A 72,089-nucleotide genomic window follows, 5' to 3' on the forward strand; every position below is an offset into this window, starting at 1 on the left:
ATCAACTTGCGTCTCTGTTGCAATTAAATATGCACAAGTATTGCATATCTAAGATTGATCCCTTTGTCAAGGGAAAATCAACTTGCATCTCTGTTGCAATTATTGCATATTTAAGATTAATTCATCTTTGTTAGTCAAATTCTCTGTATGTAAATTTTTTTAAAATACAAAAATCGATTATAAAATGGAAAAGTAACTCATAAATTCTAAATATTGATCATGTGTTATATTTGGTCCTAGTTTTTTTTTTTTTTTTCTTGTGATCCATTTGGTGCTCTCTATTATGGAAAAGACACAAGTGCCATTGGATTAATCACTAGCTTCTTTATGTGAGGTTTCTATTCGATGTATGCTTAAAACTTGCCACGTTATGCGTGTGATTGGGTGACACACAACACAAAAATACACTAAGATGATGAATAATGTGTATATGAACAGCAAGTGAATGGCCAAGAAGAAGAAGAACAGAGACTAAGAAGAAGAAAGAGGTTTGGGATATTAATTCTCTATATCTTTATTCCACAGTTCCCAGGCTATTTATAAGCCAAAAGAGAACACTAGCTACAGGAAATTAACAACTTGAAATAATAATGCAGAGGGTTGTGGCACAGAACGTGGAAGAGGTTACAACCATTTATTGAAAACAACTACAACTAAATCCTATTCTTGAGGCAGAGAGGTTGCTATTCTCATGCATGACCTATTCCTATGGCAAAATAATGAACATATCACTCCTTCCCCCTTACACTATCCTTATCCGTAAGGATAAAATCAGGGTAAGTCTTCGAAAAACGCCAACGATTCTCCCAAGTAGCATCTTCAATAGGCGCACCCACCCATTTAACCAAAATCTCGGCCTTTGGTCAGTAAAGCCCCTTTTGGATGACACGGGTGTCCAACACTGCTTCAGGTTGAGGAAGAATCTCGAATGCATCGGATACGGGTGGCAGACGGGTGGAAGCAGTGGTGACTGGTCCAATGTGCTGCTTTAAGAGACTCACATGAAAAACGTCATGGATTTGGGAACCAACTGGTAATTCGAGCTTGTAAGCCATAAGTCCGACTCGGGCAAGGATCTTATAATGCCCAAAAAATCGATGTGAGAGCTTCATAGAGCCATGGAAGGCAACTGTCTTTTGCCTGTACGGCTGAAGTTTGAGGTACACGTAAGCACCGACCTCAAAAACAACTTTTTGACGATGTTGGTCAACTTGTGACTTCATACGGTCATGGGCGACAACCAGATTTCGACGTAAGAGACTGAGAATGTCATCACGGCTGTGTAAAAGGTCATCCACGACTTGAACTTTTGTTGTGCCAGGAATGTAGGAAAGTAGAGTTGGTGGAGGTTGACCATACACAGCTTCAAAAGGGGTTATTTTGGTGGATGAATGGATAGAAGTATTGTAACTATATTCAGCCCAGGCAACCCATTTAGTCCACTTTTTTGGCTGGTCATGCATGAATCACTGGAGGTATTGCTCGAGTGTGCGATTAACCACTTCCGTCTGGTTATCGGTTTGGGGATGATAACTAGAGCTCATACTCAGAGGTGTAACCTGCAGGTGAAATAAAGTTTTCCAAAATGAGCTGATAAAAACTTTATCACGATCACTTACAATGGATGCGGGTATGCCATGAAGTCGGACAATTTGGTCAAGAAAGACTTCGGCCACGGTGAGAGCAGTAAATGGGTGCTTGAGTGGAATAAAGTGCGCATATTTGGTAAAGCGATCAACCACCACCATGATGACAGTTTTTCCGTGTGACAGTGGCAAACCTTCCACAAAATCCATGGAAATATCAGTCCAAACTTTGTCGGGAATGGGCAGCGGTTGTAGTAAACCGGCGGGACGTGAACAATCAGATTTGCATCGTTGACAAATGTCACAATTTTTGATGAAGTTCTTAACCGTGGTGCACATGTGAGGCCAACTGAAGCTGGCGTAGATGCAGCTTAATGTTTTATGATAGCCAAAGTGTCCGCCCATCGGTAAGGAGTGATGTGTGGATAATATGGTAGGAAGTAGTGGCTAGGAGGGACTCAAATAGATACATCCATTTTTGAAAACCACTCCATAACGTAAGGAATATTGTGGCTGAAGATGTGATGGTAATGAGCCCAACAACTGACTATAGAATGGGTCGGTGGCGACCTCTTTCTGGAGTGTGGTCCACCATTCCGCAATAAGCAAGGATATGGCAGGAAATTCAAGCTCGCCAACCCGTGAAAGTGCATCAGCCCCTCAATTCTCTTTCCCTTTCTTGTACTCAATGATGTAATCATACCCGAGAATTTTTGGTAACCACTGAGTTTGGGCCGGCGTTGTGATTCGCCGCTCTAACAAATATTTTAAACTTTTTTGATCAGTGCGAACAATGAAAGGTTTTTCGATGAGATATGGCCGCCATTTGCGGATGGCTTTGATTATTGCTAGCATTTCCTTCTCATATGTTGATAAAGCTAGGGCCATGGGCTTAAGAGCTTCACTAAAGTATGTGACTGCCTAGCCCTGTTGTGATAAAATGGCTCCAATGCCCACTCCACAAGAATCACATTCGATCACAAAAGGTTTGAGAAAAATCGAGTAATCAGAGGACTGAAGGAGTTGTGAATGCTTTCTTCAGTTGGGAAAAGGCAGCAGCGGCCTCGGAAGTCCATCAGAATCCATCGTTTGACAATAATCGAGTGAGAGGTGCCGCAATGCCTTCGAACCCGCTGATAAATTTTCGGTAATATCCGGCTAAACCAAGGAAGCCACGAACTCCTCTTGCCGAAGTGGGGGTGGGCCACTCAAGAACTGAGTTGATCTTTGCTTGATCGACGGCCACTCCTACAAAGGAGATAAGATGTCCCAAGTATGCTACTTGTAAAACACCGAAACAACATTTAGATTTTTTGGCAAATAATTGATTGCTAGATAAAACTTGGAGGACTGCACGGAGGTGGCTGAGATGGTCGATCCAATTTTGCTATACACCAAAATGTCGTCAAAAAAAAACTAGAACAAACTTCCTTAGGTAGGGTCGCAGTAAGTCATTCATCAAACTCTGGAATGTGGAGGGGGCGTTTGTAAGTCCGAAGGGCATCACAATAAACTCATAATGTCCGTCATGTGTCTGAAAAGCAGTTTTATGAACATCCGCCTCTTGAACCCGTATTTGGTGGTATCCGGCACGAAGATCGAGCTTTGAAAAATACCGGGAGCCATGTAATTCGTCAAGGAGTTCATCTATGACAGGGATTGGGTATTTGTCTTTGATGGTAATATTGTTGAGAGCTCAGTAATCAACACAAAATCGCCAACCTCCATCCGCTTTTTTGACGAGCAATACCGGCGAAGAGAATGGGCTAGTATTGGGGCGGACCAAACCTAAGTCAAGAAATTCCTTCACCATCCTTTCAATTTCTGTCTTTTGATAATAAAGGTATCGATAGGGCCGGACACTCACGGGTACTTGATTTGGTTGTAACGGATTGTGGTGGTCATGGGTTCGTATCGGGGGCAAGGTATTGGGAATGTCAAAGACATGCTCAAATTCAATGAGGATTTGGGCGAGGTCAGCAGGAGGGTCATTAACTGAAGTTGGTTCGTGGCTTGGAATGATTTGAAAAAACAAGGCTGTTCCATTGAGGTTGAGAAGTTCATTGTCACTCAAGGCAGTGGTTGTAGGTTGCTTAAGGCCTTGAAAAATACAAGATTTACCTCATTGCTGGAAGGACATGGTAAGACAGTTGTAATCCGTTTCAATTGGTCCAAGGGTGGCCAACCATTGAACTCCCAAAACCACTTGACAGGCTGCTACTGGTAAAACATAAAAATCAGCTTGAATCGAGAAGTTTTGAACGAGGAGTGTGAGCCCAAGGCATTGTCCTTCACAGTCGATTTTTTCTCGATTGGCCACCATTACTTGCAACTTTTGATCACGTGCCACGGGCAACCCAAATTTCGTGACTATGGCTTGATCGATGAAATTGTGGGTGCTTCCCCCATCAATGAGGACAGTCACTGCTTTATTTTGTAATTTACCCACCACTCAAATTGTTTGAGGATGTGTCATCCCCGCTATTGCATGGAATAAGATTTCAAGGAGTTCGGTTATATCAGGTTCTTCTAGAGGGTCCATGGCCACTGTAGGTTCGATTATGGGTGACTCTTCGATCATAAACAACTGGGGTCTTTGACAGCGGTGACCCGGAGTGAACTTCTCGTAGCAATAATAGCACAACCCTTTCTCGCGACGTTCTCGTGCCTCTTGACTGGTAATACCCGTCGGAATGGAATTGGAGTGTTAGTCATGGTTTGACCCACCTTTGGTGCGGGTGGAGGTCCTAGAACTCCGACTGTGTTGTTTGGAGTAGACCACGGTGTGAAGGCTGCCACTTGGGGACGAAAGGAACTGCTCCCTTTTTTTTGTAGAGAGTTGCGCTCTTCAATTAGCCATGCTGCTCCAATGGTGTCAGCTAAGGTGCATGGTTGTTTGAGTTTGACATCTAAGCGTATGTCATCACGGAGCCCCGCAATGAAACACCCAATCAAGTAATTTTCAGGCAACCCATCAACCCGCTGTGAGAGCATCTCGAAGGCTTCTTGATAGGTAGCCACTGTCGAAGTTTGTTTGAGGCGGGTCAAAGCTTCCGAGGGATCCTCATAGTCGGTGGGACCGAAACGAAGCAGCAGGGCCTTGGTTAGTTCGTTCCAAGTTAAAGGTCCCCGAAACTTGGTCAACCATCGAAGCCATTGTAGAGCTATGCCCTCGAGGTGGAAGGACACAAGCTGAACTTGTTGATTAAGAGCAACATTTTTGAAATCAAAATATTGCTCAGCCTTGAAGATCCAACCCGTTGGATCGTCTCCGTTGAATTTTGGAAATGAGAGTTTCAGGTGTGTATGGTTTTGGTCATGTGGGTTGTTGGTACCTTGGGTTGGTGATTGATTGTTGGGGGTGGGTCGAGGTCAGCTATGGGTGGTTTCGGCTTGGGCAAAAGGGTTATTGATGAGAGTGGTGCTTTGTGAGACTCGTATGGTTTGAAGTTCTGTCAAAACAGTTTGTAGGGTACCATGGATTTGATCGAAGCTGGACTCGTGGCGAGCAAGGATTTCACTGACTTCATTGCGAAATTCAGCATTGCTTTTAGCCCGTGTGTCCATGTAACTCGGCTCTGATACCAAATGATGAGTAATTTGTATATGAACAGCAAGTGAATGGCCAAGAAGAAGAAGAATAGAGACTAAGAAGAAGAAAGAGGTTTGGGATATTAATTCTCTATATCTTTATTCCACAGTTCCCAGGCTATTTATAAGCCAAAAGAGAACACTAGCTATAGGAAATTAACAACTTGAAATAATAATGCAGAGGATTGTGGCACAGAACGTGGAAGAGATTACAATCATTTATTAAAAACAACTACAACTAAATCCTATTCTTGAGGCAGAGATGTTGCTATTCTCTTGCATGACCTATTCCTATGGCAAAATAATGAACATATCATAAGACTTTTTATACTTTTTGCTTTGTGGGTTGATGCATTGCATGTGACACACAGACCACTCTCACCTCTCATTACCGGCCCGTCACGTTAGATTGTTATATTTGAGAAAAGTACACTAAAGAGTTTTTAATTTTTTTAAAGTGTTACGTCATACCTGTCACATGTCACGTTTGAGAAAAGTACACTAAGAAACTTTTAATTTTTTTAAAGTGTTACATCATACCTGTCACATTGTCACATTTGAGAAAAGTATACTAAAGAGTTTTTATTTTTTTATTTTTGAAGTATCACGTTATACCCGTCACGTTGTCATATTAGGGAAAAGCACACTAAAGAGTTTTTTTTTAAAGTGTCACATCATACCCGTCACGTTCTTACATTAGGAAAAAGTACACTAAAGAGTTTTTATTTTTTTGAAGTAAAAGTTTTGGAATGTCACATCATACCCACCATGTTGTCACATTTAGAAAAAGTACACTGAGAAGTTTTTAATTTGAGCAATGATTGAGACCCCAACCCCCACAAATCTGAAGCACTCATGATGTAGACCCTACACATACATGAGTGAGCCTCATACATACATAGAGGGTCAGGATCACTTTGGAGATTTGAGAGTCATCCCCAAAAGGGGTCCCAAACATTTTCCTTTTTATTTTTTTGGAGTGTCACATCGTTAGAGTGTCATATTAATATCGGTCACATTGGAGTATATTTTTTTTAGAGTATCACATCATGCTCGCCTTGTTGTCACGTTTGAGAAAAGTACACTAAGAGAATTTTTTTTTTTTTTTGGGAAGTGCCATATCATACCCGCCACGTTGTCATATTAGCGAAAATAACACTAATTTTTTTTTTTTTTTTAAAGTGTCACATCATACCCGCTACATTGTCACATTAGGGAAAGTCTACTAAACAAATTTTATCTTTTTTGGAATAAAAATTTTAGAGTGTCACATCATACCTGTCACGTTATCACATTTAGGAAAAGTACACTAAAACGTTTTTAATTTTTTTTAGAATGTCACATTAATACCTACTACATTGGAATATCATATCATACTAGTCACATTAATAAAAGGGTATAACTGTCTGCCAAAACACTACCAAAATCAAAAATAAGATCACGCGGAAAGAAACTCTCTACTAATAGGACTTAACAGATCAATAGAAAAAAATTAAGACTAATTAGAGTATTTGTTTATGAGATGAGATTTATTGGTTAATATCCCGTATAAAGTCACATGTATATGTGATGAAATTTACAAATATATATATATATATATATATTATTTATCAATGTACATTTTTGTATCTAATTTTATAATTTATTTTATTCTTTCTTTAAAAAAAATTATATTGGGCCGAGTTTCCAGTTCGAATTCTAAGTCCTAATGAAGTGTAACACTTACGTGGCTTTTAAATTCAAGCGGACAACGTAGGACTATCCTAGTGGGTAGCCATGTCAGTCGGTTGCAAATTTGGGACCAATGTTTCGGACAAAGGAATATTTTTCTTTTATAAAATGAAGATATATTACAGACAAAAAAAAAAATATTCAATATCCACTACAAGAAAACTGGGTATATGAGACGAAACTATTTGCGACGGCACACTTGCCGTCTCAAAAAGTCACTTTTTGCGACGACAGAAAATGCCGTCTCAAAAAAGCAGAGTATTTGCGACGGCACCATTTGCCGTCTCAAAAAAGCAGAGCATTTGCGACGGCACTATTTGCCGTCTCAAAAAATGAGAGTTTTTGCCACGGTATTTTCTGCTGTCGCAAATACTCTCATTTTTTGAGACAGCAAATAGTGCCGTCGCAAATGCTCTGCTTTTTTGAGACGGCAAATGGTGCCGTCGCAAATACTCTGTTTTTTTGAGACGGCATTTTCTGCCGTCGCAAAAAGTGGCTTTCGTGTTTTTTTTTTTAGTGAATATTTTTAAAATTTTAAATATTTTTTTTAGATGTACCTTACTTAGATGTATCTAAAAAATAAAAAATTTATGAAAAAATATTTTTAAAAATTAATAAATACATAAAAATACAAAAAAAAATGTATTAAATTATTGTATTTTTTTTTTTGTATTTTTGGTATTTAGTGAATTTTTAAAAGATTTTTTTTACAATTTTTTTAATTTTTAGGTGTATTTATGTTAGGTGTGTCTAAAAATTTAAAAAAAAAATTCAGTAAAAACAATATAACACGGAAAACAAGAAAGTATAATTTTCTCAAAAGAGTTTTTGGAAAACTCTAACCTAACATAGTGATTGTGGTTTTGAGATAGCTTCATATATATACAGTCACAAAATGGTTTGAATAAATTCAACGGTATTTTTCTGTCGCAAAAAAAATTAAAAATAATAATGTCGTCTTACTCTTTTGATATAACATTTCTCTTTTCATTCATTTTTTCATCTTCTTGTCTCTCTGTCTATATCTCTCTCTCTTTTCGTTCATTTCTCTCTATCTCTATCTCTCTCTCTTTTTATGTCTGCCTGTTTCTCTCTCTCATTTTCTCTCTGTGTCTCTCGCCTATCTCTCTTCTCTCTATCTCTCTCATCTGTTTTCTCTCTCTGTCTCTCTCGCTCATCTCTCTTATCTCTATCTCTCTCATTTATTTTTTTTTTCTCTTTCTCTCTCTCTCTCTCTTATCTTTCTATCTCTCTCGATCATTTCTCTTCTCTTTCTGTCTCTCTCTTTTTCTGTGTCTCTCTCTCGCTTATCTCTTTTCACTCTATTTCTCTCTCTTTTTGTCTATCTCTCGCTCATATCTTGTTTCTCTCTCTTTTTCTATCTCTCCATCTCTCTCTCTCTCTTTCTCTCTCTATCTCTTTTTCTGTCTCTCTCTCTCTCTCCCTGTCTCTCTTTCACTCATCACTCTTCTCTCTCTCTCTCTGTCTACTTGTCTATTTGTCTATTTCTCCCTCACTATGTTCGCCTTGCTTACTCTCTTGCTCCCATCTTCTCTATTTATCGAGCTCCTTCTCGATTTATCGGTCCACTATAAGAAAATACATTTTTAGCAACCACTTTGTCTATCTCTCTCTCTCGCTCATCACTCTATCTCTGTCTCTGTCTCTCTCTCTATATCTCTTCTTTATCTGTCTCTCACAAAATTAAAATATTTTTCAAATATTTAAAAAATTGATTTGAATTAAGTTTTGAACAGAGTTTTGAATTATCTGTCTTCTTTATTTATTGAGCTCCCTTTCAATTTATCGATCCACTACAAGAAAATGCACTTTTTAGCGACCACTTTGTCTCTTTCTCGCTCATCACTCTGTCTCTTTCTCTGTCTCTCTATCTCTTTTCTCTATTCGTCTCTCACTCATCTCTCTCTCTCTCACTACCCATCTTCTCTACCACATTTACCACTACTGTAAATGCCATTCAACTACAACCACTCTTCTCTTTCTCTCTTTCACTCATCACTCTTCTTTCTCTGTCTGTTTGTCTATCTGTCTGTGTGTCTTTCGTTCATCTTTCTTCTCTCTATCTCTCTCATTTGTCTTTTCTCTATGTCTCTCTCGCTCATCTCTCTTCTCTCTATCTCTCTCATCTATTTTCTCTCTCTGTCTCTCTCGCTCATCTCTCTTTTCTCTCTCTCTGTCTCTCTCGCTCATCTCTCTTCTCTCTATCTCTCTATTTTTCTATTCTCTTTATCGTTCATCTCTTTTCGCTCACTTTCTATATGTCTCTCTCATCTCTTGTTTCTCTCTATTTTTCTATATGTCTCTCTCTATCTCTTTTTCTCTCTGTCTCTCTGTCTCTCTCTCTCTCTCTTTATCTCTCTCTCACTTATCACTCATCTCTCTTTCTTTCTCTCTCTGTGTCTGTTTGTTTGTCTCTCACTCTTCTCTCTCTCTCTCTCTCTATGTGTCTGTCTGTCTGTTTGTCTCTCTCTCCCATTGTGTTCACATTGCTCATTCTCTCCCTCATCTCTTCTCTATTTACTGAGCTCTCCACTACAAGAAAATGCACTTTTAGCGACCACTTTTTCTCTCTCTCGCTCATCACTCTGTCTCTATCTCTCTCTTTCTCTCCTCTATCTGTCTCTCACTCATCTCTCTCTCTCTCTCACCACCCATCTCTTTTAGCACCTTCACCACTACTGCAAACGCCATTCCACTACAACCATTACTATCACTGTTGCCACTTCATCTCTACGACAACCATTACTACTACCATTGCCACCACTCTACTACCACCACTACCACTACTGCCATTACTACTACCATTACCTCTCCTTCACCCCTGCCACTCCATCTATTCTACCACTACCACAACTTTAGCACTAATCTCCTTTGCCATCACCACCACCTATAGCGATTCCGGTATTCCCTGTTGTTGTTTAACTATAATCTGGACTCGGTTCCGTAGATTTGTTATTGTCTTATCCTCTTTTCTATCCCTTACTCTTTGTTTTAGAGTTTTGGGTTGTGTTGGGCAAGTTGGGAATAAGTTGGTTGTGTTTTAAAACTTAGAACTTTGCCCAGGTCTTGGTCTCTCCGCTCGAGCGGCGCTTTGACACTCGAGCGGGCATTTGTTGTTGCCTCTACGCTCGAGCGGTAGTTTGGACGCTCAAGCGTGAATTTCCTTCTCTCAGTATTTTGGTCGTCTGCAGAAAATTCTGGGAGGGTGCATCTGCCGCTCGAGCGGATCTTTGGACGCTCGAGCGTGAACCTGTGTCTGACGCTCGAGCGGGGTGTTTTACGCTCGAGCGGACATGTTTTATATCAGTCCGTGAAATCACTTTTTGAATCACTTTTCACTTTTCTTTTCTCTCTCTTACTTTCCCAAAACCGATTTTTTGAGAGCTCCTCACTCTAAAACATAACTTCTCTCTAGGGTTTGATCCAGTAGGAGTGTTTTTCTCACCTTGGGCCTTTGTAAGAAGTGTGTTAATCGTCGAGGGCTTCGTTTTGATCCAAGAAATTTAGGATTTGGAGCACTTCCGAGTTTTTCTCTTTTTCTCCTTGGGTTCTACATTTGAGGTAGGGATTTCCTTGTTCTTTTTCAATACTTCGCGTATAAATAGACATGTGGTAATTTTGTATTGCATGAAAATCATATCCATGTTGGATTTGTTCGAAATCATGAGAAAGAACCTAGGGTTGGTTGTTTGAAAGTGGTTGTATTATCATTGATGGTTGTTTTGGGCTAATTGAAGTGTAAATTAGCATGTTATAGTTGAAAGAAGAAAAGCCCTAAATTATATTTTGATTTGGTAAATTAAAAATGAAGGGTAGTTAACCTATGTTGTAAGTCTCTATTGTTAATGTGAGTTATGGCTTTATTATCATCGGAATTGGTTTTGTGGAAACAACAGGAATGGAGTCGATTTTGTGAGAACAAAAGGAAATGGAGTTTGTTTTGTGAAACGAGAAAAGTATCTTTGATATAAGTTTGAAAATTGGGTTGTTGTTTCTTGAGTGTTAAATACACACACGTGGGGGTTGTATCTTTAACTACCGTGTTAGTGTTGTTGTTGGGTTTGTGGTCTCATAGTAATTGAGTCTTTAATAGATGTACTAATACTTGCATCTAGAGGTTTTGTCCTTGGTCATCGGTGGAGGATGACATGGTTGTGTTGAATTGTCATGTATGCATTATACCATTGTTGATTGAACATCGTATGTGATGAAGTGTTGAGATACATTATATATGTATACTTGCACGGGAGGAGGTAGTTATGTGTTCATATACTTTAACACATTGCTTGTATCTTGATGGTTTATGTATATGTGTTATACATGTTAGTTATGCCCTGTTATGTTTTGGTTGGTGGTGTTATACCTTGCGCTAAAAATCAGAGGGACCGTGACCTTCCAGCTAGCGCCTGGAGAACTGACTGCGCTGAGAATCTAAGGCACCATACCCTTCCAGCTAGCGCCTGGTAAACTGGCATGTTGTTGTAAGAGGTGTATCTTTGGCTTACTACGCACATAGCTAGTAGAGCAAAGTTTTGTTGTTGATGTTTCAGTGTGTCTGGGAATATCATGGATTGTGTCGGCTACAGTTTTGGAGGGCTGAGTTGCCTCATTAGTTTATCTTTTGCATGTTGGTGAGTTGTTATCTCCCTTTTTTATAACGGTGCATGTATAGATTTGATTGTATCGGGAAGAAGCCAAGATGTCTTTTTGCCTTTTGGAAAGTGTGAAGGAGAACGGATTTTTTAAAGAAATATATGTTTTGAAAAGGCACATCTGTGTATGTTTGGAAAATGGAAGAGAGTAGTGGGCTTAGTGAATTTATTTCCTAAGGAATTGTTAATGTTATAAAAGATTGGGAACGGGGGTTAATGAAAAGAAAAGAAAATTTAATCGCCTATGGCGTTGATTGAAATGATTGTTTTCGAGAAAAGTTCATACTTATGTATATTTTGTACAAACTGTCACATTACTATCCTAGTATGAGATTGAGCATTCATGAACATAACTATCTGTAAGTTGTTATTGTTGAGGGCCATGTTGAGATCCCTACTGGACTATATGTTCATCCCACGTTGTTGAATCTTTTTCAGGTGTTGAGCTGAATGTGCTGCAAGATTTGGATCTTCTTATTTGTTGGCCACGGGGCCTATCTTGTGTTGGCGGAATGCCATATGTGTAAAAGGGTTGCACCCTTCTTTTTGATTCGTTAATGATGTAAGCCCATGGGCAATTTAGTTATTATACTCATGTTGTATTTTACTTGCATACGAATGAGAGCAATGTTATTCACTTCTACGAGTTGAATATACGAGTTTATTTCCGCATGTTATCTCTGAAATGGAATTAAGTAAATGAAATTGGTAATACTTAGAGTAATAAAAAGTGGGGCGTGACAACTTGGTATCAGAGCGAGCCGGGTTTGAATACTTTGGGCTCGTGAGAAGTGGTTTTTACCACAGTGGGTTTACTGCGTATGGTGTGGGCGTTGCATATAGATATCATGAAAGTTAGGACTTATGTGTTGCATTTATGTGAGCATGGGATTCAGTCTCTCAGATAGTATTCATAGCCGGTGAACTTGTTTTGAGGTCCTTTTGGAAACACGCCTGATCAACGTGGTTTCTGATAGGAATTCCTTGAGAGTTCCGAGATGAGTGGCTATCTTTGTGGACTTGATTCGATTATGTGTTTACATGTTTAGATGATTATATGCAATAGAGATGTATATTTTGTGACTAAGTGAGTCTTGTGACTTAATAGTAGTGGCGTGTGCCTCGGAGAAGGCTATTGTGTTGTGCACTAAGTGTGGTATTTGCTTTTGTGCTTTATAGGATGTCTACACGAGGAAGTAGAGGACGGTTGAGTAGTAGGAGTGTCGGTAGGGGCACAACAGTTCCTTTAGCACCCGCCGTTGCAGCATCGGCCGTCGGCGAGAATGTTGCACGTGAGATTGTGAGAGTGGTGCAAGACGCCCTAGCTCGCACTGAGGGCGGAAGCGGGCATGCTCTCAAGCTTACTAAGGAGTTTTTCCACTCCGGCCCACCAGAGTTTGTGAGGGAGGCTAAACCGTTGGAGGCAGAGAGTTGGTTGGAGCAGATTACCAAGACTCTTGATATGCTCAGAGTCGAAGATGAGGAGTTGAGGGTCTCTTTGGCGACTTTTCAATTAAAGGGCGATGCGAGTTATTGGTGGAGGTATGCTAAGAATACTGTAGGAGGCACGTGGGTTGCTTTTACCGAGGCCTTTTGGGCCAAGTATTTCCCTCCTTCTGCTCGGGAAAGGTTGAGGGATCAGTTTTTGGAGTTGCGTCAGGATGACACTCCTGTTTCGCAGTTTGAGATGCGGTTTGCCAGTTTGTTGAGGTTTGCTCCAGAGTTGGTGGCAACAGAGGAGCGTCATTGTTATGAGTTTGAAAGGCGGTTGTGTTTCGATATTCGGGAGAAGGTAGCAGGATCCTTTTGGAAGGATTATTATAATTTAGTCGAGGCAGCGGCCCATGTGGAGGCCATGGTGGTGAGTGATGATGGGGTTAAGGAGGAGACCATCTTAGTAAGTCCCACGGTTCCTAAGCGCTCTAGGCTCAGTAAGGGGTGGAGGCGGAAACATGCTCAGTCAGGGGCTAATTTCTCTTCTTCGCCAGGGGTTTTGGACTCTTCTGTTGGGAGGTCCGGGGAGGTGCAGATTTCAGACCAGTCTCAGAGTAGGGGGTCTGGTGGTTCTTTTGTTTGTGGTCAGCTGGGCCATGGTAGACGTTTTTGTCCTTTGCGTGTAAATTCTTCAGGTGTTTCAAAACCCAGTCAGACTCAGTTGTACCCGTCCAATCAAGGACGCTATCGGTACCAGAAACGGGCTGGCCAGGCTTCGAGAGCCTCGCGAGGGGCGACTTATTAGTTAGCCCTATAGTATTACCCTGGAGGGGAATTTTTGTGTTATTGGTCGGTGGTGTATCATGTGAACGATTTTGTTGTTGACCGGTGTACTGTTGGATGCTGAGGCACTATGTTTATGTATCGCATATGTATGCATAGTATTGTTTGTTTAATTCTCATGTATTGGGGAGTATGTATGGAATTTTGAAACCCCTATAATATCTATTGAGAAGTTGTTAATGGGATCAATGATCCTGATGTTGTTGCATGCTTGGTACTGTATGTTGAGATAGTCTGGTGACGGCCTGTGGGCCTTGTTCACTTTTAGAGATTAATTGTTGAGAACGAGAATTTGTAGGTGAACGGGATTGGTGTGACGATTTCGGGAGTTGTGTAGTATTGATAAGTTATGTGAGAATGTTCGAGGGAATGTGAGATTTGTATCTCGGGTTAGCGGGAATGGTACCTGTATGTTGATTAGGGAAAACTGAAACTAATCGAACATGTTATGTCATTGAATCTGACGGTTGGAATAATACATCAAGTTTTGTATTGATTGATTGAACTTGTATATGTTAATTGCTTATATACAGTGTTGTGTGTGGAAGGAGATGGGGAATGTACTCCACGGTTTATTGGAAGATGGGGGATGGACCTCTAAACCGGATTTTGTTTGATTTGATATAGCATTAAAATGTATATCGTTATCAATTGTGAAGTATAGAAGTGTTTCTATGTTATATTGATACAGCACCAAAATGTGTATCATTTGTGTATTAAGGAGGTATTGTTGAGGTGAGATGTGGTCTCTTTTAATTGTTGGCCAGGTTCTGAGCCATGTTTATGATTTTAAATTGATTAAGTAAAGGAAGGTGGAATGAAATTGTAAAATCATGAATTTCTTATGCCTTGTGTGTTGATAGCACTGCTGTTATTTCTATTAACTATCATTATAGAAATGTTATGTTTTGTGTTGGTTTTAGCCTCACTACGTGAGTGATGGACGTTGTTAGTATTATTTTGAAAGGATAGGGAAAACAAAATTTTCCTAGTGTTTGGGCCACCTAAAGGCGTTGTTGAGAAATTGATTTAATTCAAGGGTTTTGAAGAATTCCAAATGAATCTTTTAGGCAAATAAACTGTGGATGGTTATGTGTTTTGGATAACACCGTATTTGTGAAAAATGTTTACAAAACTTCTGAGTTTCGCATGGAAAATGCAAGGTTTATTTCGAAATGTCAACATTGAAAACTTGACTATCTTTGTGAACTATCTCATGAACAAGAAAATGTTGTCCTTATATTAATGCAAAAGATTTGCTTTGATTACCCTTTTATTGGAAATTATGGTTGTTGAGTAGTGACTTAGCTTGAAGCGCTAGTCAGATGTTGGTAAATTGTTTCGGGAAGGTTTGGCTTTATTGTAGTTTTTCGTGCTTGAGTGTTGTCGTTTGGAACGTGTTCCCTTGGTTAGTCTCTTCCTTGGTAAGAGTGAATCGAAGGTTTGTAAGGAGAATAGTTCCTCTCCTAGTACTCGGGTGTTGGTGTTGTGTGATCAGTTGGCCTTGTGTTTTGGCATATCCTTAATTTCGGGGACGAAATTCTTTAAGGGGGGAGGTTATAGCGATTAAGGTATTCCCTGTTGTTGTTTAACTGTAATCCGGACTCGGTTCCGTAGATTTGTTGTTGTCTTATCCTCTTTTCTATCCCTTACTCTTTGTTTTAGAGTTTTGGGTTATGTTGGGCAAGTTGGGAATAAGTTGGTTGTGTTTTAAAACTTAGAATTTTGCCCAGGTCTTGGTCTCTCCGCTCGAGCGGCGCTTTGACGCTCGAGCGGGCATTTGTTGTTGCCTCTACGCTCGAGTGTGAATTTCCTTCTCTCAGCATTTTGGTCGTCTGTAGAAAATTCTGGGAGGGTGCATCCGGCGCTCGAGCGGATCTTTGGACGCTCGAGCGTTAACCTGTGTCTGACGCTCGAGCGGGGTGTTTTATGCTCGAGCGAACATGTTTTATATCAGTCCGTGAAATCACTTTTTGAATCACTTTTCACTTTTCTTTTCTCTCTCTTACTTTTCCAAAACTGATTTTTTGAGAGCTCCTCACTCTAAAACCTAACTTCCCTCTAGGGTTTGATCTAGTAGGAGTGTTTTCCTCACCTTGGGCCTTTGTAAGAAGTGTGTTGATCGTCGAGGGCTTCGTTTTGATCCAAGAAATTTAGGATTTGGAGCACTTCCGAGTTTTGCTCTTCTTCTCCTTGGATTCTACATTTGAGGTAGGGATTTCCTTGTTCTTTTTCAATACTTCGTGTATAGGTAGACATGTGGTAATTTTGTATTGCATGAAAATCATATCCATGTTGGATTTGATCGAAATCATGAGAAAGAACCTAGGGTTGGTTGTTTGAAAATGGTTGTATTATCATTGATGGTTGTTTTGGGCTAATTGAAGTGTAAATTAGCATGTTATAGTTGAAAGAAGAAAAGCCCTAAATTATATTTTGATTTGGTAAATTAAAAATGAAGGGTAGTTAACCTATGTTGTAAGTCACTATTGTTAATGTGAGTTATGGCTTTATTATCACCGGAATTGGTTTTGTGGAAACAAAAGGAATGGAGTCGGTTTTGTGGGAACAAAAGGAAATGGAATTTGTTTTGTGAAACGAGAAAAGTATCTTTGATATAAGTCTGAAAATTGGATTGTTGTTTCTTGAGCGTTAAATACACACACGTGGGGGTTGTATCTTTAACTACCGTGTTAGTGTTGTTGTTGGGTTTGTGGTCTCATAGTAATTGAGTCTTTAATAGATGTACTAATACTTGCATCTAGAGGTTTTGTCCTTGGTCATCAGTGGAGGATGACATGGTTGTGTTGAATTGTCGTGTATGCATTATACCATTGTTGATTGAACATCGTATGTGTTGAAGTGTTGAGATACATTATATATGTATACTTGCTCGGGAGGAGGTAGTTATGTGTTCATATACTTTAACACATTGCTTGTATCTTAATGGTTTATGTATATGTGTTATACATGTTAGTTATGCCCTGTTATGTTTTGGTTGGTGGTGTTATACCTTGCGCTAAAAATCAGAGGTACCGTGACCTTCCAGCTAGCGCCTGGAGAACTGACTGCGCTGAGAATCTAAGGCACCATACCCTTCCAGCTAGCGCCTGGTAAACTAGCATGTTGTTGTGAGAGGTGTATCTTTGGCTTACTACGCACATAGCTAGTAGAGCAAAGTTTTGTTGTTGATGTTTCAGTGTGTCTGGGAATATCATGGATTGTGTCGGCTACAGTTTTGGAGGGCTGAGTTGCCTCATTGGTTTATCTTATGCATGTTGGTGAGTTGTTATCTCCTTTTTTATAACGGTGCATGTATAGATTTGATTGTATCGGGAAGAAGCCAAGATGTCTTTTTGCCTTTTGGAAAGTGTGAAGGAGAACGGAATTTTTAAAGAAATATATGTTTTGAAAAGGCACATATGTGTATGTTTGGAAAATGGAAGAGAGTAGTGGGCTTAGTGAATTTATTTCCTAAGGAATTGTTAATGTTATAAAAGATTGGGAACGGGGATTAATGAAAAGAAAAGAAAATTTAATCGCCTATGGCGTTGATTGAAATGATTGTTTTCGAGAAAAGTTCATACTTATGTATATTTTGTACAAACTGTCACATTACTATCCTAGTATGAGATTGAGCATTCATGAACATAACTATCTGTAAGTTGTTATTGTTGAGGGCCATGTTGAGATCCCTACTGGACTATATGTTCATCCCACGTTGTTGAATCTTTTTCAGGTGTTGAGCTGAATGTGTTGCAAGATTTGGATTTTCTTATTTGTTGGCCACGGGGCCTCTCTTGTGTTGGCGGAATGCCATATGTGTAAAAGGGTTGCACCCTTCTTCTTGATTCGTTAATGATGTAAGCCCATGGGCAATTTATTTATTATACTCATGTTGTATTTACTTGCATACGAATGAGAGCAATGTTATTCACTTCTACGAGTTGAATATACGAGTTTATTTCCGCATGTTATCTTTGAAATGGAATTAAGTAAATGAAATTGATAATACTTAGAGTAATAAAAAGTGGGGCGTGACACCACCACCACCATCATCTCTTATCCACCACCTTCACCACTACTGCCGCTCCCTCTCCTCTACCACAAAAAATTAGTTCATCATTTTTAATAACAAAAAAAAATGGGCCACAGAAAAATATCTATCCACTACAAGAAAATGCACTTTTAGCAACCACTTTGTCCCTCTCTCGCTCATCACTCTGTCTCTGTCTCTCTCCTCTATCTGTCTCTTACTCATTTCTCTCTCTCACCACCCATCTCCTCTACCACCTTCACCACTATTGCAAACACCATTCCACCACCACCATTACTTTTACTGTCGCCACTTCACCTCTACGACTACCATTACTACTACTATCGCCACCACTCCACTACCACCACTACCACTACAGCCACTACCATTACCTCTCTTTCACCCCTGCCACTCCATTTACACTACCACTACCACAACTTCACCACTAATCTCTTTCGCCATCACCATCACCACCACCACCACCACCACCACCACCATCATCTCTTATCCACCACCTTCACTACTGCTGCCGCTCTTTTTTCTCTACCACAAAAAATTAGTTCATGATTTTTAGTAATAAAAAAAAATAGGCCGCAGAAAAATATTTTTCATTGACTACAGAAAATTAACTTTTATTTTAGTGGAAAATATTTTTCATTAAAATATATATTACCCCTACTTCTACAAAATAAAAAATAATAATATTTTTTTTCATTAAAATAAAAATGAAACAAATAAATTTTCAATCTTAGTAACTAAAAAAAAAAAAAAAAAAAATCATTAACTACAAAAAAAAATATATATTTTAACAAAAAATAAATTTATTTAATTATTTTTTTATTTTGTTTTTATTTTTCATTCCCGCCTCTTTATTTTTTTGCCATTCCCGCTCCCCCCTTTATTTTTTTTCCATTCCCCCCCCCCCCAAAAAAAAATCCCTAATCTCAAACCCAAAAAATCCCTAATCTCAAACCCAAACCAACCCAAAATCCCTAAAATCTTTAAAACCAAAATCCCCAAAACCATTTTGAAGCAAAATCTCCAAAGCCCTTGAGCCAAAATTCAACGACGGTGACGGACGACGACGGATCTCATAGCTGATTTGGCTGTTCTGACTTCCCAAACCCTCACCCTTCTCTTCACCGTCACCCCTCTCGCTCTCGCTATCTCTCTCTCTCTCTCTCTCTGCGAGTGTACTGTAAAAAGCTTCGAAACCCTTGGAATCTCTCAAATCTCAAATCTTATTCACTCATATCTCTACAAGCTCTGCTCTGTGTGTATTGCTCTCTCGCTGCTCTGTTTCCTCCACCCCTAATCACTCTTTTCCCCTGCTCTCGATCTTCTCACCAAACTCCCTGACTCATGGACAATCTCATGGCTGAAGACAAGCTTGATCTTCTCTCTTCCAAATCGTCCGATCAGTCCTGGACCCCCAAAGGTACTCATTCTTTTGTATCTCTCTATCTCCATATATGATTTTTATTGGGTTTGGTTTTTTTAGTTTTATGGATTGGATCGTTATGTCGTTAATGTTAGGTTGGGGATTATTGATCTGAATGTATTTGAATTTTTGCTGACACTTCAATTTTTTAAATTTGAAATTTTAGGGCTTCCAAGTCATTTTCGGATTCGTCTCTCGGTGGTGTTTCAGATCAGTTGCCTTGTAGTTCTACTCTTCACATTTTTATTAATAATAATAATAATTACTCGTACTCTGATTTGCTTTAGTTGTGAAACAATACTACATAATTCCTGTGTTGCTTGATTGCTTGGGAAACAGTTGGAAAGAAAGAAAAAGGAGGAAGAAAACTGCGCATTTGTTTGGATTTTAAGTTCTATTTTATTTCGTATGTTTTCTCGGTGATCAAGTAGAACGCTATAAGGTTTATATATATCTATTGATTTTGAGTTTTCAAATTGATTTTTGCTCATTTTGTATTAATATGTTGTGTCGGGAAATCAATGCCATTTTCCACTACTTGCTATGAGATCTGTTGGTGCTGACTATTTTGGTATTTGAGATTTGCAGCAAAAATTTAACAAGAGATATCAAGCACACACTTGTTTATCTACATGTATGTGTAAAATCATATATATATTTGGTTTGCTACAATCTTTTCCTTCTCCATTCATGGTTCTTCTTCTTTTCTTCTGCATTTACTGCAACTCTTGTTTTTGGGTGTCGAGTTTTTAAGTTTTTTGTTTTTTTATTATTAGTTTCTGGTTGAGTGTATTTTTGGTTGAGTTGTTGAATGAAATGTGAGAGGCTTGGTTTTCTATTCTGGAAAGAGAATGTTAAATGGTTGTGGTCTGCAATAAAGACTGGGTTTTAATGTGTACCCTCTTTACTTTGCGTGTGAAACTTGGTCCATTATATGAATTGTTTTTCGTATATGTAATCTTTTATTGTTGGTCATCTTGCTGACATGTGTTCCTCTTCTCCGTTTCTAGGTATTTTTAGTACACAATGCAGTCTTGAATAATTCAAGTGCCATTTCCCTACAAAATGTGTTGTCAAGGCTAACCATTTCTTTGCAGAGTTACCTGACAAGGACTTGAACCAGTATGATGTAAGTGATGATGGGTTTTACATTAAACATTTGTGTTAAATAATACACTGCAGCAAAATTTTTAATTTATTTCTGCCTTTCTCACTGTGACATAACAATTGGGTTGGGGCCCTTTTGCTGACATTCAGTATGTTTGTGGTGTGTTGTTTTCTTGTTATACTTTCTGTCACTTGCAGATAAAATTTAACCGGGAAGGCTTTATGTTTGTCCTTTGCTCAATACTGTTGAAACCCTTCTAACTATTATCAAATCTGATACCAATTTTTTGGTTTCAATCTTGGATTTTGGGTCAAGAAAAAATATGAGTTTTGGTTTATCTGTGCTGATAGCAATGAAACCAACAGTTCTGTTCTTGGCATGTTGAGAAATTACTACAAATTTCTCATACTGTTGAAATTTGAAAATAATCAAATTTGAACCAAATTTTTAGTTTCAATCTTGTATTTTGAGTCAAGAAAAAACATGGATTTTGGTTTATCTGTGCTGATAGCAATGAAGGCAACATTTCTGCTCTTGGCATTTGCATACCTTAGAACCCTTGGCTTCACATTGTTGTCACTGCCCTTATTATATGCCTCTTTGGTGTCTATGTTGCTCTCAATTGCTTCTCACCCACTTCTTAATCTTCCAATGCTTTTGGGTAAAAAGCCAGATGGGACATTTCCAATTTGGTCATTGATTATGTTTAGTCCATATCTGTATTTTGTCCGAGGTTTCTCGGTGTTGCAAAGATTGTGGAGTGGGGAAGCTCCTTACAGTGAAATTTGTGAAGGTTTTTATGTTGGAGGTTGGCCTTACTCACCTGAAAAATTGCCTCCTGGTAACCCTGCTATTGTTGATTGTACTTGTGAATTGCCTAGGAATTTGGAGTTTTCAGGACATGCATATTTGTGCATTCCAACTTGGGATACGAGGGCTCCTCAGCCACGTGAAATTAAATCCGCGGTCTGGTGGGCTTGTAGGAAGAGAGCTCAGAAAATACCAATCTTCATTTATTGTGCATATGGTATATGCTTTAAACTTTCTGAGTTTCATGTGTTAGTATTGAGGCAAACTTGGTTTATGAAATACTTGTTTCTAATCCTTGACGTTCTACTAAATTGCAGATTGCTCGTTTGATTTTGTTATGTTGATGTTATTCGTGAGTGCTTTTTTTTCCCCCCCTAGTTTATTGCATCAATGTCTTTTTAAGTAAGGGTTGATAGGGTAGGGAGTAGGCTAAATATGGATTTGTTGTATCAGTGAATGAAATTGGATACTAATTCTTGTATATCAACATGAGATGAGCTGAACTATATTTTAAAAGCCCAAGGAGTGACAGGACACATGGATTCAAGCTCTATAAAATCAAGCCCTATAACCCTTGTGATTGTAACATAGCCTATGTTTGTGGTGTGTTGTTTTCTTCTTATACTTTCTGTCACTTGCAGATAAAATTTAACTGGGAAGGCTTTATGTTTGTCCTTTGCTTAATAGCATTTATGAGATTTTGTTTTTAAAAAATTGTTCTTATTGCTGTGTCATATGTGTGTGTATTATATTGCTTGCAGGTTACTATCTGTCATGACCTGAACCCGCCCCTATGGGTTAAGGACATAACCGGCCAGTAATCCCGAGATTACCTACGGCCTCAGACCAAAACAGACATAATTTGTCAGAGTAAAGGGGCCAAACGGAAGCAATAAATAAAAACTTTGTCCATAGAGCCGTGCTTATATGCACATCAACAGACCATATTCAGTTACGTTAATAACCCACAGTTCAAAAGTACAGTCTCACAAAATTCATTACAGACAGGATCATCCAAAACAAGTCAACCTATGACAGACTATTTACATATTTACATAAAGTCTCTGCCGGCAAGACAAAACATAATTACATAGCAAAAGGCAAGGGTAGGTCTCAAGAGTGAGACGCAAGGCTGACTTCCTCAAAACTCGGATTTTTCCTAGCAGACTTCACTGGGGCTGGGTTTGGACTTCCCTTGGCTCACCTACAAACACATGAATAAGCGTGAGCGATAGCCCAGTGAATAATATCAAACATGACAGTTACATAACAATATGTAGAACAACATGCTCCAAACGGCCTTGGGCCCAATTCATACTTCTATTTAACGAATATATAACTATACAAAATTCAAATCAAGTAACTGTAGTTCTAAACATTCTGGCCTTTGGCCCACTCAGGTTTCCATTCATAGCAAAACGGCCTTCGGCCCATTCATTTCTGTCAAAACGACCTTTGGTCCATTCATTTACATCAAAACGACCTTCGGTCCTTTCATATACATCAAAACGACCTTCGGTCCATTCGTTCTTATCAAAACGGCCTTCGGCCCACTCATTCATGTCAAAACGGCCTTTGGCCCACTCTTTCATGTCAAAACAGCCTTCGGCCCACTTATTCATGTCAAAACGACCTTTGGTCCATTCATATACATCAAAACGACCTTCGGTCCATTCATCCTTATCAAAACGACCTTTGGTCCATTCATATACATCAAAACGACCTTCGGTCCATTCATTCTTATCAAAACGACCTTTGGTCCATTCGTTGATTCCTGTCAGACTTTTATCCACAATCCCAATTAACAACTCATAAAGTTTATAAGGGAATAACAATTGGACATTGACAAGCTTTCAAATATTGACATTACTCACAGTGATCGGTTTGTGGATGCGCCCTGGAGCTTGACCCTACACATTTCATGAATACAAAAGGGTCACTAATAGTTCAACCCGTTCTTTAATTCACATATTCCTCTTTAGGCTTCATTCCTATCTCATTAACTCATTTACAATGTTTAACATATGCCTAAGAGTGCTTACAAGTGAAAGAGAACGGAAAACGAAACACAGAACGCATGAACAAAATTCCAGGAAACAGGGTCCCCGCTCGAGCGTCAACTTATCCGCTCGAGCAGACCCTTAAGGCCTGCAAAAGTACTGGTTGCATGCAAATTACGCTCGAGCGTTAAATAGGGCGCTCGAGCAGAAGGCCTGTCTATAAAAATCCACGCTCGAGCGTGATATGTCCCGCTCGAGCGGACATCCAACTCTGCAAAAATGCTGGGGGCACGATTTTCCCGCTCGAGCGGCCATTACCCCGCTCGAGCGGACATCAAAATTCTGGAAAACCCAGAACTGTGTTCTTGAGTTCCAAATCGACTTTCCAGCCACATTTCTTGCATGCAATGACTCAAATCTCAATATAATCATACTAACATGGCAGCAATGCAAGATTATAACATTATTTTCAAGATTTATCTATTTGCATGTCTCAAAATATCTCAAACCCATCACCAACATGCTCAAATTCAAACATTCAAGACTTATACTCCCATGATTTGTACATGCATGTGGGAGATGCTCATCATTCTCAACTTAAATGGTACAAATGGTGATTACAACATAAGCTTTAACCAAAACTCTACATGAATCATGTGTTTCAAGCTCAAACATGCAAATTCAAAGTAATTCCTTACATGCATGAGTTCTAAGACTTCAAACTCAACAAAAATCAACTCATTACATGCTCTTGATCACAAACAACCCTTGAACTTACAAGATCACAGTTTCAAACTTATGAATTCAAGACCAAAAGCTTACCTAGAGGCTCAATCTTCCAAACTATAGCAATTTCTTGAGTTTAATCTTCCAATTCTTCACAATTTTGAGCCAAACACCCAACTCTCCTCTTTTCCCCCTCTCTAGCCGACTCTCCTCTCTCTTTCTTACGTTTAATTCAGCCAAGGAGAATAATAAAGAGGGTATTTGAGTGTATAGAGCCTCACTAAGTCATAATATAATAATATAGAGTAATTGGGTACTCATTTTACCAACTTAATCAACTTAATCTGGTCCAAATCAATTTTTCAATTAAATTTCACCGTAGGCTCTAAAAATTATGCCAATCACAATGGCGTAATCAATTTCGGGTTCTGTGGCCAATAAGGCCCTCAATTAAATTTCCAAAGCTGATTATTCAAACAGATATTCCTACGGTGAACAGATAAAATTTCAAAATCACATATATTCACATAATGGCACATAAAATCATGGTAAACACATAATCATACTCAATTTAAGGACCAATTGGCATACTACGGAACAGGGGTATTACACTATCACTCCTGAAGTGGCATCAAGAAATGTGAACAGAGCTATCATGGCAGAGCTGGTGAAACTATACAAAGAATCTGACTTGGGGAAGAGATTGCCATCAAGAAATCTCTCTCTCTCTCTCTCTCTCTCTCTCTCTCTCTCTCTTTAATGAAAGTGAATTTTGAGTCAAACTATAAGGGTGAAAAGTGTAACTGACCCATATTTATTTTTCTGTTCCATATTTTGGGTTAGAAATTTTTCTGTTCTATATGTTGTTGACTAGTTTTTTTTATAATACTGCTTAAGTACCCCAGTAATAAAATAAAGTCAGTAGTATTGACATTCTTTTCTTCAAATCGCAATTGACACAGTTCAATTTTTATTTAATTAGTGATGAACCCTAAATTTGGTCAATGCTTATAAATTGTTTTATTGTTTTGTGCATGATTGCCGACTGATATTTTGTAGGGAAATGGCAGTTGAAGGTTTGTTTCCTGGTGAAGGTCAAAGGGGAGCTGTTGGTGACTATAACAATCTTAAATACCCAAAACTTGGAGATATGCTAGATTATATTCTTAAACAACAGCTAGCATTACTAGAGGCCACAGAAATGAGGGAGGCAAAGCTTCTTTTCCCTTCAAAAACATATGTGGCTATGATCAAATTTCTGTTGAAATGCTTTGAGGCAGATGCAGAACAATACAGGACAGTAGAAAGAATTCTGGAGTATTGGCCTTCAGTGGAGAATATGTGTTTGCTACTGGAACATGCTATGGCATATGAAGGCTATGTTGAGTTGCATTCAAATGCCTCCAAGGCACTAATCACTATTGGAACTTTTGTTTTTGATTTATGTTATTTAGATTTGTGAACAACATTATATATGTATTATGCAACATTATGTATTGGATAATTTTGTTGATGTATTGTTCTGAATGGAGGAATATTTTAATTATGGATGAATTTTTATTTATATACTGGACTTTTTATATTATTATATAATTATTGATTTTTTTTTAGTTATTTTTCATTTAATACAGGTTATTTTCATATTTTTAATAATTTTAATACAGTTTTTTTTTTTAAATTTTTTTTGGGACGGCAGAACACCCCGTCTCAAAAAGTAAATTGAACCAGGCTTTTTGCGACGGCACCTATACTGTCGCAAAAGGTAGGGAATTGAATTGAAAAATAAGGCCTTTAGCGACGGTATCATTGCCGTCGACAATAGTCATTAGCGACAACTCAGGTTGCCGTCGACAATAGTCATTAGCTACGACACTTTTGGCGACGGTATTTTTGCCGTCGCAAAAAACCCTTTTAGCGGCGACAATATTGTGCCGTCGCAAAAAACTCATATTTTCATCCATTATTGGCGACAGAAAATTGCCGTCGCAAAAAAGGCATTTTCCCATCGCAAAAACAAAGGCGACGGCACTTGCCGTCGCTAAAACCCTTTTGCAACCCCCTTTATTGCGACCCCCACTTGCCGTCGCAAAAAGCCATTTTACCGTCGCAAAAACCTTTTGAGACGGCGTTTGGGGTATTTGCGACGGCGTTTTGCAGTCGCAAAAAACAATTTTTTTTGTAGTTATCTTTGGTTTGAATTTTTTAGATTAAGTTTTTTGAAAATTGATTTTTTTAGTTTTCATATTTTTTTGTTTTTAGTGAATATTTTAAAAATTTTAAACATTTTTTTTACTTTTTTAGATGTACCTTACTTAGATGTATCTAAAAAGTAAAAATTTTGTGAAAAAATATTTTAAAAAATTAATAAATACAAAAAAAAAATGTATTGAATTCTCGTTTTTTTTTTTGTATTTTTAGTATTTAGTGAATTTTTAAAAGGTTTTTTTCATAATTTTTTTACTTTTTAGGTATATTTATGTTAGCTATGTCTAAAAAGTAAAAAAAAATTACTTAAAATATTAAAAAAATTCAGTAAAAACAAAAAAAAATACAAAAAACAATAAAGTAAAATTTTCTGAAAAATATTTTTGAAAAAAAGGAACCAAGGAAAGTGAATTGTAATTCAGCCTTAAAAAGTAGACTTATTTTTGAATTCAATAATGTAGCATTCTATTCAACTATTTAAATCAACTCTCACTTTTATTTATTCTCTAATAATTAATTGATCATCTTACTAACTTATTTTAAAAAATAATCTAAAAATAAACTTATATATATATATATATATATATTTTGTCCAAAATCAAAGTCAAAGTCAAGTTAGTACTATTCTATTCCGTATGGTAGGTTTCCAATGTCTAGTATGGACAACTCAATACATGAGCATTTACTTTGGACAAGTTATTAGTCAAAGTAGTTAGTGCTATTCCATATTTTCTTGTAGATTTCCAAGGCCTAGTATAGACAGCTCATGTAAAGCATTTACTTTGGACAAGTTATTTGGTAGGATTGTAAATATGTTCCGCTGTCTATGGGCGGTCTGAAATTTATTTGCAGTTTGGGATTAATTTGACTTGGACTTGCGTCTTGGTCGTCATTTTGAAGCTCAATTCGGCCAACCCATGGAGCCGCTCAAAGTCTATCCCGAGACCCAATGTCATTTTTAGTGAAAAATAATAAAATTTGAGTGGAAAAAATTAAAAATAACAAAAAAAATATTTAGACTCACCCAAGCCTGAGCCCAGGCCCAGGTCCAGGCCTACCGGCCCGACCTGAATTTTGGCATGAGGCTGCGAGACTCGACATGGGCCAGGTTGGGCCAAATTTACACCCCTATTATTTGGTGGTGTTGGTCCACTGCTACGTAATATTTGGGGTGTGTTGTGATTGATAGAGTGTTAAAGTTTCGGTTAGAATGTGGGTTAATTTTTTAATTTTTTAGATTTTTGGTTGCTTTAACTTAGATTAAAATAGTCTTGTTTGGATTGGACTTTTTAGCTTTTTTCACCTTCTAATAAAGAAAATGAAATGATTATGGTTTAGATGCGACAACTTTTATCCTGAGGCTAAAAAACTTATTTTGTCTTTCTGTGACTATTTTAGCCCCAATCCATCCTTAACCCACATGCCAAACCAAGATTAGGAAATAATATGAAATATAATGATTAATGATTGGTAAAAGAAATAGAATGTTAAATAAGTTTTCCTTACTTTCTGCAATCAAGTGTGTGGACAGCTCAATACTTGAGCAATTGAGGCGATGGTGGTGGCGATGAGAGCGACCACGACAAATTAATGGGTTAGCTATTATGGCATTTTTGAAAATTTAAGTTTTTAAAGATTTTTTTTTTAAATTTTTATGAGATAAAAATAGTTAGTAATGTGTTTGGAAATAAAATTTTTAATTAACTAAATAGTTGTGAGAAAAAAATAATTGTTTAATGCATATGATATAATCTTTTACTATTGTGATTAAATTTTTAACTTTTTAACTTTTTTTTTTAATTAAAAAGTTAATACCCAAATCGGACCTATATTAGGAGTAAATATCATATACAACTGTGATATCAAGTAACTATCACATTCAATGAACAATCTTTTTTTTTGAACATCCAATGAACATTCTCAATTAGAGTGAGTTGAGTTAGTGGAAGACATAGCGGAAGACATTGTTGAATTAGTGGAAGAGATGACTTTTCCATCTAATTTCATTGGTGATTTTTTATTAACCAATGACACTATGTAAAATTGTGTCAGTCCTATATTGGTAGTGGTAGCGGACGCGGTGTTAAGGGCTTTTTTAAGAAATATTTTGTCTAAATAAATTTGCTCCTTCGGTAACTATGAGGGAAAAAAATATTACCTTGTATTTTTTATCATATCAAACGTCAACTTGTGTAGGAAAATGGAAGTGAAAGGACGACCTTTGAAATATCACTACAACAAAATAATTCTTTAATAACAAAATTATTTCGTCTCCAATAGTAAAATTTTCGTCATCAAATTGATTTGTAATGAAATAATTTCGTTACCACGTTCGTCGTTTATTGTTCGTTGTTAAAAGTACCTGGTGACGAAATTTTATTTTGTCGCCTATTATTGGTATTTGGTGACGAAATATTTCGTCGCTAAATGTTAAATAATTTGTCACCTATACTGTTCATTTCGTCACTAGAATTAAATAAAATTTTATTCTATTTGTTTTCGGTGACGAAATATTTCGTCATTAAAAACAGTGATAGAACTTTTAGTGACGAAAATATTCGTCATCAAAAGATTAAAAAAAAAAAAAAAGACCCTCCAATGACGAAATTTTTTGTCAACAAATATTTCAATTTAGTGACGAAATACTGAACATGTATGGCGAAATTATTTGTTAGTATTAGAAAGTTTTAGTGACAACTTTTATCGTCGCTAATAATAAATAAAATTAAAAATTGTGCAGGGGGGATATTTGCAATATATATATATATATATATATATATATATCAATAAACAATCACTATGTATTCTAATAATCTATTCAATTAAATATCTAATACAAATCAATATAAAATTAAACTATTTATTTTCATATAACAACATAAGCAAAATACATGTCTCATAATATCAAAAAATTAATATATAACATCCAAACTATAACATCTATTATAGTAAGATAAAAAACTACAACAACACAATCAAAATAACTTGTGCATTTTAATAACCTGTTCAATATAATATCCATTACAAATCATTACAAAAACCTATTCATTTGCATAAAGCAACAACATAGTCAAAATAAATGTTTGATAGTATCAACAAAAAGATAAGATTCATCACAATATAATCATAACCCATGACAACATAGTTAAAATACGTGTTTGGTAATATCAAGAAAAAGTAAAACTACACTGTGCTGGATACGTGTCTGGTAATATCAACAAAAATCTCTTGCTATACAGGTTACCAAATTCGTTCATCTCCAATCTGCCAAAAAAAAATCAACAACAACAACAACAAAAGCTTAAGGTAACCATTCACTAAATATGTAAACATGCAACCTAGAAGAGAAAAAAAAAAAAAGAAAATTTCGAAGTAAATTTCAAACCAAAATTTACCATGCTTGTTTCGTAAATTTTTACAACTTACATTAGCTCCCCCCAAGGTGTGCATGATGTTTCCGGGCCTTTTAACAACTATTTGAAGATTTCACTCCCTAATGATTTGAAGCCTAAATGTTTTCCAATTGAGAGTCCTATGATTGTTTTGTAAGTTTTTACAACTTATGTTAATCCCTCCCAAGGTGTTCTTGATAATTTGTAGACCTTTTCGTGCCTATTTAACGATTTTTCCCCTCGATGGCTTATTTTCATGCTTAAGTGTTGGAAATTTACAAATTTCAAAGTGGTTTTTAAATTGGGAGTCTCGTACTTGTTCTATAAGTTTTCACAATTTACATTGGTTCCTTTCGAGGTGTTCATGATGTTTCCCAGGCCTTGTTGTTCATAGTTCACTATTTTGTCCCTCAATGGCCAATTTTCAAGCTTAAGTGTTGGAAAAATACATAATTCAAAGTAGTTTTCAAAGTAGGAGTCACATGCTTGTTCCAATGTGTTACCCAAAAGACAACCTAAGAGGGGGAGTGAATTAAGTTTTTATAATTAAAATTAATAATACCCTAATAAAAACTATGGCTAGCACAATAGATAAATATAATTAACGAAATAAAAATAATTAAAACAAGTGTCTTAACAACTATGTTAGTTAATGATTTTAGCACAACAAAAATGTGAAATATAGCTATGGCAATTTAAAATAAAATAAAGAGATAAGGGAGAGAGAGGCAAACAAATTTATAGTGGTTCGGCTTCAACTCGGCCTACGTCCACTCCTCAAGCTTCATTTGAGATTTTCCACTATCTTCTAGCTTCACAGGGGTGCTAGCAACCTCTTTACAAATGGAGCAATCCTCCACGGATTTTACACAGACTTCACAAGTTCAAACCCTTGCAAATCTTAGGTGATTCACAATCACTCTCAAGATTTCAAGAACACAATGTTTGCAACACTTTTACAAGATGAAATGGTATTTTTTCTTTTAAAGAAAGCTTACAATAAATATCTCTCAAAGATAGATATATAAAATGAAGCTTTGATTTTTCTGTAAATCTCACACAGGAAAGATGGACTTAAAACTATAAGACTCAGTGTATAATTCCTGAGAATAGGTGTGAGTGATTATAGATCAAAAAATACTTTCAGGTTTTTGTTTTCTGGTTTACATTAGAGGCTTTGGTATATATAATGAAAATTATAGCCGTTTATAGCCGTTGTATTCATTTGAATTTATAGCCGTTTATAGTTGTTATACTTCCATCATTACCAATTTGAATATCTTCCACTCCATCATTACAAATTTGAATATCTTCCATTTGAACCTTTTGAACCTTTTGGCCTTTTGAACCTTTATAGCCGTTTATAACTGTTGTACTTCCATCATTACTAATTTGAATATCTTCCACTTGAACCTTTTAAACATTTTGGCCTGCTGCTATGCTAAGCTGTTTAAACCTTTGTTTTGGGCTGTTTGAACTCCTGATTTAATCAAATATTAAATACATTCTAACAACATTTAGGATAAAGGTTTAGGTGAGAAATAATGAGACAAAATAAATTTTGATTCTATTTTTCTCTTTCAAATAAATCATCAAAATAAATTTTGATTAAAATATAATTAAATAAATCATCAACATAAATTTTGAATTCTATTTTTCTCTTTCAAATAAATTAAAACATAATTAAATAAATCATCAAAATAAATAAGTCTAACAATCTCTCCCTTTTTTATGATGGCACACAATGATGTTTTGATTTGATTTGGGAATAAGAAAGGCTCCCCCTCAAGTTATGCTCCCTGAATTCATTTCTAAATACATAGGTTAGCACATGTGTAATAAATAAGCTTTAATTAGAGACATGATATGAGACTAAGATATCAAACTATAAATACATAATCATCAGATTGGTTTTCAAAAAATACCATAACTTGAAAATAACACCATAATACATAACATCATATAATTTCTTCCCCTGTGACATTATCAAAAGGACATCATGGGTCAGAATCTGGAGGAGGAGGAGGAAAATGATAGTGATAAATGGCATCAAAAAATAGATAATCAAAACAGATATATATATATATAGATATATGATTTGCCCGCATCTCTTTTTGTTCCTCGAAAATCGCATCGAACACATGTCTTCGCTTTTGCGTCAACCGACCAAAAAAAGTAAGACGGGTCAATCAGTCAATCAGCTGCCTCGGCTCTCTCTCCCTCTTGTCGTCTTCTCCTCTGTCTTCTTCTTAATCACTCTATGCTCATTCTTCTTCCTCATTCGCTTCGTGAGAGAGATAGAACAAAGAGACTGAGCAGAGCAGAAAGGTTGCCAAAAACAACTCTCCTTTCGATTACATCTCTCTCTCTCTCTCCTACTACATGGCCTCGTCCTGTCCCCTTACTCTCTTTTCAGATTTGAATGATCCCGGAAGCACTACTGGGCTGAGTGCCCCAACTCCCACTCTTCCCAACCTTCCTAAAATGTCGATTGAGCAAATAATGGCAGCTCAATCAGACATTGAAGCCAATCATTTCACACTGACGTGTTGTATGGAGACGGTGACTGTAGTCACAAAATTGGCTCACCGACTGCAGAACAGGACGAGTGAGCTCCATCAGGTCAACGCCCAACTGGCTTTGCTCTAGCGCATGTACAAGGATACGCAAGCAGAAATAGGCGCACTGAAGGCCGAAAATAAAGAGCTTAAGCGGAAGACCACCTCCATGGCCCGATTTGGAGCAACATCGTTCTTGGCTTTTGATAGTCAGCGAGGAGTCATCGCTCTCGACGAAAGCACGAGGGCAGGGGCGTCAAGGGTTGCCCAAGGTGATAAAAAGAATAAGAAAACGATGGAAGAGGCGAGTAAGTAAGATCAGCGTATGGCCAGAAAAAAATGAAGGGTTTTTTTTTTTTTTTGTATGTTTATTTTGATCGGCGTATAGCCGTAAAAAAATGAAGGCTGTTTTTTTTTATGTAAATAATTGTATTTTGATTTGTTTTTGTTTTTATGTGTAAGTACTGAAAAATGAAATTAAAAAGAAGAAAAAAAATAAGAAAATTAAGCCAAACAAAAAATAATAATGAGAAAAAAAATTAAGCCTAATAGAAAAATAAAAAAATAAAATAAATTAAAATAATACCAGCAGAAATTAGAAATTAAACTTAATGGGATGTTGGTGTTGCTGGAATGGTAATGCAAAAAAAAAAATACCATGAGGGTTTAAAAAAATCAATGTATGCAAAGTTAACTTTACCTCAAGATGCAGAACCAAAAAAAAAATTACACAGTTGAGAATAGCAAACTGTTAAGGAGAATAAATGTATGAAGGGCTTGAGAATATTCAACTGATATAAATGTTTCCATATCAATGTAGCAATACACATATATCATTTTAACAAAAATTCAAGTTTCACAGTCATAACAAACTTTTTAAGTAGAAATCGACATTCCAAGTTCATCACGAATAAAATTGAAGCGATCCTCGCTTAGGGGTTTTGTGAAAATATCCGCCAATTACTTGTCAGTGTTTACAAATTCAAGTACAATATCCCTTTTTTGAACATGATCTTTTAAAAAATGATGTCGAATTTCAATATGTTTTGTTCGTGAGTGTTGAACCGGATTTTTGCTTAAATTGATGGCACTAGTATTATCACATTTAATAGGGATATGATCATAATGCAAATCAAAGTCCTCCAATTATTGTTTCATCCAAAGTATTTGGGCACAATAACTTCCGGAAGCTATATATTTAGCTTTGGCCGTTGATAAAGCAACAGAATTTTACTTTTTGCTAAATCAAGATACTAATGAGTAACCAAGAAAGTGACAAGTGCCACTGGTGCTTTTTCTATCAAGTTTGCATCCGGCAAAGTCGGCATCCAAGTAACTAATTAAATCAAATGCAACATCTCTAGGATAAAACAGTTCCAAATTTTGGGTGCCAATAAGATATCTAAAAATTCTTTTAACAGCACTGAGATGTGATTCCTTAGGATTTGATTGATATCTAGCACACATACAAACACTAAACATAATATCGGGTCTACTTGCAGTTAAATAAAGAAGTGAGCTGATCATACCTCGATATTTTGTTTGATCAATGGACTTATCTTTTTCATCATTGTCTAGCTTAATGGATGTGCTCATAGGTGTTCCAGTTATTTTTGAGTCATACATACCAAACGTTTTGAGTAGTTCTTTTATGTACTTAGCTTGGTTGATAAAAATTCCTTCTTTACATTGTTTGATTTGAAGCCCAAGGAAATAATTTAGCTCCCCCATCATGCTCATCTCAAACTCACCTTGCATACACTTAGCAAATTCCTTACACAAGGTTTCATTAGTAGCACCAAATATAATGTCATCCACATATATTTGCACAATAAGTAAATCATCATTTTTAGTTTTAACAAAATGTGTTGTGTCAATCGTTCCAGTAGAAAAATTATTTTCAATCAAAAATTTACTTAATCGTTCATACCATGGACGAGGTGCTTGTTTCAAACCATGTAAAGTTTTTGATAGTTTAAAAACATGATTTGGAAAAGCATGATCTTCAAAACCTGGGGGTTGTTTAACATAAACTTCCTCATTTATAAAACCATTTAGAAAGGCACTTTTTACATCCATTTGATAAAGTTTGAAATCTCTAAAACATGCAAATGCAAGTATCATGCGAATGGCTTCTAATCTAGCAACTGGAACAAAGGTTTCATCGAAATGAATACCTTCTTCTTGATTGTATCCTTGTGAAGCAAGTCTAGCCTTGTTTCTTATAATTGTGCCGGATTTATCAAGCTTGTTTCGAAAGATCCATTTGGTACTGGTAATGGTATGATCTTTAGGTTTTGGCACAAGTTCCCATACTCTGTTTCTCTCAAATTGGTTAAGCTCTTCATGCATAGTTATCATCCAATGTTCATCGAATTCGGCTTCTTGAAAGTTTTTAGGCTCAATCTGTGAGAGAAAAGCCAAGTTACTACAAATATTTCTAAGTGAAGAGCGAGTTTCAATACCTTTTGTAGGGTCACCTAGGATTAAATCCTTAGGGTGATTATGAACAAACTTCCATTCTCTTGGCAAATCGTCATTGTTTCCTCCTTCTTCTTGAGGTGGGAGAATAGGTCGTTCAATCTCTTTGTTCAACCACATGGTTTGCTCTCTTCTTTGTAGATACTTGAATCTTCCACATTTAGTTCAAATCAATTTTATCACTAACAATTTGCTTTTGAGCAAAGATGTTAGTTTCATCAAATGCCACATGTATAGATTCTTCCACAACAAGAGTTCTTTTATTAAAAACACGATAAGCTTTGCTAGTTAAGGAATAGCCAAGAAAAATTGCTTCATCAGATTTTGAATCAAATTTACCTAAGTTATCCTTACCATTATTATGCACAAAACATTTACAACTAAAAATATGCAAGTGACTAATGTTGGGCTTTCTATCATGCCAAAGTTCATAAGGAGTCTTTTTGAGAATAGGTCTAATTAATGCACGATTTAAAATATAGCATGCAGTGTGAACGGCTTCGGCCCAAAAATATTTAGGAAGATTATTTTCGCAAAGAATTGTTCTACTCATCTCTTCTAAAGTTCTATCCTTCCTCTCTACTATACCATTTTGTTGACGGGTTCTAGGTGCTGAAAAATTATGTCCAATATCATGCTCACCACAAAACAATTCAAAATTTTCATTTTCAAGTTCTCTACCATGGTCGGTTCGAATATTAGTAATAAGAAAGCCTTTTTCATTTTGAATTCTACGACAAAGTTTTGTGAAAGAAGAAAATGTTTCATCTTTGTGTGCTAAAAACATAGCCCATGTAAATCTTGAATAATCATCAACAATAACATGACAATAACGTTTACCACCTAGACTAGATGTCCTTGAGGGACCAAATAAATCCATATGCAATAGTTGTAAAGGTTTAGTTGTGGAAATATGAGATTTTTATTTAAATGATGTTTTAGTTGTTTTCCTTGTTGACAAGTACTACAACGATGATCTTTTTCAAATTTAATTTTTGGAATCCAATGACCAAATCCTTTTTCAAAAGTTTAGCAATTAAATCCATATGAGCATGACCAAGTCTTCTATGACATAACCAACTATTTTCATTATTAACATATAACATTTAACATCATTAGCATAGAGATCATTAAGATGAAAAACATAAACATTATCATGGCGATTACCAACGAATAAAACTTTATGATCATTTGTGCTTTCAATTGAGCAATGTAATTTATCAAAAATAACTCGATTACCTTTATTACATAATTGACTAATACTAAGTAGGTTATGCTTAAGTCCATCAACAAGTAAAACATTTTCAATAGAATGGTTAGGAGAAATACCGATGCTACCAATACCGATGATTTTTCCTTTCTTGTTGTCTCCAAAAGTAACAAATCCTCCATCTTTCGATGATAGTTTAGTAAATAATGATTTATCTCTGGTCATGTGTCTGGAACATCCACTATCAAGGTACCACTTCCCTTCTTTAGCTTTGGACTTGAAACAAACCTACAATTGGTTTTTGGTACCCATAGTTTCTTGGGTCCTTCTTGATTAGTTTCGTTAGATCCTTTAACAATCCAAATCTTTTTAATTCCTATGTTTATATTATTTTTGAATGGACAAGAAGATATATAATGACATTTCTTTCTACAATAATGACAAGTAATATGAGGGTGAGTCATGAAAGGTGCCTTTTCAAAAATTGTATTGAGATTCTTTTGTTTTTTAATAGAGTCATATCCAATGCCCGCCTTATCGAAAACACATCTTTGATTTCCAAGAAGCATGTTAAGATTATCTCTACCTTTTACAAAATTTTCAAGTGTTTTTGTTAAATCATCAACATTGTTTTGTAAAGCAGTTTTCTCATTAGAAATGGTGTCAAAATCATTTTTCAAAACAATTTTTTCTTTCTTTAATTCTTCTACATTAATAGATAAAGATGCAACAGATTTCTTCAACACATTATTTTTGGCACAAACTTTTCTAAATTCATTTGATAGTTCATGGAATGCACTTTCAAGTTCTTCATAAAGAGTAGTTACCTCATCTTGAGTAGAGTCTTCATCTTCAAGAGCCATGAGACATAAGTTGGCTACTTCATTTTCAATTTCATCACTTGAGCTTTCATCTTCACTTTCTCCTCAAGCTGCTACCATGGCCTTTTTGTTTCTTTTGTAGTCTTTGCCATGATTCTTCAATTTTGGACAATCCATCTTCATATGTCCAGGATTTTTGCACTCATAGCAAATTATAGGCTCTTTCTTGTTATCTTTGTTATACTCTTTCTTGAAAGGTCTTCTTCCTCCATAATTGTTTTTCTTGAAGTGCTTTTTGAGATTTCTACTAAACATGGCATAGCTTTCATCCTCACTGGAGTTTTCATGTTCTTCTTCATTTGATGAGGTTTTGAATGCAATTTCACTTTTCTTTTTGCTTTCAACATTCTCATGTCCTTTCATGGTGATCTCATGAGTCATAAGGGAACCCATAAGCTCATCCAATCCAAGTGTAGAGAGATTTTTGACTTCTATAATGGCCGTGACCTTTACTTCCCAATTCTTTGGTAAACACCTAAGAATTTTTCTTACCAACTCACTGTTAGCATAAGTTTTGTCAAGAGATTTCAAAGAGTTTACAATTTCAATAAATCTAGTAAACATACTTGAAATAGATTCATCAGAGTTCATTTTAAACAATTCATAACTATGAACAAGCATATCAATACGAGATTCTTTCACTTGGTTTGTACCTTCATATGTTACCTCAAGTTTGTCCCAAATTTCTTTTGCCGAATCACAACTTGAAAATCTATTATACTCCTTAGAGTCTAATCCACAAACAAGGGTGAGTTTGGCTTTAGCATTAGCTTGCAATAATTTATGATCTTTCTCATCACATTAATCTTCAGTTTTAGGTACACTAATATTGTCTACTAATTTGGTAAGAATTTTTGGACCTTTGGCGACAATAATCCACATGGCATAATCAGTGGCTTGTAGGTATAGGGTCATCTTATCCTTCCAATGACTATAGTTATTTCCGTCAAACAATGGAGGCCTATTTATGGCTTGTCCTTCAGCTAAGGTTGCCATGGATCGAAACTCCTAGATGGTTAAATCTAAAACAAGAGTCTAGGCTTTGATACCAATTGTTACCCAAAAGACAACCTAAGAGGGGGGGTGAATTAGGTTTTTATAATTAAAATTAATAATACCCTAATAAAAATTATGACCAGCACAATAGATAAATATAGTTAATGAAATAAAAATAATTAAGACGAGTGTCTTAACAACTATGTTAGTTAATGATTTTAGCACAGTAAAAAAGTGAAATATAGCTGTGGCAATTTAAAATAAAATAAAGAGATAAGGGAGAGAGAGGCAAACAAATTTATAGTGGTTCGGCTTCAACTTGGCCTACGTCTACTTCTCAAGCTTCCCTTGAGATTTTTCACTATCTTCTAGCTTCACAGGGATGCTAGCAACCTCTTTACAAATGGAGCAATCCTTCACGGATTTTACACAGACTTCACAAGTCCAAACCCTTGCAAATCTTAGGTGCTTCACAATCACTCTCAAGATTTCAAAAACACAGTTTTTGCAACACTTTTATAAGACGAAATGGTATTTTTGCTTTTAAAGAAAGCTTACAATAAATATCTCTCAAATAGATATATAAAATGAAGCTTTGATTTTTTTGTAAATCTCACACAGGAAAGATAGGATTAAAACTATAAAGCTCAGTGTATAATTTCTAAGAATAGATATGAGTGATTATAGATCAAAGAATATTTTCAGGTTTTTGCTTTCTTGTTTACATTAGAGGCTTTGGTATATATAATGAAAATTATAACCGTTTATAGTCGTTGTATTCATTTGAATTTATAGACGTTGTAGTCATTTGAATTTATAGCCGTTTATAGCCATTGTACTTCCATCATTACCAATTTGAATATCTTCCACTCCATCATTACAAATTTGAATATCTTCCATTTGAACCTTTTGAACCTTTTGGCCTGTTGAACCTTTATAGCCGTTTATAACTGTTGTACTTCCATCATTACTAATTTGAATATCTTCCACTTGAACCTTTTGAACCTTTTGGCCTGCTGTTGCGTTAGGCTGTTTGAACCTTTGTTTTGGGCTGTTTGAACTCCTGATTGAATCAAATATTAAATACATTCTAACAACATTTAGGATAAAGGTTTAGGTGAGAAATAATGGGACAAAATAAATTTTGATACTATTTTTCTCTTTCAAATAAATCATAAATTTTGATTAAAATATAATTAAATAAATCATCAAAATAAATTTTGGATTCTATTTTTCTCTTTCAAATAAATTAAAACATAATTAAATAAATTATCAAAATAAATAAGTCTAACACAATGGGAGTCGTGTGCTTGTTTTGAAGTGTCCACAACTTATGCTGGTTCCTCTCAAGGTGTTTGTGATGTTTCCCGAGCCTTTTCATGCCTATTTCAAGCTTTCCCCCCTTCCTAAGACTTATTTTCATGCCTAAGTGTATGAATAGTGCAAATTTCAAAATTGTTTTCAAATCGGGAGCCACGTGCTTGTTCCATAAGTTTGCACGACTTATGTTGCTCCGTCTCAAGGTGTTTGTGATGTTTCCTTGGCCTTTACATGCATATTTCATTATTTTCTCAGGACCTTTCGTGCCTAAATGTCAAAGTAGTTTTTTATTCTATCCTAGTTGAAGAAGAAATTTTCTACTAAATTAACATAGAAACATAATAAACTAACCAAGAATCTTGTCCATCAGAATCTAAACTTTCCCCACTCTCAAAATTTCCCGTGATACCTTTTTGTATCAAACACTCTATGATACTTTGTATCTTCTTGCTTTGTTTCTTCTCTGACTTTTGAAGCCTTGCAATTTGTTCATTTTGCTTTGCTATTTGCATCTCAAGGCGTTGAACATAGTCACTATTTTTAGCAGGTGCAACAGAAGTCTTCATAGAAGAAGAAGGCCTCATGCCGAGTCCTTTCACATAACCTGACCTTGGCTTAAGCACCTTGACCGACAATGCCTCTAGGGTCAAGGGGATCGCACCAGTCTGCGAGAGTTATTTTGTTTACATCTGTATCATATTGTCCTATTAATTTGAAATAAATCAAACAATTATTTGTTATTCTACCTTACAAAGCAAAAGAAATAATTTTATCAAAATTAATATGCATTGCCTTGTACATACGTAATTAACTTGGCTCTCCGACGAAATCCATTCATGCGTGTTCAAATTATAGTGGATGGACTTGTAAAATTCTGCCAAATCGGGCACTTTTCCATTTGTAATTATCTGATTCATTTGTTTTTGAATGTTATTTCAAATATTTAAATAACAAAGCGTACTAATCCAATAAAATAAATTAGTAAAACGCACCGAGCTAAACACCCTGACCGGGATTGATTTTGATCTACATCGATGTTTTGTTTTCATTTGCATCTTATTATTCACATTAGTTAGTGATTGTTCCTACACAATTGAAACACCAATGAAAAGAAGAAAACTTAACATTAGTAAGAAGAAACTTAATTTTGACAATTAACATAAAACATTTTGCCATGAATTCTTTAGTATTCCACTTCTTGTCAGTTAGAGATGTCCACTGATTAAGAGTAACACTTGCAGGTGGGTGGCTTCTCACGTACTCCTCTCCTCTTGCATCCTTAAGTTGCTTGTATTGTTTGTGCAACTTATAGGTGAAGCCGCTCAATCGCCAACCAAACTGTCACGACCCCATTCCGCCCCTAGTAGAATGGTGCCATGATGGCCAGTAATCCGAGATTACCAAAGGCCAACTTCCAAAATTCGCACACAATCAGAGTATAAATATATGGGGCTCACAAGTGCGGAAGCAATATATATACAATTCTAATTAGTTCCTAAGAGCTGTGCATAAGTCAAATGGAATGACATACATCTTAACAAGGTCTTACAACTTGGGTACAATAAAATGAAGTACAAAAATACATCTTGACCAAAAGGCTTCTCGAACCATCATATACAAAATACAATGAAATGCAAGCTAAGAAGCGTGATCTTCAAGATGCTACAAAATGCGAATCCAAAACAAGTTGCAAAGCACATCTAGGTGTCGTCACCGTCCTGCTCATCACCTACATATATATAGAGAGGGTGAGCTTGGATACTCAGTGAATGGTACAAGTAATAAAAGGTTTGCATGAATAATATCCGAGATCTTTATCAAAGCGATACGCATTATATCTTGTACAAAATCAAAGACAAAACAAGTTCATCTAACAAGTCTTTCAAGCTTCATCAATCAAAGTCTTTCAAAGCTTTCAAGTTTCAAGGGATGACATTAACAAAGGTTGTGCTACATATGCTTATAGTCCCCTAGCATGTACGGACTTTCAAAGATTGTGCTACAAATGCTTATAGTCCCCTAGCACGTACGGACTTTCAAAAGTTGTGCAACAAATGCTTATAGTCCCCTAGCACGTACGGACTTTCCGAGAATGTCATCCAAAACAAAACTTATACTTGGCACACAAAACAGGGATAATCATTCATGCTTGATTAAATACTTTTCAAAACAAAGCAAAGCAAGGCTTATCAAAACATTATAACATAGCTTTATTAAAGATACCACTCACATAGTTCTTCAACGCCGGGGTCAAGCAAGAGTCCAAGTCCTACAAACACATGGCAAAGTCTATTGAATGCACTTTCAAACAAGCTTTACATGAATGCAAATGATCTCGGCATTCCTTCAAAACTAAGTCGAACCGAAACAAAACACTGTTTCTTATTTCGGGAAAACTTGCTGGGCACCAACCAGGTCTTGGCCGAGGTCCCACACCTCCTTGCCGAGGTGTGGCCCCTGATGGCCACATTCAAGGAAATGAAGTCGGGAAAATCTGGGTTTCCCTTTCTTGAAGAACATGAACATGAAGAACATGGATGCAAAGATCATAACTTATCATTACAAAATCTGAGATTTCATGCTATGAATTCAAAAACATGGACCTAGGTACCCATACTCGAAGATTTTATGAAAACAAACACAAAAACATGAATCTTGATGCAAGCTTTCGGATCAAACAATGCTTTTATTCAAGAACACATGAATGACACTTTCTCTTTCTAAAACCAAACTTTAAATCGATGCATGGCTTACAAATCGTGCTCGATCATGCAATGCAGCTAGATGAACAGTAAGAACAACAATAGTAGATTAAGATTCTAACCTCGAAACACGAATCAAACGGTTTGAACTCTAAGGAGCAAGCTTGGAAATCTATTTCCTCTCTAAGAACTCCTTCTCCCTCTTCTAGAGCTTCTCCCTCCTCAAGAACAAAGACATACAACAAATGATACATTTCTCTCTCTGCCGGCTGATTTAACACTCAGCTCGGACACGTGGCAACGGCTGGTTGGCTCTACTAAAAAAGGTGACTGAGTGAAAAGACAAGACCATGACAAAGTGTGTTCAACAAGCAAGATGGCATAGACACTTCGACAGGTAATGATCTCGGCTAAAAACAAGGCATCGGCAAGTAAGGAACAATGATCTCGGCTAGGAAGGACAACACTTGGCCTAGCTGTGCCACACCTCAGCCTAGATATGCCACACCTCGGTCTAGGTCGCACCAATCCAGGAACAAGATCACTTAGGCGCAAGGTAACATCTTGGCCTAGATAATGCACATCTCGGCCTTGGTGATGAACACCTTGGCCTAGATGATGACATCTCGGCCAACATGCCTTGGTGAAGGTGGGGGTCAACCAAAGTGGTTCCAAGATGGTTCTAAGCTTAAGGTGACCACGGCTTGGATTAACCTAGGCTAAACACACACACCAAACAAGGAACAAAGCATGTAAGTAATACTTATGCAAGACAAATCAAGGTTTTGCAAATGCAACATATCAAGACAAGATCATGGGATATGTGCAAGCATGACTAAAGTAAAATGAGGGTCGTTACACAAACTGTGTGTCTAAAGCCTTTGCTACATCACTCTGATTGCCTTGTAGATCAAACTGATCTTGCAAAATCAAATCATTTTTTTTATAAGATAAATAACCTAAATTTTGTTCACATACACAATTATACATAGCAGCAACCAACTATGAAACACAACAGCTAGACTATAGGAGTAACTCCACAATTCCTGTCCACATAACACGAATGAAGCACAATACACACATAGACTAACTAGGAGCAACCACCAGTCCACATAACACAACAAAACGACAGCAGTAAACTACAAAGCTGCTGCAAAAAAGGAATCACAGTAGCAAAGCTGCTATAGAGGTGAAAGAGCACAGCAATCAGCATGGGCTGTAGTCAGCAGAGAAATAAAACAGCCAGCGTAACAGCATAACAACAGAATAGCAGAACAACAACTAAAGCCACAATTAGCATAACAGCAGGGCAACATCAGCAAATCCATCATAATAGAGATCCCTAGTGTTGGCAGATCTACATATGAACTGCATGGAATGAGAGCTCAAACTGTTACAGCTCCAAATGAAACATAGCTAGTAAAACAGCCAAAACATCAGCAGCATTATCCATCACAGTAAAATTCAAAACAATAAAATCAGTTGCAAAAAACCAGAAGCAGATGTTCACAGGCCTGAAAAGAAATCTGTTCAACCACCACATATTAGACCTATGGAGAGGTTAAACAGATTCAATATACTGTTTGTTCAGGTTCCAGCAAACCCCAATGACAAATTTACATGTTATAAAACAAAGTTGGGTAAAAACTACCCACAAAATTTAGTCCTCATTCACTCAACCCTCAATATGCAACACAAAACACTCCAAACAATTTATGAGAGCTAGTCAAAAACTCAACCCTCAACAAAAAACTCCCTTACAATTAGGACCAGCTTGACACCCTGCAGAATATGAGTTAGATAAATTGTGTGGCTCACCATCACTCAACCCACAGAACTGAGCCTAGTTATAGGGACTCACCATCTCAACCCTCTTCCCTACATGAGACCAGCTTGACAAACTGCAAAACAAGATAGTGAGAAAGATACATGAATATAAAGGTCTCACATCTCTCAAAACTCATATATGGGCCCACATTCCTCAGAAATAGAACACTATCAACTCTCAAGAATCTCAATCAATACTCTTAATTGAAGTGGCTCACAATCACTCAACTTATAACATCCCTAAGTAAACACCAGCATAACACTGCAGACAAGGGTAAAATGCGGCAGATGAGAAAATCCTATAGTTTCTCTCCTGCTAGATATAGTAGACAACACAAGTAAACGTCAATTTATTCACAGTAGTGGCCAAGGAATGGCCAGAAAATTGCCCAAATAACCAGTCCACACAGTGCCCCAATTCACAGCAGGCCAATGCATGTTACATTTAGTTAACAGAGGACCCAATACACTAGAAGAATAAGGACAACTGAAAAACAAATGGTCATGATCCTTATTCTGGTGGTTACATAGAACACATTGAGCAGAACTCATAATCCCATACACAACCAACCTGTCAAGAGTATTCATTCTACCAAGGATAGCCATTCAAACCACAATACGAACTCTAAGGATATGAAACTTAATCCAAATGAGCCTATGCCAAGTCACTCTCGGCCTATGAACTCTAAACAGGTCCCAAGCATAATGGATAGAGAAGAGGCCATTAGATGCAAAATAATAAAGAAATCAAAAGGAATATTGATTTCAATTTGGTCTGTCAAATTCAGCATGCCAATGACCATGTCATATCACTCATCAAAGGTTTATACAAATCAAGAAAATGTCAAATGGGAAACAAACTACCTCCTCCATACTCAACCTCGTGAGAGGAAATATGTAACATAGCACACAGGTGCTCAAAGAAAAATTGGACGCATTGATTGCTAAACTACAATCATAACTTCTAAAATTTAAGAATGAGATGAGGCAAATTTAACAAGCAGATAAATCACATGCCCAAAACTTGTATCTAAGTTCACAACATCCATGATACTTACCTACTTTCGTGCCTGTAACATGGATATAATACTGATAAATAAATAAATAAATACAACAACTTTGTAAACTTGCCAATGCTGTTAGATACAGTCACCTCGTGCTTAGGTTGCACATTATGAGGTGGTAAGGGTTAGGTACCAACCTTCTAACATGGGAGATCCATCCCTTCCTCTGGGGTAGGAGTTAATGGCCTTGAATGAGACTGTAAACGGAGTCCCGGTGGCATCTCTTGTTCTTGAAATAATATAATCAAATAGTAAAAAAGATATTTAACATAGTTAAAATATATTTTAAAAAATATATGTTGTTTAAGATATATGAAGAAGATATGTAAATAGTAAAAGACATGCTCACACACAAATATAAAATAATGTATATAATACCTCGCGGTCAAAGGAACCCAATGACTCATCATCATTGTCATTCTCACTCTCTGATGGTTTATACTCATCATCATCATCTACCTCAACCCTAATTCCCTTTTCCTTTGCATTTGCACATTTGGACTGAACCACACTCACCAAAGAATTTGTAATATTCTTCACTCCAAGATTTTTCATTATCTCATATTTCTCCTTGATTCGCTTATTTCTTTGTTTCTCATATTCTGTTAGCTTCTTATTTCTCAAATCACCTGGTTTCGGTCATTGTTTTTTGCCTTTGACCATTTTCTACAACTATATAACATAATTCAACTTTAATTGGAAAATATAGACAATATAACTATGCACCATTAAAAAAATAAAATAAAAAAGTAACATAAACATATAAAGTAAAAATTACATTAATTAATAACATCTGTTCAGAAACAAAGTATAAAATAAAAATTACATATCATAATCCATATTAGGATCCATATTAACATCAGGAATGTCATGTTCTTCATCTCCTTCGTCATCTCCATTCTCTTCCATTATCTCATCTAATGACCCTACTGCCGAAGTAACATTGAATTCAACATCATCCTTACAATATCGAACAATTGGGTCAATGTCAATTAGAACAACATCAATAATGTTTCTTGTTAGAACACATTATTATTTTCTGAAGGATGCAATAATTCTCCATCACTAGCTTCTAGAACATCAAAGGCACCCCTATGTTGCACCCTTTGTACGACATTCCAAGGTTCACCCAATTTGGTGTCATTCAGATAGAAGACTTGCTTAGCTTGACTAGGTAGAATAAACAAGTCAGATTGGTACCACCGACTTTTCACGTCAATGCTTGTGCAATATGTATCAAATCGTATTATTCTGTTTCTACTAGTATTACCGTGTTATACCATTCACACTGGAAAAAAACAACCGTTTTTTTATCACATATGTATTCAAATTCCAAAACCTTGCACAAGTGACCGTAGAATTCATGCAATTTTCCTTCGTGATCCCCTTGTGTAAGCACGCCACTATTCTGACTCGCACGACGGTTGTCTAGATCTCGAGTATGGAACCGTCTGCTATTGATTATGCAACCTGAGTACTCTTTCACTAGCAAATTAGGACCATTTGCTAATGACCACAATTCATCGGTTACCTATGATGACTCTTCAACTCTCAATCTATTTATCTACAATTACATGTAACAAACAATAAGTAAATAATTTATAAATGACGAAATTTTATAAAACTTTCATTTTGTTTAAGTTGTAAATGTCGAAAAATTATAAATGTTTTACTCTCTCTTTGAACAACTTGGGAAATTCTTGTCATTGTATATGGGTTATGTCATGTCCAGCTCGAGTTTGTAATAGATTTTTGTGTTCCCTACTAAAAAAAAATGTGATTACTATGTACCACTAATAAAAAAGCTAAGCATAAACATAATTCAATGAAACACATACTCCAAATACTTCTCTATCTTTGGGCTATTGTACAACACAAACCAATGAGCAATATCATGAATTTCTTGAGACATTTCAACATTCGTGTGATTAGACCAATTGGACGTGTAGTTTTTATGAATATTGTCAACCCTCGTTGACGTTGACCATGATCTTCATTCCATTCTGGTCGATTATGCGCGGTTTCAATCCTATCAGCATACATTGAACAAAAAGTAATGCACTCTTTGACAATGTAAGCCTCGGCAATTGAACCTTCTAGTCGAGCTTGGTTGGTCACAAACTTTTTTAATACTCCAAGAAACCTTCATGAGAGAACAAATTAGGAGTATAGTTACACATACAACACAATTACGCACATCTCATTTACAAGTATAAGTGTAAAAAATATCTTTCAATTGGGTATATCCATCGATATTGCACGGGTCCTCCGAGAATAGCCTCACGAGGCAAATGAACAGCCAAGTGCATCATTACATCGAAGAAGGCTGGAGGAAAGATCTTTTCAAGCTTGTATAGAATGTGTATTATACGTTCCTCTAATTTCTCCAGTTTACTCCGCCTTAGTGTCCTAGAGCATAGGTCTTGGAAGAAATTGCCTAACTCAAAAAGTGTTGTACTAATTTCTTTATCCACGTAACCACGCATTCCAATGGGAAGAATTCTTTATATAAGTACATGGCAGTTGCGGCTTTTTAGGCCTGTTAATCTACCATTTGTTGCATTCACTGATTTGGATATGTTTGTCGCATACCCATTTGGATAATTGACAGTTTTTAAAAATTCAAAGAAACCCTCCCTCTTTGCAAGTGTCAACGAAAAGCTTGCTCGAGGCTTGACATATGACCTTTCGGGTTATTGTGTTAGCCATAGCTCTTTCCTTATACCCATATCTTTCAAGTCTAGCCACGCATTCTCTGTGTCCTTGTTCTTTCCATCAATGCCTAACATAGTTCCGAAAACGTTTTCACTAAAAATTTTCTCCACATACATGACATTAATGTTGTGTCGAAGTTTTCGCTTCCTCCAATAGGGTAGCTCATACAAGATGCTTACCTTTGTCCAATTAGGTGCTTGATGGGGCCTTTTCCTATTACTTGGATGCTTTCCGTATATGACACCTGTCGTGGTGTCCAACTGCTCTTGTATCGTTTCCACAGACAACTCCAAAGATCTCTTCCATTTCTCAATCTTACTATTGTAAGCCCTACTCTTTCATCTTTCAGGGTGGTCCTTAGGCAAGTAACATCAACAGTTAGTGTACCTAGTCGGTCTTCTCAAATATTCAAAATATGGTTCATCATTGCAAGTGTATCAAGAATAATGACCCTTTGTTCTCCTCCCAGATATGTCACCAAATGCAAGCCAATCATGTATTGTCCACAACAAAGTTGCATGCATTCGAAAAGTCTCATTGGTGGAGGCATCGTAAGTTAGTGCACCATTTGTCCACAACTCATCCACCAATGGTCGCATCTAGACGTCAATATCAATCCCTGGTTGCGATTCTCCAAGAATAAGTAATGACATCAAACAAAATGGATCCTTCATAACCAACCAAGGTGGAAAGTTATATGGAATGAGTATGATGGGCCACAAACTGTAAGAGTTGTTCATGCTCCCAAAAGAGTTAAACCCATCAACGGCCAACCCTAGCCTCGCATTTCGAGGCTCCAAGGCAAACTCAGGATGTTGTGCATCGAATTCCTTCCACTCATCATTGTCAACGAGATGCCTCAATATCTCGTCATCCACTTGTTTGTCTTTGTACCATCTCATGTCATCAGCCCTCTTCCTTGACATATACAATCTTTTCAACCTTGGTGTCAAAAGAAAGGACCGCAATACTTTATGAGGGTTCTTCTTACCCCTTCTACGATTGATCTTGTATCTAGATGACTTACAAGTCGGACATTTATCTAGTGTTGTATTCTCCTTCCAAAATAATACACAATCATTTATGCAAGCATCAATGAGCTCATATGACAAGCCCAAGTCACGTAGTATTTTCTTACCTTCATAAGTTGACTTTGGAACAAAATTTTCTTTCGATAAAAGTCTACTTAAAAACTCTAGCATCATGTCAACTAACTTATTGCTCCAATGATTTGTTACCTTCATATTAAGCACCTCGATCACAAACTTCAATGAAGTATAATTTATACAATTCGGGAACACCTCATGTTTGGCATCAATCAACAACTTATCAAAAGTTCTTAGTTCCTTCCCTTGGGTTGTATCAGTCGATTCCCCTCTTATTCAATCTTCCACTAAGGCATCAATACCACCTAAAATTTCATCACCATCGAGTCGCATCTCATCGTCATGATAAGCCTCGTTTGAAACACGGGGTTCCTCGTGCTGGTGCCGTATAGTGTAAGTTTGCATAATCCCATATTGGAGCAAAATGAATTTCCACATTTCAAAGATTTTGTCTACAAACATTCACACACTTTATACATGGGCACAAAATATTACCATTCTAGTAAAAAAACTCCATTGCAAATTGAAGAAATAACTTGACCCTATTATATTGTTTATTCATCCTTCTATCAACCGTCCTACCTAGGGCAATCCAACTTTTATCCATGTCTGATCACAAATGAAAGATTAGGAATAATATAGTATAATATAGACTTGTGTATTTATGAACGGTTTAAATTGAAAAATTCAATAAGAGCTTCACCAAATATATCTACAGATCTTTAATAAAGATTCATATACAAGTTCTAAGATTATACGCAAGGAAGGAATAAAAACTAACAAAAATGGTCATTAATAATTTTAACACATCTTTAACAAAAAAGATCATTAAAAATCAACAAAAATCACCACATGTCTATACATCTTTAATATTTTTTTTACTTAAAAGAAATCAACAAAAAGTGAAATTTAATTCAGTTGTAAAGATTAGACATAGTGTCCATACAAATTAATGTGTACACAAGGTAAGTACCAATATTTCGACAAGACCAACTACATAAAAAAAAAAAAAAAAAATACAAACAAACAAACAAAATTAGATGAATCAAAATTAAACACCAACTCTCCTATTGATCACTAACCACTTGGCCCATCATTATATTTGCTTTATAACATATTGACAAAATCATATTTTAGGTTCCCTAACAATGGTCAATTTGACTAGGCAGAGCAACGTTTTGCCAAACCCATCTGACAGACAATTAATTCAAGCTAGTAGGTGAACAAAAACACACTATGTGATTGATTGAAATAGCATAATAGGTTTAAATATTAGGTCCTATTTGAAGTGTAATAGATCAATTTAAATAGAAAATCCCACTATTTGAATCAATTACAAAGTATGTTTTGTTCACCACCAAAACACTAGATTCCTACACAATTCCATCTCACCCTCTCACCATTCACTACCTACAAACAATTCAAAGTTGAACAGAAACCAATATATAAGAAAGCATTAAGTTGTTGAGAAAACAAATGAAAGGAAAAAAAAAATTCAAAATTCATTGCATACTTGAACTTCCTTATTTTTATTTTTAGCAAATAAACAAAACCCAATTCAAATGATTTACATATATATACACATATAATACATATGTTCCCGGCAAAGAATCCAAAACCCAATTCAATTAATTTTCAAATTTTCTTAACAAATAAATATATATAAATTCACGGAACTTCTGGTTTTTATCCTAGTAACAAATAGAAAACCCAATTCAATTGACTTCTGTATCTCATATAAACAAACAACATACACATTGAAACTTATCTTTTTGATTGACAGCAAAGAATACAAAACATGACTCCCTCATTGGAGCTCTTTTATTTTAGTTCCACTTCTTTGTAGGTTGAAGAAGTTTTGTATTTAAAGCTTCATAATATATTAAGATGGTGCTATCAAGGTTTCTAGGTGCCTTGTGTTACAGTTAGTAGTTGTTCTCATTTCTTGCTAAAAAATGAAGTATGTTTATAAAATAAATTATTTATCAAAGAACTAGTTTAAACTCATGGCCCCATGCCACCTTCTTTTCATTGTTCATTTATTTATTTTGTTCGGCTCGTGTTTTTTTTTTTTTTTTTTTTTTGGGGGAGAGGGTGAAATTATTGACATCACCATGCACTGAACTATATTTGACAACACTAAGGGAAATGATAATTGAAACTAAAAGAACATAAATTAATCATTATTTATAACTATATAGTAATTGAAAAAGATTTATTATTAAGAAAATTAAAATAAATTTAGTAATATATGCAACCTATATGGAAAGTCATATTCATTAAAAGGATTTAATTAATAACACAACACTGACATACCAAAATTTGGGTTGAAGTAGATTAGTACCACAAGCCACAAACTCCATGGGAGAGATCTAAGATTGAAGCAATTTCTCCAACAAAAAAACAAACAAAACAAAACAAAACAAAATAAAACAATACAATAAAGAAAAAACTAACCATTGTGGCATTTTATCAAACATCTAGCAAACACAATCAGAATATAATGCGACTTTATTGTGTGTGGAATCAACAACAATACATTCAATTCAATGATTATATTGGTTAAAATATGAATATCATAATCAGAATATAGAACATGTTAATCATTATATTTTTCATATTTTTTTCCCAAATTAAAATCATTCAAGTTCCTCATGGAACCTAGGGGTGTAAAAATGGCCCGAGGCCCATGGGCGGCCCAAAGCCCGCCTAAGGCCCGGGCCTGAGCCTTTCATTTGAAGCCTAGCCCAACCCATGGCCCGTTGGCCCGGCCCGGCCCAGCCCAAAAAATTTCGGCCCACCCCTCCCGGCCCTCTCTCTACAAATGGTGAAATTTCAAAAAATAAAAATAAAAATAAAAAACAACTTGCAATGATTAAATAATTAAAAAAATAAAAATTTGAACAAATAAAATAAATAAAAGATTGATTTTGCAAAAATAAAAATAAAACAAAAACAAAATAACATAAAATATATATATAGATAATAATTCTAGACCCTCTCTCTACCTCGCCCAACCTACTCCTGCATCATCACATCATCACCTGACAACCCCTTTTCACTTTGCTTGCAAATTTGAAATTACAATTGAATAAAAAATAAATAAATAAATTCAAACAGTTTGCATTGTATGCACTGACTATACCAAAATTATATCACATGATCCATGTCTGCGTTATTGTTAGTACTCACTTATTATCCCCACTTTCCTCTATTCTTTTACTACTTTATTATCATTGTAATTGAATTCTCCTTACTTCATATCATATCAACTACTTGTACCGTGCCCCGCCCCTTACTAGCCTACTCTATTGCATCTCATCAATCACTCAACTCACACTATTCATTCATTGAATGAAAAAAAACAAAAACAAAATTCAAACGGTCATAATTCGAACAGTAATATATATATTTATAAATTTATTCACTCTTTCAAACTACTATGAATATCCTTCATTTTTCAAAATAAATCTCACAAATAATTCTCTCTCTCTCTCTCTCTCTCTCTCTCTCTCAAACTCTCTCAATCTCTTTTAAACTCTCAATCTCTCTCAACTCTCAATTAATTTTGAAGTGTCATCCCTAAGTGACAATTACAATTGTGCAACAAGAAACTTTTATCAGAAGAAGCTAATTTCTGTATTCCATTCACCAGTCGGTAACATTAATTAGTTTAATTAAATTTATTAGCTACTCATTTTTTTCATTAATTATTTGTGCACATATGTTGATTATTAATTTTTACGCATTGTATTTACACATTATTTAAATTAACTGTTAATTTTTATATATTATTTTACTTACGTTACTATGGTTCCTAATATTCTTAATGTTTGTGTCGATGTTGATACATATATTACATGACATAAATCTGTTGATTCTCCTTCTAATATCCCTCTTCCAACAGTTGAATCATCATCCAGGAGCACAAGTAGTAGTGTTTGGGAAATTTTCAAAAAAAATATCTAGAAATAATCCTGATGGTACAATTACATTTAAAGCAAAATGTAAATATTGTGCACATTTACTTAGTGTTGCATCTGTAGGGGGTACTAGTCATCTAAAAAGGTATGCTAAACATTTACAAAGTCAACAACCTGATATTCGAAGTCAAATGCAATTAGGGGCTTCATCAAGTGGTAATTTACAAACATTTTTCATATGATTCTATACGTGCACAAAATTCTATAGTTGATTATATTATTAAAAAAGAACAACCTTTTACTACTAGTGAATATCCCTGATTTTACCGAAATGATTTACGAAAGTTTGCACCGCAATATCAAAGTTTTTTAAAAAATACTACTAGAAACAAGATTTTAAAGAAATTTGAGAATGTTAAAAGTGAATTATATGACATCTTTAAAAATTTGAATGGAAGAGTTTGTTTAACATCTGATCTGTAGTCAAATAATGGTGTTGAATATCAATGTATCACTACACATTTTATTGATAATGATTGGAATTTAATTTATTTAAATTAGTTGAACTTCCATACACTAGTCATTCGCATGGTGTAGAAATAAGAAATGTATTATATGAGTGGGCTTTACAAAATAAAATATTTACGATTAGTTTAGATAATGCAGCATATTATAATCAAACTATATCCCATTTAAAATCAACTTTACAATTACTTGTTAATGATGATTTATTTCATGTTCGTTGTTGTGTCCATATTTTAAATTTGATTGTTAAAGAAGCTATGCATGTATACGAGACTTCTGTACTTATAATAAAAAATGCAGTTGCTACTATTATGTCTTGTGTTAATCGAATTTTGGAATATATAAAAATTTGTCAACGGGAAAATATGTCATTTAAAAAATTAATTTAGATATAGATAATAGGTGGAATTCAACATATAATATGTTAAAAATAGCTTGTAAACAAAGAAGAACAATAGATTTATTTTTTGCAACAACATCAATAGGAGGAGTACTGACTCCCACAGAACTTAATTGGCGCCGAGTAACCTTGTATAAAGATTTTGAAAATTTTTTTGATACTTCAACAAAATTATTTTCTTATATATATATATACCTACTTCACCATTTGTTTTACATATGCTAGCAGAAATAATTAAAGTTTTCGTAAAATATATGGGTAATGAATATTATGTAACCATTATTACTTCAATGAAAGCAAAATTTGATAAATATTTTGATCCTTTTCCTTATCTATTAGGTTTACCTATAATAATTGATCCTAGGTGTAAAGAAATTGGCTTACAAGAATTTTTAGAACGTCTTTTCATTGATCAAACACAGTTTGCCCCTATTATGCAAACATGCAATAGATTATTTGAAAAATACATGGCAACTACATCTGTAAATACACCTACACACACTACACTAGCAGTCTCATCTCGAGGCGGGAGATTAAGTGTTTTTTCAACAATAAAAAGTAGAAGAATATTTCAACATACAAGTGTAAATAGTTCTGAGCTACAACGTTAATTGAAAAGCCCGTCGGTGGATGATTCCAATGATTTTGACATTTTGGAATGGTAGAAACCAAATGAAATTATGTGGCCTGTGGTTTCACATATGGCTCATGATATACTAACCGTTCCTCTATTTCTACAGTTGCTTCGGAAACAACTTTTAGTGCAAATGGACAGGTATTGAACGATTATCGGAGCAGGTTTTCACCCCAAATGGTTGAGGCACTGATGATATTCAGAGATTATATGCATGCACTTAGAAGAAGACAAAATTATAGTGAAAATGAGCGAATTCAAAATGATTTGGATGACATATCATTGGGCAACGCGACTGAAATGTCTGTCTCCTCCAATGATTGATCAACAATTTATTTTTCACTATTTCTTTTCATTTCTTTCTTTTTTTTCTTTTTCTTTTTTTGTATTAGATTTTTGAGGTGGAGTATAATGCAAATGATTGGTAGGCTTGTAGGTGCCTACCTGGTTGTGATGTACTTGACCTATAGTAATGCAATTGCTTTACCATCATCAATAATCTACACCTATTTTATTTAATAATATCAATTTTTGTAATATTTTATTTCATTTTGAAATAAAAATTATTCATTCAATAGATGTTATATAAATAATTTAATATTGTAATATTGAAAGAAAAAAAATTACATAATTGCATACTTTTTTAGTTATAAGTTCATAATTAAAAAAACACAAGTCATACATAATTAAATTTAAATATCACCATGAAACATAACCAAACAAAACATCTCATTAATCTTAACTAAAATACTCTATTATAATTTTTCTTTTATTTTTTATTCCTAATATAAAAAAAAAGCCCGACTAAGCCCGGCCTGTGGGCCAAGCCCAGGCCTAGGCCCTATTATGAGTGGACTTGGTCTAGGGCTAGGTCCTGGGCCCCACTTTTTGGCCCATAGGTCGGGTCAGGCCAGGTCGGGCCACTAAAAAGGAAGGAGCCCCCAAAGCCCGCATAGGCCGACCTGAACTCGAGCCCGAGCCCGGGCTGGGCCGGGCCATTATTACATCCCTAATGGAACCCTTCAAAGTAGAGAAGTTATAGAAATGTTGGAAGCAATGAATGGAATGGCTTTAATCTCATCTTGACCCAAACACGCCTAAAGATAGAGTAATGGTAGAGAATGTGAAACAAGAGACCCGAATAGATAGAGGGGCAGAGAAAGAGAAACTAAGACAACAACTGACCTGGAATTCGTGGACGGTGCTACAAGTTGGACGGTGTTGTCTGCAAGTTGGACATTGTTCGTCTGTGAGTTGGACGATGGTGCGAGAGAGAGAAACGAAGGGCTTTGATGAAGCTATATAGTCTGCCTGTGTGTGTGAAATGGGAGCAACGGATTATTTGGGTCAAGAGAACGGATTTGGTGAGGAATAGATTCTCCCCAAAACACAAAACTACGTAGTTTTGTATATTGAAATATTTGATGACAAAATATTTATCTTCACTACTAATATTTTTAATAGAGATGAAATTTTTTGTCACTAAGAGCATCTCTAAGGGGATAGTTAAACAAGGCTTGTTAGGCATTTTAGCCAATGTAAGTCTAATTTTGAGCTCCAATGGGCTAGCTATTGGGCTAGCTACTTTACCATCTTATTTTTTTTTGTGGCTACAATTGAAGAGCCCTAGAGGCTCTCCAAACAATTATGTATGTATATATTTTAGATTTTTGTATATTTATGTCTTGGATTTGGGATTTTATATTTTATATATATATATATATATATGTGTGTGTGTGTGTGTGTGTGTGTGTAGCAATTTTATATGTTCTTTCAATTCTGTTTGATGAATTACGGAATAAATTATTTTGTATTTTGTATTTTTTTTTCTCCTCATTCTACAAGTTTTGTATGTTTGTATGGGCAAATTTATTATTATTGCAAATTTATATTAGTAAAATATCAACAATTAGTATTTTTATTTTAAAAATTAATAAAGTTAGTTTAAAGGGTGAATTACACTAATAGTCCCTATAGTTTGGGGTTTGTGTTACTTTGGTCCCTGATTTTTCAATTTTGACACATTTGACCCTAAATTTTGAATCTTGTTCCAAATAAGGACAATTGAAAATATCATTAGATTTTTCAACGGCAAAATCATCAATTTGATAAAATATAAATTAATTTGACAAAAATAAATTTCAAACAAATATTTTTGAATTGTTAAAAATTATTTCTACCCACTAAAAATAAAATTATGTAAAATTGATAAATCTTTTAAACATTTATTTATTTTTTTACCAAATTAATTTTTATTATATGTTTGGATGATGATCATGTAAAATTAATTTTTAAAAATTAATCATGTAATTTTTATTAATTTTTATCAATTTTACATAATTTTATCATTGGTGGATAAAAATAATTTTTAAAAAATTTAAAATATTTTTTTGACATTTATTTTTGTCAAATTAGTTTATATTTTATTAAATTGATGATTTTGCCCTTGAAATTAAACAATGATATCTTCAATTTCATTATTTGGAACAAGATTCAAAATTCAGAGTCAAATATATCATAATTGAAAAGTTAGGGACCAAAGTGACACGAGTCCCAAACTATAGGGACTGTTAGTGTAATTTGTCCTAGTTTAAATGATTAGCTAAAATAAAGAGCGTGGTTGGAGAACACAATAGCTAAAGTAATTAGATAAAATAAAGAGTGTACTTTTTTTATACTTTAGCTAGTGAAAAGTAGAGAATGTGGTTGGAGTTGCTCTAACTTGGCGACATAATTCCCTCAAATTTTTTAATGGTAGGAAAAAATTTTGGTGATGAAAAAAAAATAAAAATAATGACGAAAAATTTCGTCACCTAATTTTTTAGGGTAAATTACAAACACACCCCCTAAGGTTTACTTCAATTACAAATTACTCCATCTGATTCTAGAAATTACATTATGCTTCCTAAGGTTTATAATTTCATCACAAATAGGTCCTTTTATTAATAAATCATCAAGTTTTAACAGTTTTTAATAATGTTAAAATTTTATTTCAATTAATAATTCAGATAATTTTATTATTGTATAGGTGAACCGTTAGAAATTTCACTTTTTCAATTAATTCTGTTAGATAAAAAATTCTGACAGGTAGGTGTTTGTAATTTTCCAAACAACAAGGGGCAATTCGTATTTTAAGCAAACCTCAGGGTGTGTTTTTGTAATTTACCCTATTTTTTATTATGTATGTAGATTGGTGACGAAATTTTATTTCTCTCTCTAAAAATGGTACATTTGAAGACGAAATATTATTTTCTTTACGAAAAGGTAACTCTTTCGTGACAAAATTTGTTTTCGTCATTAGTTTTCGTCTTCAAAGATTCTTTTTGTTGTGGTGTATAAATTAACAAAATTACGAGGAAATGAAACAGAAACTAATTACAATAGAGACTTTTTAAGTTACAATATCTACGGGTGCACGTGGTGCAGTTTAGACAATTTGAGAGTAAAATTACAAATCGAATGGTGGATTGGTGAATTGGCAAATCGCGGTTTAGATGGTTTTAGGCGAATTGAAGAATATTCTAACAAATTATCTAATATTTGCATAATATATAACACTAATTTACATAATATTTTTCATATATATAACACAAACTAATTTTATATTTCATATATATAACTACTAATTTGTAATAAATTTTGCATCTTAAATCTCTCTCACACTCATTTTTACTTTGATATTTCATTAGAAGTTAAAAAATATATATGTATTAATTATAACGGAGCGATACAATTTAGAATGCGAATTATAAATTTAAAGTTTAATCCGTAATTAGTGGACAGAGCGATGCATATTGATACAAATCAATACGATTTTAACAAATTAGGCGGCATTTTACACAGCTGTAACAACATCATCTACACAATCACTGGCAGCATCAAAAAACAAAAATTATTCTGATAGCAAGCATGTAAACCAATGCGCCATGGTCAGCCATATCCACTTTCAATACACAGCATAACATTGGCAGTAGTAATAATGCTAACGGCATTAGAATGAATCAAAAACTATGATCGACAGAAAATGCAATTGATGGCTGGGATTAAACCCAATTATAATGGAGTCCACATTCAAAATAAATCTCAACCATCCATTATGTGTTCGTACTCTGTGTTACATTAGTGAATTGGCAGGCCGGTCTTGTCTTTGGAGGCATTCTGGTCATCACAGCAAATGTCAGAGACCCCCAGGTGGAGGTGTAACGGTTGTTCGTCTCTCTCCGTGTCTTCCAGTTCCCAGAAAAATGTTCCTGATGGAATGTAATTCAGCAGCAACGTCGCTTATGTTCATTCGCTACCTTGCCAATTCTGCAGAGCAAGCGACTCCGACTCAAATTATTGAATTCAAGCACTGTTGAATTTTGTGACTCCCCATGCTGTTCTGAGAACGAGTGTCATTGTCTGAGGTACTATCGTGTTCTTCCTCATGAAGAAGTATTGGATCTACAATGTCTAGCACGCGGTCAGGGATTGATGCTTTGGCGAAGTTGTGAAGGTTTAGACCGTCTTTGAACAATTCGTTAGTGGGTCTTTTGTTGGTGAACATTTCCAACAAGAGAATGCCATAGCTGTAGACATCACCGCACGTAGACACTTCACTTCCCATTCCATACTCTGTAGTGCACATGATATATAGTGAGTACTGAACAAAATAAATGGCAAGTTACTCTCCCAAAGGTTAAAACTGTGATCTCATAAGCTTTTTGCATTAAAATTTTGATGAAATTTCAGTATTATTGGAATTTATTTTTTAATCTTTTGGGTCTGTTTGGATGCCAATTCCAATCGACCAGTTTTTCACAGCAGTGTTGCGGATTGGGGGCACACCAGGGAACTCAAACAAGCAATAACACACAAGATTTAACGTGGTTCGGCAAGTCGCCTACGTCCACGGGCATCGGATTCACTATATTGAACAAAATGGTAAGAATTACAACACTCCTCTATAATTCTCTCTCTCTCTTTGCTCTCTAAGCTCACACCTCTCTGTTATCTCAGCTGTACATCTCAACTCTCCTTAGCTTCTCTATATATAGAGATTACAAATGCAAGAGAAAGTCTTTGAAATGAGCTGGCTGCCAGCCCATTGTTGTGCTTTCGGTGGCTTTCCAGATTGATGCTTCACATGGCTTCTCATGGCCTCATGGCTAACTCACATGGCCTCATGGCTTCCCCACCATGTAGCTGGCTGCCACTTTCCATCACATAGCCAGAATCTGTAGCCAATATTCAACAAATCTCCACCTTGGCGAGGATTCCCTTATCCAACATAGTGATCGATCAACACTGCCATGCACCCGAAGGTGCTCAGTTCCGAGAGATGTTGACCAAGTCCAAACAATGTTGGAACTTGATCCCAGAAACTACCTTTGTGAGCATATCGGCCGGATTATCTGCAGTACCAATCTTTTGAAGCAGAATATCCCCTTCATTCACAATTTCTCGGATGAAATGGAAACGGACATCAATGTGCTTGGTGCGGGCATGATGAACCTGGTTCTTTGCCAAACAAATGGCACTCTGACTGTCACAAAACACCTCAACGTGCTTCTGCACAATTCCCAAGTCTTCAATCAACCCATGTAGCCAAATAGCTTCCTTAAAGGCTTTCGTCACTGCCATGTACTCTGCCTCTGTAGTAGACAAAGCCACCGTTGCCTGAAGCGTTGACCTCCAACTTACCGGCCCTTTAGCAAGCGTAAATAAATACCCTGTTGTTGACCGGCGTTTGTCTAAGTCACCAGCATAATCTGAGTCCACATATCCTTCCAAATTCTGCCCGAGTCGGTTATCTCTCTCGAACTTCAATCCCAGATTGACCGTGCCATGTATGTACCTTAGGATCCATTTCACTGCCTGCCAGTGATCTTTTCCTGGATCATGCATATACCTGCTTACCATACTCACAGCATGCGAGATGTCAGGCCGTGTACAAACCATAGCATACATTAATGCACCAACTGCATTTGCATATGGAACCTGTGCCATATGCTTCCGTTCTTCTTCTGTGCGTGGAGACAACGAAGCACTAAGCTTGAAATGAGGGGCCAATGGTGTACTTACAGCTTTGGTTTTCCCATTGATGCCAAATCTGTCTAACACCTTTTTCAGATACTGGGTTTGTGTCAGACAAACCGTGCCCTTCTTCCTGTCTCTCTTGATCTCCATGCCAAGAACTTTCTTTGTTTCTCCCAAATCCTTCATTTCAAACTCCCTTGCTAACTGTGCCTTGAGTTTGTCAATCTCCACCTTGCTCGTAGATGCAATCAGCATATCATCTACATATAAGTGCAAATAGATGAAGGAACCATCGGGAAGCTTACGGAAATATACACAATGATCAAATTGACTTCTTGTGTATTCTTTCTCCATCATGAACCGATCAAATCGCTTGTACCACTGTCTCGGGGATTGCTTCAATCCGTACAACGATTTGTTCAGCTTACAGGCCCAATTCTCTTTTCCAGCAATTTTGAAACCATCTGGCTGGGACATGTATATCTCCTCTTCAAGATCTCCATGTAAGAAGGCAGTTTTGACGTCGAGTTGGGCGAGCTCGAGATCAAACTGTGCAACCAAAGCTAACAAGATGCGAATAGACGTGTGCTTCCCAACAGGTGAGAATACCTCATTGTAGTCTATTCCTTCCTTCTGAGCATAGCCTTTAGCTACCAATCTAGCTTTGAATCTGATGTTGTCTCTGCCTGGAATGCCTTCCTTCTTGGTGTAAACCCACTTACACCCAATTGCTTTCTTGCCTTTTGGAAGTTGCACCAACTCTCAAGTCTGGTTCTTGTGAAATGACCCGATCTCTTCATCCATAGCCTCCTTCCATTTGACACTTTCTGCATTATGCACGGCTTCTTTGAAAGTGCAAGGAACATTGTCTTCAATGATTGGAAGTGCATAGGCTACCATATCGGTCATCCAACTGGGTTGCTTAGTAACCCTTTTTCCTTTCCTGATTGCAATGGGTTCTGATTGTTGCGGAGCCTCTGGATCTTCATTTTCATCTGAACTCTCTTCAGAGCTATCCTCTGAGACTTCTTCAGGATGGTTGATTGGCTGACTAGCCTTTGCTGGAGTCTCAAACTCCACCTGCACTGACTTCTTCAATGCTTCCTCATTCTGTTGAGGATCTGGTTGCTTCAGCATTGCAGACTCATCAAAGGTAACGTCTCTTCTGATGAGAACTTTCTTTGATTCAGGGCACCACAGTCTGTATCCCTTGACACCGTCACCGAAGCCCAAGAAGATGGCTTTCTTGGCTCTTGGATCCAACTTAGATTCTGTAACATGAAAATATGCTGGACATCCAAAGATACGTAACTGACCATAATCAGTAACTGGGACTCCTGACCATACCTCCATGGGAGTCTTCCCATCTAATGCTGCAGTAGGTAGTCTGTTGACAAGATGACGAGCATAGTTCAATGCCTCGCCCCAAAATGCCTTGCTCAATCCAGACTGTGACAGCATACACCGGACTTTCTCCACCAAAGTGCGGTTCATGCGTTCTGCAACTCCATTCTGCTGCGGTGTTCCAGGAACTGTGAAATGTCTCACTATCCCTGCATTCTGGCAAACCTCAAAGAAGGGATCTAATGTATATTCTCCACCATTGTCAGATCTGAGCTTCTTGATCTGTCTGCCTGTCTGGGTCTCAATCATCTTCTTCCACGTAAGAAAGATGTCTAAGACTTCATCTTTGTGTTTCATTGTATAAATCCAAACTCTTCTAGAGAAATCATCAATGAACGACACAAAGTAGTGTTTACCTCCCAACGAAGCATTCTTGGAAGGACCCCATACGTCGGTGTGGACGTAGGCTAGAATCCCTTTGGTACGGTGAATTGTAGTACCAAACTTGATTCTTGTTTGCTTGCCCAATACACAATGCTCGCAGAACTCAAGCTTCCCCGTCTTGGCGCCTTTCAACAGGCCTTGCTTTACCAACCCTTGTAAAGCCTTCTCACCGACATGCCCTAGGCGCATGTGCCAAAGTTTGGAAGTGTCTGATGCATCATCTTCTGAGCTGGAACTGGTGGAGATAGCCACTCTCCCTGTGACTGTAGAGCCATCTAGGAAATATAAATTTCCCTGTCGAGTACCCTTCATTGCAACCAATGCTCCTCGAACAACTTTAAGGACTCCACCTTCCATGGTTACTCTGTAACCTTTGGAGTCTAAAACTCCCACTGAGATGAGATTCTTGGTTAGATCTGGTACATACCGTACATCTTCAAGAATTCTGATTGTTCCATCATGGATCTTCAGTTTAATTGTTCCAATCCCCTTTGTCTGGCAAGCTTGGTCGTTGCCCATCAGCACAACTCCTCCATTGAACTCTCGTAAGCTCGAGAACCACTGCTTGTTAGGACACATATGGAATGAACATCCGAAATCTATTATCCATTCATCATACTGGCCATATGATGAAACTGTGAAGGCTCCTCCTTCATCATTATCTCCATCTTGTGCAATATTCACCTTCTCTTCTGTCTTGTCTTTATTTGGACAATCTTTTGCCCAATGCCCCTTATGGAGACAAGCTGCACACTCGTCTTTTGCAAGACGTCTTTTGTCTGAAGGTTTCCCCCTGGATTTTGAGCGAGACTTTCCTCGCCCTGTATTTCTTCTGTTATTTGTTCTGCCTCTGACTGTTAATGCCTCGGATGTTGAGTCCCTGTTTGCAGACTTATCTTTCCTTCTGAACTCATTGTTCACCAAGGCGTTTGTAACATCAATATACTTGATATTATCTTTACCGTACAGTAAAGTAGTAGTGAGATGATCATACGAGTCAGGCAAGGAATTTAACAATAACAGTGCTTTGTCTTCATCACCAACTTGATCATCCAAATTCTTCAAATCCGTAATAATTTTGTTGAAGTTATTTAGGTGTTCGTTCATCGAAATACCTTTAATGTAGTCAAAACGAAACAACCTCTTCCTCAAGTAGAGCCGGTTCTCAATGCTCTTTGTCATGAACTTATCTTCCAGCGCCTTCCAAAGCTTCTTCGCAATATCATATTCTGTAAAGGCATACTTCTCCTCTTTTGCAAGGCAAAGTCGGATGGAACTACAGGCCAGGAGATTCACCCTCTCCCATTCTATCTCGTCCAGGTCATCTGGTTTGTCTCCCAGAGTGAAGTGCAGGTTCATTTGGACAAGCATATCCTTAACTTCGCATCTCCACATGCCGAAGTTGCTGCTTCCATCGAACTTCTCTACCTCGAACTTGGCATGGGACACCGGGGTCCAATGCCTAGAAGTGCTTGTACTGGCTGAATTACTTACGGACTCGGTTGATCTAGATTCTGCCATTTTTTAGAAACTTCAATTCAAAAAAATGACCATACAGATGTGTCCGGACTACTCCAAATAGTTGGGAAGCACTATTGGATCGTCAAAAACGGACTCCGAATGGCTCCGATCTGGCAAAAACACTTTGGATGGGTCAGATCTACAGAATCTGGTGCACTGAGATGCACCGGATAATTTCTCCGGTCAACGGCTCGGTCAACGGCGCAGGCGGCGCGGTCAACGGAGGATCGGCGGCGCGGTCAACGCGGCTTGACGGCTGGTCAACTCTGCTTGACGGCGCAGTCAACTCGGCTTGACGGCTGGTCAACGCGGCTTGGTCAGCGGCTCAGGCTGACTGGGCAGGGCACGTGTCCGACACGTGGCTGACACGTGGCTGATGTGTCGGCTAACTAGGTCGTCTTCTTCACTGAGCGGCGCGTGGGGCGCGTGTGGCGCGTGGGTTTCACGCGCAATCTTCTCCTGGCGCGTGACGGCGCATCGAAGCTCCTCTGGGCTCTGTTTTTGCTGTTCTGGACTCCTCTCGGGGAGTTCTTCCTCCGGGTATGGTCAAAAGTGGATTTTGAGCACTTCGAAATCTGGTCACTTTCGGAAAAAATTCGATTTTTCGTAACCCGAGCTCTGATACCAATTGTTGCGGATTGGGGGCACACCAGGGAACTCAAACAAGCAATAACACACAAGATTTAACGTGGTTCGGCAAGTCGCCTACGTCCACGGGCAGCAGATTCACTATATTGAACAAAATGGTAAGAATTACAACACTCCTCTGTAATTCTCTCTCTCTCTTTGCTCTCTAAGCTCACACCTCTCTGTTATCTCAGCTGTACTTCTCAACTCTCCTTAGCTTCTCTATATATAGAGATTACAAATGCAAGAGAAAGTCTTTGAAATGAGCTGGCTGCCAGCCCATTGTTGTGCTTTCGGTGGCTTTCCAGATTGATGCTTCACATGGCTTCTCATGGCCTCATGGCCAACTCACATGGCCTCATGGCTTCCCCACCATGTAGCTGGCTGCCACTTTCCATCACATGGCCAGAATCTGTAGCCAATATTCAACAAGCAGGCCCAACTAGGCCTCAAGGCCTCCAAATAGGACTAAATCCAGCAGATATTACCGGTACTGTATGTGCAGTATTTACACTAAACTCAACCACAGCAAGTCGTAAATGGTGCCATACTGTGTATCAACATATTGGCCATTGATATTTGATAGCATGAATTATCTCATTTGACATTTACTGTGTTAAAATCACAAAAATAAAATTAAAAAAATGCTTCCAAAATCATGTCAAATAAAAAAACCATGCTGGTTTTGTTTAGTTTTTTGAACCTGCCAAATCCAGAAAAATAACAGGATTTATTCACTCATTTGTGTTAACAACTCGACATAGTCTAGCATTTTGTAGGCGTAATATTGAACCAATCTTTGTTTTGATCCACAAAATTACAAACTCGGCTTAAAAATAAATAATTAATTAATCTCAGGATCCGTGGTATTTCTGACAAAATAACATAGGTGAATTTGTAGAAGCATCTTTAAATAAACAGAAGAGAAAAAGAATACAAAAATAAGGTTGCAGCATATTACCTGGAGCAGTGTACCCAATAGTCCCTCTTATTCCAATAGAGTTTGTCTGATTCATATTAAAGTTTTGGGTGGCTTCAGGAAGGAATTTCGGTAACCCAAAATCACCAACATGACCAATCATATCATTGTCCAGAAGAACATTGCTTGGCTTGAGATCGCAGTGAATTATTGGTGTTTCGCAATGATGATGAAGATAATCCAGTGCACAAGCAACGTCAATGGCAATATTTAATGTCTGTAGAAGGTTCAATTTCCTTGACTATGCTGAACTTGGATGAGGATGCAACCAGTCCTCTAGACTCCCGTTAACCATGAAGTCATAAACCAGCGCCTTGAAATCATTGCCTTGAAAATCAACACTCGAGCAAACAGTTAATATCTTAATCAGATTTCGATGCCTGATATTTCTCAATGCTTCACACTCTGCCATGAAAGTATTTTCAGCTCCGCGGCGTTGAAGGTTGAGTACCTTCACAGCTACAAATGTGGTAGAGTGATCGAGAGTTCCTTTATACACAAAACCAAAGTTACCCACACCGATCAATTTGTCTGAAGAGAACCCACCAGTTGCTTTTAGGAGGTTCTCATAAGACACTTGTAAAACCGAAGCCAACATTGAAGATTCTGAAGAAGGCTCCTTTCTCTTTCTTCTCAACCGATAAAGAATTGCTAAAGACAACATCAAAACCAGTATTGCAATCCCACAAGTTATGGGAATTAACTTCTTCAGCAAATGGGACCATTTTCGCTTCTTTGACCCTTTGATGGAACATGTTGATATATTGAATCCAGGCATGACACTGCAAAGCTTGTCATTTCCAACCAAAGAAACTGCACTAGCATTCTTGAAGATTCCAGAAACTGGTGCCTCACCCTCGAAATCATTGAAAGACAAATTCAATTTCTGCAATGAAAAGTTCTCTAAATACACTGGAATTTGGCCAGTCAAGTTGTTTCGCGAAAGATCCAAGTATTGAAGACCACGCAACGAACTCAATGATGGAGGCATGCTTCCTTGGAAGAAGTTGTCCTTCATGATTAGCTGTTCCATGCTTGTGCAACTGCCAAGATTAATTGGAATTTCACCGGACAAATTGTTATCCGACATATCTAAGTTGGCAAGATTTTTCAAATTACCAACTTCCATGGGAAGAGAACCAGTCAAATTATTTTTAGACAAATCAAGAACAATTGACAAGGATGAAAGACCGATAACTTCTGGGGGTGTGGTACCGCTAAGATTGTTACGAGAAAGATCAAGTAATACTAACCGATTGCATTTCCCTAAAGTTGGAGGTATGCTGCCTTCTAGATTGTTTCCTCCGAAACCAAGTTCAGTTAACGATGTCAGATTTCCTAGGGAGAACGGAATATTCCCTGATAACTCATTCCCGCTAAAACCCAATTCTGTAAGGTTTTTAAGTTCTCCAATGGCTGCGGTAATGCTGCCATTGAATTGGTTATTGCCCAGATACTATATCTCTAAGCTATGGAGATTCTGTGTACCAGTTGGTATGCTTCCAGATATCTGATTATTTTCAAGAGACATTATTTTGAGTTGGGAAGAAAAATTGCCTACATCTGGCAATATACCTCCAAAATTGTTCGTGTTGATAGCCAATAGCTCCAAACTAGTACAGTTTACCAAAGATGAGAAAAAGTCCAAATCATCGTCTTCTCCATTTCCCAGATGATTTTGAGAAATACTTAGCCACTAGAGATTATGCAATTTCTCCAAGGTAGGCACTTTTCCAGTAAAATTGTTTAATGGTATTGTCAGTCTCATTAGATTTGTGGCATTGGATATCGATACAGGAATGGATCCAGAAAGTTGGTTGTCAGCGACATTTATAACTTCAAGATTAGGAAGAGTGAAGCCTAGGTCCGCAGGAAGACTACCATGAAACAGATTTTTAGGAAGAGGCAAGAACATAAGAGAAGAGATGTTGAAAATCGAGGGAGGAAAAATACCCGAAAGCTTGTTTCCTCCGAAAGCAAGATACGTTATACTCTGCAAGCTGCTTATTGACTCTGGAATACTTGTTGGATTTATTTTTCTAGTGTGGCCCAATAGCTTACATATTTTCTACATGTTTTAATTTATTTGGACTCCACAAATAGATAAAACCAATATTTGAGATCAAGTTCAGTAAATAGAATTTTAATATAATCACTCTTCTAAGATAAGAAGGAAACCTTGATGGATTAGGAATTCTTCTGATAGAGTTTATCTGGCCCTCTTCTCTCCTCTATATAAGGATGGGTGACTCCCCTTTCATATCATGAGTATTTTTCCATCACTTTAAGTTTTATAGTCATCCTAATTAAGAGAGACAGAGAGAAGAAGGTGAGCCAAAATTAAAGGTTCAACTCTAAGGGGTATTTTCTCAACTTCTCTAATTCAATGGCTGACAAAGGTATATATTCGTTTTATTCTTGAGTTGTATTGAATTCAAGATCCTGTAAAGTTTAATTCCGCATTATTATTATGGTTACATGTATTATTAAAACTTACATGTGGTATCAGAGCTTTAGTTTTGTGAATCAATACACCTTGGAATAATAATATATTTATGATACTGTTATTAATAAACGGTACCTTTGTTTTATTAAAAGTATTGACTTTAAAATATTATCTCAATTTGTTTGTATTGATCAAACGTGTAATACACCTTTCTTTTGATTTTTGTTATGCTATTAGCATGCTCTTCATAACCCTTTACAATAAGCATATACATAGACATGACTTTAAAGTTTGTATGATAATAGTCCACTTATTTGCCACATACTTTTGCTTTTATTTAAATGATCTTTACATAGTGCTCCTATTTAAGTTAGGCAGGAAAGTCTCTGGGCCTCTTTCCGCAGAGATACGGCCTTGGAAACAAGTGGTGAGTAATACAAGCCACGCTACGAGTGATGAATGTCATGTAAATGTGAATATGCATGTTTTGATTTATTATTAATTTTAGTAATAATAATAATTATTATAATCATCATAATATGATATTGAATTAACTGTATTGCTTGCCGTTATGATAAAGTGCATAGATTAAATGCAATCTTAGAATTTTGTTGAATCGTTCGATCTATTAAATAAATATATTTATTTGATTGTATCACATTAGAGGATTATGTTTTTGCCTTGTCTAATTATGCACACTTATTGTCTATTATTGTTAATATTTATTTATTTTTTTTCATGATTTAAATTTGATATCATGATATAATTTTATGACATTGAATATTAAATAATGAAGTGGTTAATTCATTTAGGTGTAATTCTTATTAACCATTATATGAGATATTCATGATTGATATATTACATGATTTTGATATATAAATATTCATGTTCGTCAAGAGTTATTATTATTATTATTATTATTATTATTATTATTATATTGGTAATTGCAATCACATAAAAGAAATTTTAGAAATCATAAAATAGTGATTTCATTAAAATTGTGATTGAATTAATGATAATTAAATAACTCAAAATTAATGAATAGAGAATATCGTTGGTTAGTTCCGTATTCATAGGGTTTACTAATTTAGTAGCTGCCAAAGTGGCCTAGATTTGTAAAACTTATGAATATAGAACTACATAAAAGAATTGTTAAAAGGGTAACATTAAGGTCGATAATATTCTCAATTGCAGTTATAATTAGGAGATTGAGACTAGCCCAAAGGAGAGTCACTTTCAAATAATTATAAACTGGGTAGGATAATGTAACTTATGTAATTTGACAGATTAGAATTGAATACCCAAATGTAACATGACTAGCTGAAAAATTGCATAAATTACTTTAGACCTACATAAGTGATTCTTGACGAGTGGACAATAGATATACCTAAGTTTTGCCCAAAGGAAAAACTTATGTGATATCAATAGTTCATCATAATTCTCAAAGCTTTAATATGTATATTGTTTATGCCTTTTTCCGTGTTACTTATGAGATCTTGTGTTAATACCTCTTAAGATCTGTCAAAAAGATAGCTTGCTATCTAAAGTGGTTGGACTTAGAAGGGAGGCTATATTGACTCCTCCGACCGTCCTGGGATCTTACATGGTTATTGACCAAAGGACTCTTTAGTGACATTACCCTAACGCTTAAAGTAAAATTTGGTTAAAGGCTGTTGAAGATCGACAAGCCACTTGCTGGCACTCTTATGGTTGAATTAACAACAATGAAATATAATGGCCACCGAGGAGTTTAGGATCACATCCTCAATATGGCGACAAAGTTGCAAAACTTAAAACTTTAGGGATGCAGGTTGATGAAACTTTCCTCGTGCAGTTTATTCTCAACTCACTTCCATCACAGTTCGGTGCATTCAAAATTCACTATAACACCAATAAAGATAAATGGAGTTTGAATGAGATGACTAATATGTGTATTCAGTAGGAAGTGAGGTTGAGGGAGGAAGGACGTCAAACTGCATTGGCTGTAACTCATGGAGCTATAAAGAAAAAGATGGGTAAGTTTATAAAATCAAAGAAAAATCCACTAAAGAAAAAGAATGAACCTGGGGAAGAAAATCAGGCTCAGAATGGTTTCACTGTCTAGTGCTACTTTTGTGGCAAGAAGGGACATGTGAAGAAAGACTGCAGCAAGCGAAAGGCTTGGTTCGAAAAGAAATGTAAGAAATTTTCTTTTGTTTGTTATGAATCAAATCTTGCTGAAGTATCTTCTAATACTTGGTGGATTGACTCTAGGGCCACGATCCACATTGCAAATGACATGCAGGGATATCTCTTAACCAGGAAACCGAAGGAAAGTGAAAGAATTGTCTATATGGGGAACCGTCTCAAAGCTGAAGTCGTAGCTGTAGAAACCTATCGACTGATCTTAGAGATGGGTCATCAGATGGATCTAGAAGACACTTTTTATGTTCCTTCAATTTCTAGGAATTTTGTTTCATTATCCAAATTAGATCGTGTTGGATATTCAGTTTTATTTAATTGTGGAAAACTCAATTTAATGTTTAATTCAAAAGTGATTGGTTCTGGTAATTTATGTGATGGTTTATATAAAATTACCTTAAATCATGAGTTTGCACAATCATTAGTAACTCTGCATTCAAATATTGGTTTAAGACGTGGTCTAATTAATGAAAAATCCCCAATCTTGTGGCATAGACGGTTGGGGCATATCTTTAGAAATAGAATTGAAAATTTGGTGAAGAATGGGATTTTGGAAAACCTAGACTTCACTGATTTTCAGATATGTGTGGATTGCATTAAAGGAAAGCAAACCAAACACACCAAGAAAGGTGCCACAAGAAGTAATGAGCTTCTTGAGATAATTCATACAGATATTTGCGGGCCACTCAACATCCCATGTCTTAGTGGTGAAAAATATTTTATCACATTTATAGATGACTTCTCACGTTATGGATATATGTATCTAATTCATGAAAAGTCTCAGGCTGTTGACATCCATGAGGTGTACATAACTGAAGTCGAGAGACAATTAGATAGAAAGGTTAAAATAGTGAGATCAAACAGGGGTGGTGAATATTATGATAAATATGATGAGTTAGGCCAAAATCCTGGCCCATTTGCCAAATTCTTAGAAAAGAAAGGCATTTGTGCTCAATATACAATGCCTGGTATGCCACAGCAAAATGGAGTTGCTGAAAGGCGTAATCGTACACTTAGAGATATGGTTAGGAGTATGTTAAGTTACTCAATTGTACCTATTTCAATGTGGGGTGAATCTTTAAAGACTACAATGTATATCTTAAATAGGGTTCCTAGTAACGCGGTCCCATCAACTCCTTTTGAGTTGTGGACTGGTAGAAAACCTAGTTTGAGACACTTACATATTTGGGGTTGTCTAGTAGAGGCAAGAATCTTCAACCCACAAGAGAAAAAGTTGGACTCAAGAACAAAATCTGGATATTTCATTGGTTAACTAGACAAGTCTAAAGGGTACAAATTTTATTGTCCTAATCACAGTACGAGGATAGTGGAGACTGGTAATGCTAGATTCCTAGAGAATGGTGAAATTAGTGGGAGTGAGAAAACACGAGTGGTGAATTTCGAGGAATTTGGGGTAGATGTGCCAACATTTGACCCTTATCGAAAAATTGTTGTTCCTCAGACTATTCCACAGGCAGAGGGAAACGAACAACATAATGAAAATCCTTCACCACCCCATGTTTCACCACTTCATGAAGATACCACCATTGAAAATATTGTAGAACCACCACAACCGGCAGTTCTGAGAAGATCTCAGAGGGACAGAAAGCCTGCCATTCCAGATGATTACATGGTGTATCTACAGGAATCTGATTTTGATATTGGGATTAACAAAGATCCAGTCTCATTTTCACAAGCCATGAATAGTGATGATTCTTCTAAATGGGTCAATGCTATAAATGAAGAGCTAAAATCCATGGAACAGAATAGTGTTTGGGATCTCGTCGAATTGCCTAATAACTGCAAAAAAGTCGGGTATAAATGGGTCTTCATGACCAAGCGTGATGCAAAAGGCAATATCGAACGATTTAAAGCCAGACTTGTTGCCGAGGATTTTACTCAAAAAGAAGGCATAGACTATACAGAAACCTTCTCTTCAGTATCTAAGAAGGACTCGCTTAGAATCATCCTAGCATTGGTAGCTCATTATGACTTAGAGTTGCATCAAATGGATGTGAAAATTGCTTTTTTAAATGAGAATTTGGATGAAGAAATTTATATGGAGTAGCCAGAAGAATTTGCAAAGAAAGGTAAAGAACATTTAGCTTGCAAATTAAAGAAATCCATATATGGCCTTAAACAAGCTTCTAGGCAATGGTGTTTAAGGTTTAATGATACCATTACCTCTTTCGGATTTAAGGAAAATGCAGTTGATTAGTGTATATATATGAAGGTTAGTGGGAGCAAGTTCATTATGTTGGTGCTATATATGGATGACATTTTGTTAGCTAGTAATGACCTTTGCTTATTGCATAAAACCAAGGAATATCTCTCCAAGAACTTTAAAATGGTCGATATGGGTGAGGCAAACTATGTTATTGGCATAGAGATCTTTAGGAATCGATCTTGAGGATTGCTAGGACTATCTCAAAAGGATATATTGATCGTGTTTTGGAGAGATTCAATATGCAGTTTTGTTCAGTCGATGATGCACCCATCATGAAGGGTGATAAATTACGTGAAAAACAGTGTCCAAGGAATGACTTGAAAAGAAAACAAATGAAGGACATTCCATATGCTTTGAGGCTACAAATCATGCTTTATGGTTGCG

The 72,089-nt window shown here is 36.3% G+C and overlaps 1 long non-coding RNA gene and 1 pseudogene across 3 annotated transcripts in view; one reads left to right on the plus strand and one right to left on the minus strand.

The window, feature by feature from the left end:
- Positions 1 to 18,827: 18,827 nt before the first annotated feature.
- LOC145793704 (uncharacterized) lies at positions 18,828 to 25,547 on the plus strand. 2 transcript variants are annotated; one of them, XR_014333916.1, is made up of 3 exons: positions 18,828 to 19,332; positions 20,346 to 20,464; positions 25,039 to 25,547. It is a non-coding gene; the product is annotated as an uncharacterized LOC145793704 (long non-coding RNA). The 2 variants fall into 2 exon arrangements; XR_014333918.1 differs by lacking the exon at positions 25,039 to 25,547 and adding an exon at positions 21,325 to 22,017.
- A 32,362-nt stretch (positions 25,548 to 57,909) lies between these two features.
- Positions 57,910 to 72,089, minus strand: part of LOC145793708 (uncharacterized) — a 16,031-nt pseudogene continuing 1,851 nt past the window's right edge. Inside the window, exons 2-3 of the transcript XR_014333919.1 lie at positions 64,834 to 66,864; positions 57,910 to 58,532 (exon numbers count right to left, since the gene is read on the minus strand). The product of XR_014333919.1 is annotated as an uncharacterized LOC145793708 (transcript). The remainder of the gene's footprint in view (positions 58,533 to 64,833; positions 66,865 to 72,089) is intronic.

Source organism: Camellia sinensis, chromosome 1, assembly GCF_055761805.1.
Source record: "Camellia sinensis isolate YWXY chromosome 1, ASM5576180v1, whole genome shotgun sequence".
NCBI lineage: Eukaryota > Viridiplantae > Streptophyta > Magnoliopsida > Ericales > Theaceae > Camellia > Camellia sinensis.